The sequence below is a fragment of the Pinus tabuliformis genome, chromosome 2_1 (assembly GCF_031772625.1).
Source record: "Pinus tabuliformis cultivar Carrire ecotype Pingquan chromosome 2_1, CPIR1, whole genome shotgun sequence".
Classification (NCBI taxonomy): domain Eukaryota; kingdom Viridiplantae; phylum Streptophyta; class Pinopsida; order Pinales; family Pinaceae; genus Pinus; species Pinus tabuliformis.
In genome coordinates, this window is record NC_142299.1 from 160500158 (window position 1) to 160572246 (window position 72089).

At 38.8% G+C, this 72089-nt stretch overlaps 1 protein-coding gene across 1 annotated transcript; it reads right to left on the reverse strand.

The window, feature by feature from the left end:
• Positions 1–8705: 8705 nt before the first annotated feature.
• LOC149199221 (uncharacterized protein At4g15970-like) lies at positions 8706–44092 on the reverse strand. The gene is made up of 4 exons (XM_089400491.1): positions 44005–44092; positions 14003–14070; positions 13439–13828; positions 8706–9191 (listed from the first exon to the last, which is right to left on the reverse strand). The coding sequence occupies exons 1-4, from the start codon at positions 44090–44092 to the stop codon at positions 8706–8708; spliced, it is 1032 nt and encodes a 343-aa protein (XP_089256617.1).
• Between the last annotated feature and the right edge of the window lie 27997 nt (positions 44093–72089).

Below are 72089 nucleotides of genomic sequence, written 5' to 3' on the forward strand. Positions count from 1 at the left end.
GGATTTTGTCGGGTTTTTCACGTATTTCCTGTGTATTTGGGATTTTACCCAAAACACTTATGCAATGTGATATGTTGCCTAATGGCGGAACCGATAGGGATTTTAGGGGTGATTGAATGGGATTTCATGTCTGAAAATCACTTGTCGATATTGTATTTTGCAGACATTCTCTTTGTAATGGGATTTTCTCAATTTTTGGGTTTTTGCCTATGAGAAGGCCCTGAAACCTCTGTAACCACTCCTGATCATCATGCCACACTACAAGCAGGCGTTTTTATAGGCAATGATGCATTTTGAAGCCATGGAGCTGCAGAGCCAGATGGCCAGTCTAACTGACAGGGAGCAGAGAAGCCACAAAGCTGCAGAGGGATAATGAGTCACAGAGAAACGCCTCGGGTAGCCAAAAAGCCAGAAAAGTACCTCAAAGGAGGCAAAGAGATCAATTGAGAGCATGGAGAAATCAAAAGCAAGAGAGCAGAAAGCTAATGCGTAGAGCAGTTGAGACAGTCGCTTGGAGGTCAAGCGGACTGTTGAGAGCTCAGAGAAGCCAGAGCCAAAGAGTCAGAGCCAAAGCCAGAGCCAAAGGGCCAGAGCCAAAGCCAAGAGCCAGAGCCAAAGCGAGAGCCGACGACCAGAGAGCCGAGGACTTCATAGCGAAGGATAAGATGGTGTCTAAACCCATCGTGTTCTCTGTAAATCAATGGAGCTAAGCTACAGAGCTTGTAAAAGGACTTTGCCACAATCCCAGAGAGCCTAATCGAGTTGACTATAGCTCACGTAGACGTAGCCCAAGAGTTCTGGGTGAACTCCTAATAAAATTGTTGTTCTGTGTGTTGTTTTATTATTGCATTGTTTACTGTCATCTATATGTTGTATCAGCATAAACAACAGAATTTTAAAGCACATAAATTGTAAAAAATAAACATAAGCATACACCTATATTTTCAAGAACTTATTAATTCCACATTGGTTAATCATAAAGACTTGGGAATATTCAAGCTTTGGAAGTGGGAGAGGTTCTTGTAAGTTAGACAAGAAGCCTAAGTGCCCCATTTTCAGATCAGGTGGTATTGGAGTTTGAGATTGATTAACCCCACCTTCAAAGAAGGTTATATCAGAATGCTTAGTTGATAGAGCAAAGATTGTTGGTCTGGAAGGTGTTTGGGCAGTCAGGGATTGATTGTCTGCTTGATTGTATGCTTGTTGTGGACCGACTATTTTTTGAGTTTGCATAGGTGAAGGGAAAGCTATTGATAGCTCAGTCCAAGAAGGACAAGAAGGAAGAAGGGCTGAAGTCATTCTTCTATCCCAAAGGACCTCAAGGCAATCCTTGAAGCACAAGAGGTTTGTTGCAAAAGGTTTTTGAATAAATCTCTTTATTAATCTTGTTAGAAGTTCTTTTGTTCATTGGTATAATGACAACTTCTACAATTGAGTCCTCAAATTCTTCTCTCTTCACAAGAGTAATTGATGAGGACATGAAGGAAGATTTGGATGCCATGATGGAGATGGTGAGAGAAATGTATGAGGATGGAAGGAAGAGCAACATACTTAGAGAGCAGTTGAATTCCGTGGAGGAAGAGAAGTAGTTTGTTTTTGACAAATTGCAGGAAATGGAGAGGCAACTTCATATTGCAAATATGAACCTACAAAGGATGCATGAGTTGGAGGCATAGCTCTTTGCTGCACAAGAATCCTTGGTCAAGTATCATCTTGAAGAAGAGGTAAATAATTTCAGTTTGTCTTCAGTTTTTTCTAAGAATGCTTATATTGGTTCTTTTGAAAAACATACCAAAGGCATAGGTTCCAAGCTAATGTCCAAGATGGGCTATGAAGGAAAAGGCTTGGGTAGACATGCACAAGGTATTATTGAGCCAATAATAATTGAGGAAAGGCCTAAGTATTTGGGTCTTGGCTATGGACAAGCTTATGGAGAAAGTTCCAAAGCTGCCATGAAGACCATTGAAATAGCTCCAAGAAGGAGTTGCATTGCAGGTCTTCCACCTCAAGAGTGTGAAGGTTTTATTCAGGAGGAATGCAACAACTTGAAACATCATTTGCAGGATGTAGGTGTTCAGAAGCACACACTTGAACCAGAGAGTTGTGGAAACTTTGAAAGCCTTGAAGAGATTGATGATGTTACAAAGGGAGCCACTTCTTCATTTGATTCACCTCCTCAAGAAGGCAATAAAGGTGAAAGAGAAAGGTATAAATCTGGTCCTAATCATCTTCTTTTTGATTTTGTAAAGCATGATAAATTTCCACATAGATATGGGAAAAGAATTGCTTGTTCCTTTTGAGGTTTGGATAACCATAATGTTTCTAGATGTTGGAAGAGAATGGCCACATACAGGAAAATTTTGAAGGAAAGGAAGCAAGAAGCCAAAGGTCCATTGGACAAGGCAAATCATGCTGTCAAGAGGATGCACTTGCAGTGCACTTACTACCATAAGCAAGGGCATCTTGCTGAAAGGTGTTGGACTTTGAATCCAACAATGCTTCCACCAAAGCTGAAGAAAGTGGAAAGTGAAGATGGTAGAAATGGAAAGGAAGTTTCCATGAATAATGTGTCTCAGGATGATTCACATATTCATGCTGATGTGTAGACAAAGGTAGTACCTTTGAAAGGGATTGGTAAGAAATGGTTAGAGTTCTTATCCGATTAAGATTGCATGTTTATTGATGCATCTATTTGCATTTCTTTGTTAATGGAATGTATGTTGCAGGATTTTACCAAGAAGGTGAATGGAGAAGTAGAGTAGGAGACTCACTTTGTTGCTGCAACATTATATTTCATTTCAGCTTCGAAAGTAAAGTGTGCTAAGTAAAAGTTGAAGGATGAAATGCATGCATGAGAATGTTGTGCATGAACACAACGATGTTGATGATTTCCTTGTTTTGAACATGTATGTGTAATTAACTTGCAGGGTTGATTACTTTGACATGCATGTGATGCAATGTTGACTTGAGGAGAGTTAACTTGGTCTCCAAAATGGAGATAATGATGAAGTGTTTCATCTTTTGAAAAAGATTCCTAATGGTATTTTTCTACATGATTGACTTGAAAGCTCATTTGTTTTAAAGGCATGTTTTGTGGGCTTGTTATCTAGTCCATCATTTGTATGCAGATGTAAGACATGGAGGTGTTCACAAGATGTGAAATCTGTTTCTTTTGTTGAAGCAGGAGTTTAGGCCATCCATTTGTTGTCTATATTTATGTTGTTGTTAACAATTGTTGTTGACAACTTTTCAAACAGGTACAAATGAAAGTTTTGGGGAGCAGATGTACTTCACAATTGTTTGAGCCACCTTGGATCAATGATCAAGACAGAGAGGTTCGAACTACCTTCTATGACCATTTCAGCAAGAGTTCTGCAAGAAGGCAAGGAGGGAGACAGTTCTTCCCAGGAAAACCAACACATCTAGGAAGGAAAGTGGTCAGAGACTTTGGCTCAAAGGCACTATGCAAGGCAAGTGTGTCGAGGCTGAAAAAAGAGGGTGTTGTTACTCTCATTTACTGTTCAGATCAGTATATTAGTCTTTTGGAGACCAAAATTTCTTTTAGTGGGAAGGCGTGATCCAAAATGGATTTTGGATAGACTCCTAAGTCTAAGTGTTCCTCACAGAGGAAAATAAAAGTCCAAGGAAGTTCCTGGAAATAACACCATGGCAGAGATATTTTCATTCTAAATCTACTGCAACTTGAATGGGCAAAAATGGACTTAGGATGCAAAAGTTATCGCAGAAAGAAGATGCCCTTTGTTCTTTAGAAAAAAAGGAAAAATCCCCTAAAAATGGCAAAAAAAACCCTTATAAAGGGAAATCACATCGGAGAAGGGTCAAAGAGGAGGACTTAAGCAGAAAGGGGAGAGATCCCCGATCTCTGATCTTCAATATATCGGGTTGGAGATAGGCCTGAGTGCAATGGCGGGACTCTGGGCAAAGTGATTGCGATCACTAATATCAACAGATCAACATCAGCGATGGAATGAGACAAGGGATGGACCCCCAGACCGATGTGACTTGCGATTGAGATATATCACATCACAACATCGCATTGCAACGACGTAAAAGGGGTGATAACGCCGGACCCGATGTACTTTATAGGCACGACCTAATAAAATTTGAGTTCCGGTAAAAGGGGCTTTTCTCTCTATTAATGCTTTTTGGTGTAAAAACAAAAATACAAAGGAAAGTGGTAAAGTGGACCTGAAAGGGAATTATAAATGCAACGCCATGTTATTTGAGTTCTAATAAAGTGGGATTTCGAGCGGGCCTCGAGTGGTAAGTGGTATTGGGACGGCTCTGCCTAATCCCATACAATGAATAACATGTGGCTGGTAGAGGAGAGAGGAAAACCACCTTTTCGGGCGGGTAACCTCCATATTCTTAAGCCGCCCGAAACCACATGTTAATTGCTGGATCAGAGATCACCCAGATTGATGGTGGTGCTTGTGAAAGCAACCCAAGGCGGACCCGATATGGTTATAGGGTGGATGCGATTTTTCAAGTCTGATAAAAAGGATTTCGTCGGGTTTTTCACGTATTTCCTGTGTATTTGGGATTTTACCCAAAACACTTATGCGATGCGATATGCTGCCTAATGGCAGACCTGATAGGGTTTTCAGGGGTGATTGAATGGGATTTCAAGTCCGAAAATCACTTGTCAGTAGTGTATTTTGTAGACATTCTCTATGTAATGGGATTTTTTCATTTTTCGGGTTTTTGCCTATGAGAAGGCCCCGAAGCCTCTGTAACCACTCCTGATCATCATGCCACACTGCAAGCAGACGTTTTTATAGGCAATGATGCATTTTAAAGCCACAAAGCCGCCGAGTCAGATGGCCAGTCTAACTGACAAGGAGCAGAGAAGTCATAGAGCTGCAGAGGGATAATGCATTGCAGAGAAATAGCTCGAATATCCGAAAAGCCAGAAAAGTACCTCAAAGGAGGAAGAGAGCTCAATTGAGAGCAAGGAGAAGGCAGAAGCAAGAAAGCAGAGAGAGTAGAAAGCTAATGCACAAAGTAGCTGAGACAGTCGCTTAGAGGTCAAGCGCACTACTGAGAGCTCAGAGAAGCTAGAGCCGAAGAGCCAGAGCCAAAGAGAGAGCCGAAGAGCTAGAGCTAGAGCCAAGAGCCAGATCCAAGAGCCAGAGCTAGAGCTAGAGCCAGAGCCAAGAGCCAGAGCCATAGCCGAGGGCCAAAGATCCGAGAGCTTCAGAGCCAGGGATAAGATGGTGTCTAAACCCATTTTGTTCTCTGTAAACCAATGGAGTTGAGTCACAAAGCTTGTAAAAGGACTTTTCCATAATCCCAGAGAGCCTAGTGGAGTTGACTAGAGCTCACGGAGACGTAGCCCAAGAGTTTTGGGTGAACTCCTAATTAAATTGTTGTTTTGTGTGTTGTTTTATTGCTGCATTGTTTACTATCATATATATGTTGTATCAACATAAACAACAAAATTTTAAAGCACATAAACAGTAAAAAATAAACATAAACATACACCTATATTTTCAAGCACTTATTAATTCCACATTGGTTAATCATAAAGACTTGGGAATATTTAAGCTTTGGAAGTGGGAGAGGTTCTTGTAAGTTAGACAAGAAGCCTAAGCGCCCCATTTTCAGATCAATTTCTGTAGCTTTCTTCCTTATGCCCCAAAACGCCACAATTGTGGCATTTGAAATGGTAAAGGAATGGGGCAGAAAGATTGATATGTCTAGCAACATTCTTGCCAAAGCCACTATTGTGTCCAATATGCTTATTCCTGGGAATCTTATGCCTTCTTGAATTGTTGATGTCCAACACATTTTGTTTCCTTGCATACCATTCATAATCTATGGCTTTATGTCCAAAATTGTTGCAAGAAAATCAATATAAGCTAAGGAAGAATTTTTGATATCACATAACCAAGAAACTCTACTATAAAATTGATGAAAGAAAATCTTTCCCATCCCCTCGTTTTTTTTTAATATTTTTTTGTCTTTTTCATATTATGAAATTGTAGAAAATAATAAAAGACTACTTTTAATACATTAGAGGGAGTAAGCGTTGCAAATAAGAAAACTAGTTCTAATGCTTGAAACATTCCTATGCTCAATGTAGGGAAAAACATGTTGGATAAGGGAATTCATGGTATGTTCCCTCTAAGGATAAGGGTGTCAAATCACAAAGGAAATAAATGCAAGGCTTGTACTTTAGAGAATGCATAGGCGATTAACTTATAAGAGAGCAAGCTAGAGTTGGCATTAGGCTCAAAAGTACAAATGGTCAAATGCAATGCAATAACATGACCTAAGATTTAAGAGTCTTGGAGGTACAAGTTAGATTAATAGCAAGGAAGAAGTATGTACATTCAACGAAATTTCATGACAGGACTAAAGAGGATTCCCAAGCCTATCAAGAAAACTTTAGTATGGGTGCCAAGTGACAAGAAGGTACTAGCTAGAACACACATGATAAGGTAGGATATACCACACAAATTATGACATTTCTAAACCACGAGAAGGTTCTATGTTACAATTTGGTGGGATCGATCCTAAGGCGAAAATTGAATAGGAAACTAATAATGGACAATGCAAGGCAGTGAACCCAAAATATATGCCAGTTTTGAGATCCAATACCTGTCAGAGTGGATCAACATGAACATACCAAAGCAAGATGGATTTGATGTCATATAGACATAATTAGAAACACTATGCTAGAAGTTAGTACATCTAATATATAAACATCTCACAAAATCTTGTGTTATAGAATACAAAAATTGAAAAATCATACCTTATATGTACAATATGGTACATGGGACCACACAACCTTGTGGCTTACAATTATCTAGGATAAGCCCCTAATAAGTCTTAGGTCAAAGACTCCTTTGACAGATAAAACACATAGTCTCTAATTTTGGAAGAAAGTATGATCAATCAGCTATCGTCATCGCTTCAAGGTAATCATACAATGAAGGCAATTCAACATCCAAGCAATCATGAGAACTAGAAGGATCAACAAGGGGAAGCAAGGGCAACCATGCCCCCATTAGAGAAATCACTCTATCAACTACTCGGACCAAGTCCTGCGAAATAAAACATGAATTCAAATGACCCTTCTTAGAAGAAATTGAACATTGAGGATATGATGCCACATAATTCATTCATGGTGGAATAGAGTGTACTCGAACACTAGGAATGAAGAGGTATTTTGAGTTAAAGTTGAATTAAAATGGGGATTTTTAGATGCAAGTTGATCAATACTGAAATCATTCCTTTGTAAGGAAACTATATCACTTAAAAGAGCATAGACACCAAAACATTCATAACATAGATATAATCACACCAAAGGAGCATATAGAAAGTCCAAAAGGCCCCAACACATCAACTAAGACAATCTTCATAATTACCATGCTTGATAGATTCATCACTACCCTAAAGAAGTGGAGCCCAAGGGCAAGCATGAGTGTTTCAATAATAGTGCTTCATTCAACACCTCATATATTTAGTATGCATTGTATTTCCTAACAATTTTTTTTTAACGTTTACAATTTAATTTAATTTAGTTATTTAAAAAAATACTTACTAGAAAATGTCTTTTTTATTATTATTATTTAAATTACATGTTAGATAAAATTTTGTTTCAAAAGCTTTAGATTGAATTACATTTAAAAAAAATTATTATTAATATTATTTTTGATTTTACAATAATTACATTATATTAAATTAAAATAATAATCTTAATAAAAAAATCAAAGCCAAACCAACAAAATGGGCACATCAAGCCCACCCAATTCCAAGTCTAGCCAATACCTCACAAGCACGCCACCACCATTGGCCTATAAAACCCTACTCAATGCCCACTCCAACTCCACCCACAATAGGCAATCCCCACTCAATTCCGCTCCAAATCAAGTATACACCAAGCACGTCTTACATGAGGGATCCCATCGAGCCACCCCATCACAATTAGTCCACCCTCGTAACTTTGCTTAGGTAGCTAAACCCTGCATAAGCAGTGTAACGTTGCGTAAGTAGCTAAAATCTCACACGCATTTCTACGAGCCATGAATTCTACTTGGGGTTCTAGAGGACCATAATGTGAAGTATTCTGTGGAAGAAACAAGATGATTTGAGGCCTAATCAAGAACAATATAACACAGATATGGGCATCATCTCATATAACACAGAACGATATAACACAGAGTTGAGCATCATCTCATATTGCTTTCATTCAAAACTGTTCAAGGTTTCACTCAATTACACAAATCTTCATTTGGGCTCGTTTTCCTTTAGCCTACAGGTCTAGGCTGAATTGCACTATATATGAATGGATAAACTTGATGCCTTCATTAAAATTCTGGTAAGTTCCTAATTTTTGGTGTTTAATTTGCTTGATAAATTTCTAGCTACAATTATCTCTGGTGTGATACAAAGAAAACAAGACCCCTCATGAAACCATAAATTAAACATCAATAACAATATTTATGCATCTAAGGAAAAATTTCGAATGCTTGGTTGCATCTTCTATGAATGACACTTAGCCACAGGATTTTGATCGAGGATTTCTTTAAGTTTTTGGAAACACATGAATTTGTTTAGCAATGGAATAAGAGTGCATGACAATTGCTTTGAAATCAACTTACAAGGATCTTGGCATGAATATGAAGGAACGATGAAGAAACAAGATTTTTATATGGAGAACATAACATGATTTTCCCTTATAAGGACGCTCTGCATTCATCTCGAGACCTCCAGTGCATTTCACTTCTTCTTGCAACATCTAACCTATATAACATCCACTCTTCAAGAGTTGCTCTCAGGTCGTGAGTCTTGGCTTTTAAACCTATACAGCAATTAGCATGCATAGTGCACACGTATTCTAACGTGGCTCTTGTGTCACAGAACCCACTGAAGTACGCTGCATCAAGAAACAATAGATTGAGCCCGATCTCGTTAAACTCTTTTAAGAACTTCATCTCGTTGAACACATCTTGATCATGTTTCCCAGGGTAACGCTGGGTGGAGTTGTACCATAAATTGTACAGCTTGATTGTTCGCTGATTGGAACGAACAAATGTAAAACCTGTATTTGGTAAGTTTTTCACATCTGTAGCACCATAGTCGCATATATCACAAGAGATTTGGAAATCTGCCTCACTTGAGAACCTTCTGAATGGACTTCGGAACCATAGCACATCTGCATCCTGCACAATATTATTTAAAATTTATAAAAATGTTGATTATATGTAAATTTAAGGCAAATGAATTTAATATACTAATTACAACCAAATCTAATATGCTAACCAGATGTTACAACTTGGCATTCTTGTACTAGCTAGATGTTGCAATTTGTATTTGTAAATTGTGGAAACATTTTGGAATCTAATTAATTAAAGTTAATTATTTGATCTTCTTAATCATTAAATTCTAAAATATTCCTTAAATCTACAATTAACCATTGCGTATAAAAAGCACAAGAAAAATTATCATGCCAATTAACCATTGCTTATAAAAAGCACAAGAACATTATCATGCCCAGCAAAGTAGGGAATCCTTATATTTGATTCTTCCTTATATTGATTCTTATCTAACAATATCATGCCCCATGCCACATAATCCTTATACTGATTCTTATGTAACAATATCATACCCAGTAAAGATGGGTATTCTTATGTGCATTATAAATTCAGTGCACTGCTAGCTATACTGATTCTTATGTAACAATATCATACCCAGTAAAGATGGGTATTCTTATGTGCATTATAAATTCAGTGCACTGCTAGCTGAATCTGTAATAGACACAAGTTTAGGTTATATCCACTTTTATGTTGATTGGAGATTCAGTACACCGTTATCCCAAACTGCAATAGACATAATAGTAAAAGTGTACATATGTGCAACTTTCCTACCAGAGATTGCAAAGATAATACTCCATACCAATGGGATGCATTGAAAAGATACCTAATCTCAATTTCTAATCCCAATTTTAAAAAGGAAGTAGCCTAAAGAGCAAATAAAATGCAGCAATTTCCCTCCTTGGTTTTGGCACATCTAAACTGTAATTGGAAGATGGATCAACCCTGATCACGGTTTCCAGGCATCTATCAGTATTTTGGTGAAGTCTACTTGTTTCAAGATTTTATCTTCTTTACAATAATTAAACCATACAATGTGATCAAATATATATTATCACATCCCCTAATTCATCAAATATATATTATCACATCCCCTAATTCATGCTTCTGGTTGTTTTTAGTTTTTATCTTTTTATCATAATTAAGCTATAAGATGTAATCATAATATATACTAGCACTCTCAGTAGTCATGGTTGGTGAACGCATCCGCGGTTGTTTAAGTGTATTACAAACTGTATACTGATATAAGTCCGGCCTAAAACCCACTTCTAAAATATTTTAAAAATAAATATTAATCATTCTAAAATATTAAAAAAAAAAATCTACACTTTACTTTATCGATCAATCAATATTATACACCAACATTAAAATCCATTATAACTTAACCCAGCCCAAATAACCTAATCCAACCGAATTATTATCAGCCTCTCCTAATGATAAAATTCCACAAAGGAATCTATATCTTATATCTTTATTAATCAGATATGCAATTACAGATATACAGGTGTATTGTCTTAAGATAGAAAAACTATCTTGCATATACAATCTATTAGTTGAGGGAATATCTCAACCTCACACCAAACTAGGGAAACCACTCCTATAGAATAGAAACAGACTCTTTAAATAGAAAGTCACAACTGAGACAAGTAGGACTTAGGGAAACCACTCCTATAGAATAGAAGCAGACTCTTTATATAGAAAGTCACAACTGAGACGAGTAGGAATTAATATTTCAACACACCCCTTAATGAGTACTTGTCTCCATATCAATCTGCAAAATCTATATATGGTCTAGTTTCGTATTTACACCTTATACCTTCTTCATGCAATTGTCAATGTCCATATAAAGGAACAACCATCTACCACCAGAATGCATGGGTTCCTAACTGCTGCAACTGCTAGTCTACTAAGAAGTCCTTCACATACATGGTTCATCCAACCTTTAGATGAACTCCTCCTAGCTATAAAATTTCACCTCATGGAGTCTAAAACCAATACGACCCACCCAAGTGTATATGACAAACTCTTCCAGGGTGTTAAAACTCTCTTACAGATGGAACACATAACAAAGGATATGCATGCCTCTCTGGGTCTTATAGTGGGTACACAAAATATTTCAAGACCACAACTAACCATTACAAAAGAGCATATGACATGTAGATTTGTTCTAATTAAAATATGTGACTCATACTACACCATGAATCTGGTCCACAAACTCACACTAATTCACACAAACTCCATTGTCCATCATTTTCCAATCTTTGTGCAGCTCCTCTAATGTCGTCTTCATTGTCATGCCTTCATTATATCTAGTTGTTAAGCATTCCTGCAAATAAATTTGTCTATCGTTGAAATAGCCAATTTCAACACAGACACAAATTTGTGACAATGGTTAACCAAACTAAATGGCACTATATTCTTTTAACCAAAATTACATCGCCCACATAACACTTTCTAAAAAATAAAATTTAAACAATGGCTCTCACAATAAGACTTCCTCTGCAATGAGTCAACAAACAAACTGGTCGAGACCAGAGTGAAGCTCTTCAATTTAATTGCAGTGTCAAAAGTTCAGCATGGGTTATTCCAGGACCAAAAAAAAAACTCGTCCAGTTTCTTCTCTGGTTATAGAAGATGCTCTGCTGGAGCATACGCCTGGGATCGATTCTCACAACCTTCATCAGTTGCTAGCTAACAGAGTTGCCAACCGTGTCGGGCCGGCCAAAACTCGGATCTCAAAAGCAAAAACAAAGATGTTTAGCACTTTGAACATCAGCATATGAATCCTCTGAAAGTTTGCATAGCGCATCAAAAAATTGGTTAAATAATACAATAAATTCCCCTCTTGCAACCTTTGCAATGTTATAGAGGGCTTCACCGGCATTATAATGGACCCTACTATCTTGATCACCAAAGAAGGCTGAGAACAGGTGGAACAATTTGCTCTAGATGCTGAGCAGCTTCTGCTGCCAAACCAACAGTTGTCACCAGCAGCAGTCAATGTTCTGACAACTCCTTCAACCTCCGAGGCCGCGTTTTTTTTGCGCTTTTCATATAACTTGTCCGCCAGATTTCACAGCACGGACGCAGGAAGAAGAGGGGATATGTCTGTCATTCTTTCTTCCTTGGAATAAGATAATAATACTGATAATGATAACAATTCAGGAGCATATATGTGCAAGCTGGAAAACCGAGCACCTGCTCGCCCCAATTCTTGTCGACGGTCGCTCCCATCACTGTATGCTTCTTCCTTGTCATTCAAGCACACCGATGAAGATAACAACAACACGAAAACTCATTTTCATTTTCAAAAACGCGGTATTTATGAAGTCTACGTGGATGAATCAAACCGAATCGGGATTTCCACAGTAGCCCCCAGGCGAAGGCACCAAGCTGCGACTTGCTTGGCACCAGGCTATGACCGGTTTTTGATGGGTTATGCCACCACCGTCTCTAATCTAACCTTTCGTTGCTGCACAATAATGCATCGGCCAGCCAATCTCCTCAAACCGGTGATGGCTTCTTGAGGTCTCGGATTCCGGCACAAGTTCAAGGCATTCATACCACAACACTCATGGAATGTTCGCTGCTAGCCCTCTGCAGCCGCGCAAGCGCCTGCGTGCAGAACTCCCTGCGTGATGAACCCAAAGGTTGTCCAGTTCAACACACCAGCGATCTCCAATCCGCCGCTTGCTCGGCGCACACACAAGCGATCTTTTCCACGACGGGCCACCGCTGCAAAAACACATTCACAACAACAACGCCCTCTACTCTTCGGCTCTTGCACCAGTCGGCAGGCTCAATCCATAATTCCATAATTCAGATCTCAGAGGTGAATCGCCACAACCACCGCTGGGCTGGCCAACCGAGGGTGATGGACAAACAAACATTTACGAAAATTTTATCCTACTTATTTCTCTCAGCCCAAGACGGGCAAACCCAGGAGTGGCCAGGGGTTCAGGGGCTTGATACTATGATAAAATTTCACAAAGGAATTTATATCTTTTATTAATCAGATATGCAATTATATATAGTAGTGCTTCAGGAAAGGATAACTATTTTGGACATACAATTTATTAGTTGAGAGAATATCTCAACAACACACCAAATTAAGGAAACTAATGCTATAGAATAGAAACAACAACACCAAACGGGGAAACCAGTACTATAGAATAGAAACAAACTCTTTATATAGAAAATCACAACTAAAACAAGTAAGAATCAAGTAAGAATTAATATTCACAACTAAAACAAGTAAGAATTAATATTTCAACTAGTAAGAAATGTAAAGTTGTAAACTTGAAAAGTAAACTTACGGTGAAGACGAAACTGAATCCGTGCTCTACCACATCCTTCAAGAATTCTATTTTTCTCTGAGTGATCTTCAAGTAATCTTCAGTCATGAAAGATTTCTCGCCTGAAAAATCAACCCCTTCTGTCCTTAAATCGTAGCAATGGGGATGTATTTCCTTGCAGCGGTTGAAGGCCTTCTCATCTAACGCAACGATGAGGAGATAGTCCAGAAGGCTTTCTGTTCCCTCGCCAATGCGAAAGCTCTCCAGCAACAAGTCTATGAGGCCGTTGGGTTCCATCCATGCTTTGTTCGCTGCTGTCATGATCAGCGTTTTGTTTGGCATCGAAGCCTTCGCCAGAGCAATCTCCAGCTCGTCTGCATCACTGCTGAGCAGAGGGCGTTCCACTGGCTTCTGCACTCAACCCAGCAAAACAACCTAGTGATTTGTTACGAAAATCTGACTAATGAATCTTTAGAAAATCAAAATCTATCTTACAAATTAGTATATAGATTGAAGCTCATGCTCATTCCGACGATAAAAAAATATAAAATCATTAATAGGCATCAATTTCATATCTGAACTTACCGAAGTAGTGTTAGTGTCTGATGCAGACCAAAAGTCTGCTGTGAAAATGGGTCCTGATCTTCTTACTTCTACATAAGAAAGTAGGAAAACAAGACATAAACACAGAACAAGGGTTAGGTCTTTGATGGTTTTCAGAGATTCCATTCTCCACCTTCTGCACGCCCGACTTAGTGTGGGAAGAGCTTCTACTATCATATTTGTATATGTCTAATGCTCGTTTCCATAAACCTTACGTTACATGGATGCATTAATGAATATTTTGCAAGAGGGATCATATTAAATTTCCTGAGTTTGGTATTCGACCATGGTAAATACACATGGTAGTGTTGTGATCGGTCTAAGCAATGTCGAATCGACCTTTGCTCAATGTGAACACATTCACAATTATAGTGATTCATGTAATGGGTGGATCTGGTCATTAATTAATTGTGTTAATTAGTGGATCGATCTGGCCAAAAATTGAGTGGTTGATTTGGTCTTATGATGGTTTAATTAATCAAATTGACCATATAGTGATAGATAGGGCCAAAGCATGGTGCTACATTGAGCGATAGTTTAAATTGTGGTGTTAGAAGTCTTCTACATTTAGTAATTTACATTTAGTAATTTAGTAGGGGTAGGGGTAAATTTGTAAAAATTTAAACCGTTAACATGTAATGTTTAATATTTAATAATTATTTAATACTGGTTTTATTTAAAAATTAATTTAATTAGTATTAGATATAAATATAATATAAATTTAAAAAGAGTAAATAAATAAAAATATAATAAAATTAGAAAATATATAAATAAATAAAAAAAATTAGAAGTATAGTAAAGAAATAATTTTTTTTATTTTTTATTTAGTCTATAAATCTTTTTATATTTACAAAAATTCAATAGAGATGTTTTATTTAGGTGAAGCGTATGGGCCAAATACCATGGATCAAATTATTATTAATACAATGGGCTAAATACCATATTTATAAAAGATGCATGGTAAATAAAAAAATATTAAAAAGGTATAAAGAGGTATGGTAAATAAATAAGATATACGAAATATGGTTAGAAATCAACATCTAATTATACATGTGATCTTTAGTGCGACTTTTTCGAAGGGTCTAATTTATCTAAAATCCAGCAGGAATTGATTGAAATCACAAGTTTGATGGGTAACACGTGCACAATAGAAGTGCCCTAGGGGTTTTTCAAGGTGCTAAATCCATATATACAATAAAAAAACTAGTTTAAATAACAAAAATCAAAATTTCACCACAAATTTTTCCATCCGATTGGGACACTAGAAACTCCAAAAAGTCCCGCTAAAGACAACTCTAGCAACCTTATGGGCTAAATACCTTGGAGACAATTATTTTTAATACCAATAAAAAAACATTATTAACCCTAATATTAATATTAAAAGATTATTATTGTTATTAAATCTAATATTCCTATTAATACAATTATATATATATATATATATATATATATATATATATATATATATATGGGATGGAAGAACAAAGACATAGAGTGATAGAGGTGGAGAGATAGAGGGAGTGACAAGGGAGAGATAGAGATAAACAAAAAGAAAGGGGAGAGGACAAATGAAGAGAGGGATAGGGAGAGGAGTTGATCCGGATTTAAATAGGAACACAAGAAATTACAGATATAACCACAAATACAGAGATGCAATGGAAATAACACTTCATTTCTTTAATATCAAATACTCAAATATGATTAGAAATAGAATGGAAATAAGACTAGATTGGGTGATGGTATCTTATCTCTGAGAAGATATGTGGCGGCTACGTGCCTCCTAACTGAGTTACAATGAGGCTTAAGGACCTTTTGTTATTGACCAATAAGAGAAAACCCTAAAAAACCAAAACCCTAATTCAAGGATATGTAACACCAAGAGCTTATGGGCCCCATTGGCGTTAGCTGGACAACCAACTTCCCGGGGTCGTAACTTGGTCATATTATCTCTATTTCACATGTATGATACCTCGTTGAAAAAATCTCTCTGAGGACTACAGCTGCTAATGCAACTTTCTTTTAGTTTGTCGGATTTCGTTTTTCCAAAAAAACGTCGGTTAGAGCCTCAAAACGACTCCATAAGTCCAAGTCCCAAAAAATTGCAAAAAATAGTAAATTATGCTACAATTAAGGAAACTGAAAAAAAAAAAAAAAACTGAAAGAACAATGGTGAAGGTCCAAGTGGAATAGGTGGGTGGCCACCAATATCCACTTGGATCAGACCTCCCCCTTTAAGGAGCAATGGTCTCCATTGCGTTGAGTTCCTCCATGAGATGAGGAAACTTCTGTTGAACTTGGTCCCTAGTGAGCCATTTGTCTTGTTGCAGGAGTTGGACATCTTTGACAACTCGATACAGTGGGATATTCTTCTAGCAAGTGTTCTTTATCTACGTGTCCATGATCCGATCAGTTGCAGCTTATTCCATTCAGTCTAGATTTAACTCTGTTGGTGTGAGTTGTTGTGCAATGTCAGATGTGTCCAATAATGGTGGAAAGTATGGTTAAAGGCGATCCACATTGAACACTGGGTGCAGGCCAAGGAATGGGGGAATGCTAAGCTCAAAAGAATTATCTCCCACAACTTTGGTTATGGTGTATGACCCATATCGAAGCAAGTGAATCTTGGGGTGGGGCCCAATGAGGCACTCCTTATGCAAATGTAGCCAAACATTGTCACCCACTTCGAACTTGTGTGACACTCGATGTTGATCATTCCACTGCTTGTACATAGCATTGGCTTTGTCCAATATGTCATGGAACTCTTGGAGGATGTGTTGAATGTGCTCAATGAAGTTATTTTCCTTGTCGACTTCACACTAGAAATTAGTTGAATTTGCCTAAGTCGCTGCAAATGGTATGGCCACATCAATGGGACATAGTGGTTGGAATCCTAAGCCCACTTGAAAAGGTACGTGGCAAGTCAAGCTGTGGAGAGCCCAGTTATAACTGTGCTGGACATAGGGGAGGCTCTCATCCCATATGTGTGGATGCTTTGACTTGTACATGTGCAGAATGTGTACGATCATCCTGTTGATGACCTCTATCTGGCCATCAGTTTGGGGATGGAAAGTTGTGCACTTAGTGAGCTCGGTGTCTAGCATCAACCAAAGACTAGACCAAAATATACTGAGGAACCTGTTTTCCCGATTTGAGATGATAGACTATGGAATCCCAAAGTGTACCAACACTCGTTCATTCAAAGAAGAGTTTAATAGTGGCTTCTGTTGTGATATTCTTCTTGTAGGCTCCCATAATGGACGTCTTCGAGAATCTATTGACGACCAAAAAAACATAGTCATTTCCATGCTTAGTAGAAGGAAGGCCCAACATGTGATCCATGGAGATGGATTCAAGGTCGACTGTGGGTAGGTAGTGGAGTATAGAGACCTTTATTCTTGATGGTCAGTTTGGCAATGGTGCAGGAAGTGCAGGATTTGATGTACTTCCCAACATGTTGTTGAAGCTTCGACTAATAGAAATACTTTTGTAGTACTACCACTATTTTCTTGACCACGAAATTCCCAACAGCCTGACTATAGTGTGCTTCCCATATCATCTTGGCACGCTCTCTTTGAAGGAACACAAAGGTGTCCCAGGTGGCATAACAAAGCATCCTAGAGGTGAAAATATGAAACTTGTTGACCCTCCAAGAGCGTATGGTATGTGTGGCCAAATTTTGGGGCGCTTTTGTAGAGAAGTGGCCAATTAGAAGTCTCATGCTCACAATAGTTGAGCAAGGTGGCTAACACCATTATCGGTGGTCGACTGAGGTAGTTTGCAACATTATTGGTGATGCCCTTCTTGTACTTGATATTCAAATGGAACTATTGTAGGTATGTGGGCCACTTCTGATGGCAATCATTCTGCAACTTCCTTTGCATCTATATGAGCTATAGGGGTCAATGGTCTGAGTGGATGACCATTTCCATCCCCAAAATGTAATGCTTCCATTATTAGCAGGCATACACAATGGAATACATCTCTTTGTCATAAGTGGGATACTTCTGGACTGTGTCTGAAAGTGTCTCATTTTGATATGCCACTAGATGCCCTTGTTGAGTAAGGATTGCCCCAATAGCATAGTCAGAGGCATATGTCTCGATCTCAAATGGTTATTGCAAGTCTGGTAATGTGAGCACTAGTGCAGAGCAGAGGCGATGTTTAAAATCTGTGAATGCCTTCTATTGAGATTAAGGCCACAAGAATTTTGCTTTCGTTCCTCCCTTGGTGAGTTTATTTAAGGGCCAAGTGATATGAGAGAACCCCAACACGAACTTGCGGTAGAAATTGGCAAGACACAAAAAGTTGTGGAGCTATGTCAGAGTGGTTGGGGCTGGCCAATCCCGAATGACTTGGATCTTGGATGGATCCACATGCACCCCCATTCATCAATAATGTATCCCAGATACTATACATGGGTCATGCCAAAAGTGCAGTTCTCCAAATTGGCACACAACTTGTGTTACCACAGTGTTTGGAGAACCTGTTGGATGTGGTGGAGGTGATCTTCCCAAATCTAGTTGAAGATTAGGATTTCATTCAAGTATACCACTACAAATGAGTTGGTGAATGGTTGCAAGATGTCATCCATTAACCCCATGAAGGTTGCAGGAGCATTCGTTGACACAAAAAACATAACCAATCATTCAAAAAGGCCCTTCTTAGTGTTGAAGGTAGTATTTCACACATCAGAGGGTTTGAATGGTACTTGGTAATATCTGGACTTCAAGTCAATCTTGCTGAAATATTTTTCCCGCTTGAGTTGGTCCAGAAGGTCATCAATCCATGGTATCAAGTACCTATGATAAATAGTGATCTTGTTCAGCGCCTGATAGTCAATACATAGTCTCCAAGTCCCATCCTTCTTCTCTACCAACATGATCGAGCTCCCACAGGGTGATGAAATCGGTCGGATGTGACCTTTCTACTGCAGCTCTTGAATCTGCCTCTTCATTTCATGATTCTCTAGAATGGAGCGTCGATAGATTGGTCCTGTTGCACAAAAATTGTCACCTTGACATTCTGTAATTTGTGTGAGTCCATTATAACTCATACTTTCATCCTTTGCAAGTCTTAAGCCTCAGTTCCTTCTATCAAGCCTTGAAAATAAGAGAAAGCCCTCAAAAGTCTATAAAACTCTGGTTCAGCACTTTCTCTTAGCATTACCTACGGTCCCGCACCTAAAGGTCATGTCCACTACGCACCTGACTGCTCTGTCTCTGTGTTATGGGTGCGGACCCCTATAAAAGTAAAAAAGGTGCAAGTATATTCTTAAAAATTCACTTTGAGTCATTTCTGGAAGCTTCTGGAAGGAAACTTGAGGTGGCAAGTTCGCTCCCTTAAGGTTCATGCATCCCATACCTTAAGGAACTAACCCCTTGATGTGAGGAGCTTATCCCTTTGAAGGAGGACTCTATCCCTTCATAGGTGGACTTGTAACTTCCTTCCTCTGCACTATAAAATGAAGCATTGGGCTGGTTACTTGGGAGGTTGAAAGCTGAATATTTTTGAGGTGAAATGCTGATGGAACTTAGTCTTCCTAATTAAGATTTTGTGAGGAGAGATTACATACCTCCTTGATCTCATTTGGAAGAGTGTGAGGCTTGTCAAAGTAAAGGAGATTCCTGTTTCGGGCCCTCGAAAGAGCTTGTAAAACATCAAGGCACCAAAGGTTGTAAGGTTCTTCTATTTCAAAGTTAATACAAATAAGTTTATTTTTCTCAATAAGCTGTGTTTTGTGGTTTATTTTATGGATTCCTTAATCACCATAATGAACATGATTTATGATATTAACAATGCAGGTGTTATTTGATGTTTTCTTGTTTGTGTTTACAGGTTATCAAAAGGAAACTCTTTCGGACGGTTGAAGGATGTCTGCTACAAACTAGTGTTGGACTTAAGGTAGGGTCTAAAAACCTCTATAGTTTTTATTAATGAATCAAAATATGTTTAGAGAAAGATAGATTTTCTTGTCTGCTTGTTGCTAGATATCTTTTGATACTAGGGAGAACAGCCTTGTCCATAAGATCGATTTATCCAGCCAACAAATTGGTGACCATATTGGGGATCTGAATTTGGTTTTTGGTTTTCCTTTGTCTTTGACTTGAGAAACGTGTTCTCGTTTCTGGTTTTTGCTTGATGTGTGTGGGATTGGGTAGTTCTTAGGATCTGGATTATTTTTTGTTTTTTCGAAGTTTTCAGAGGAACGCACTTTCTTTTTACAGACAGTGCGGGCATCTCCACACTTTTCCTTTAGTACACAGAGCGGTACTGCATCTGGTTCTTCTGGAAGCCTGCAGACCTTGTGAAATTTTTTGAAAAACCTAAAAAAATTTCTTCCAGTTAAGTTTATGTTTCATTTACGACTTTTAGTGTCTACCCAAATTTGCATGTGTTTTGTCAAAAATCTCTTGTGAATAAGTTCCATTGGTATTTTTGTTTTAGATGATTTTCTAGAAGTTTTGCATGCCTGGATTGGTTTTTACTTAGTCCCTGTAGCGACTCAAAGATTAGAAGCCTACGAAACCTTAGATTACCCTGGTGTCTTTTTGTCTTCTTGATAAGTCTGACTAGTTTATGAAATTTGTCCTTTAAGAGAAATAGACTTACTTTTCTCTTTGCAAATCTTTGAACGAACTTGGTTATAAGTTTTGAATTTCATTTTTATAAAAGAAAATGTATTTGGATGTTTTTGATTGATTTGTTATTCTGAAAAAATGAATCCTTAGTTTGCCGAACAACTAAGTAAAACGTCCTCAAAAATAATTGAAGCTTTTATAGAATTAGGTCATTAGAAGTTTTTAGCTCTCAATATTAGTTTTTGTAGTTTTAAGTGTTTTCTAGAAATTGTAGAATCTCTTTTGAAAGAAATTGTTTTTTGTAGTCTTGGGTGTTGAAAAAGGAAAGGGATTTATTGTGAGCATAATTAGTAGTCTCGTTTTGAGTTCTTATTGAAAAAGACAAAAAGATTTTCTTTTCATTTACATGTTGAAAGAAAGATTTGTTTCTCAAAGAATTGCATTCTCAAACTCTTTCTTTTAGCTAGAAATTCATTGAAAGAAAATGGATTGTTTATCGTTTTAGGTGCATTTTTTAGTGTTTTTGGAGTCGAATCTTCACACCATAAAAGTTTCATTTCCATACCTATTGACTTAAGAAACAACCCATAAAAGTAACGCTTAATTAAAATTTATCTAGCAATATTTTTTATTTTTCTAGGGCTCTTATCACAAATATAGCTTAGGTTACTATCTTGGAGTAGGGAGTAATTAACTCTCCAAGATAGTTAAAACAAACAAGTAGCTATATCTTGTGGTAGGAAATAAATTCAATTGTAATTGATATAATCTGGGAAGCTTCTCTTAAAGGAGTCAATCACGAGATCATGTCCAAACCTTTGAGACAGTCAAGTCTGTCTCATTGGGAAAGATAAAAGATTTGCACGTATTATAAACGGTAAACCTCGGATTAACCATTGCCGAGGAGCCTGGGGTCACTTGTTGGTAAACCTCAAATTGATCATGTCGAGGAGCCTTCAAGGGGATTGAGCTTTGTTACTCTTCCCTTACACGTAGATCGGATTGTAGACTGTTCCCCCAGTTTTATTTGTTGTTGTTGGTAACCTTAGTGTTCATAAACTTAAGATTATTTCCTAAGGTGACGGTGAAGGACGGGTATCACTGTACCTGGAGCAGACGTCGACTAGAATCACTTGGACTTTCTGGGGGGTTCTCTTCACTCGAGACTGTTTTGTGAAGAATCTTGTGCCAGTCTGTTTCATTAAGCAGGTTATTGGGGTAACTGTTCCAACCGCCCTTTCTATATTGAATTCTACGACGTTGGATTTCATCACCAACTAGTGTTTTTGGTATGGAAAGTTACTATTTGCGTGTGGTTTGAACTCTTAGATTTTTTAGGTGTGTGATTCAATTGTTTGGTTCTTTAGAGACTCTAGGTGGTTTTATTGAGATTTTCTTTGTTTGCGTGTGAGTAATTAAATATTTAATCGTGGCTAAATTACCGAGACAATCCCGTAGACTTCGGGGGCAACCTCTCGAGTATACACCAAGCCAACTTGAAGGGCTACGAGATCTTGTATCACCTAGTGACAGTAGATTTGGGTCACCGGAAGTCGGAGAGTCATCTTTAATTATTCATCCTGATTATCAAAATTTCAAGTAACAGAGTATATTTCTGAACCAATTTCATTTTTTGAAGTTACTGGTAGTATTCTCCTACCAGTGAATTAGCTGAAGAACCTGAAATTTCTGAGCCTGAAACTAAACCTGCTGCTACTCCATCTTCAGGATTTTCTTCTCCAACTTCTAGTGGTCCTGGTTCACCCAGGGTAGGAAATATCATTACCCAAAATCTTCCTTCTGGACTCATTTCTATTGAAGAACTAGTTAGTCCAGACGAAGATATAACTCTTCCTGAAAGTAAACCAACTTTAGAACTTAGGGAGCATGAATCGATTTTCTACAGTAATTTTAGGAGTGATGCATGGTACGTATCATTGACAAAGTTTTTAGAAAACCCGGGTCTTAGTTTTTCACCACGTCGAATTCCTTTTCATCCTAAGCCCAGAGGTTATTATCCTCCTTTGAATATGTCGAAACGGTCATCTATCTTTTCCCAAACACTAGAAACATTTTTATATGGTGGTCCTTCTATTCCTTCGGGGTATCAGTCACTCACTGATACCTTTTCAAGAGCATCTCCTCAACCAATTGAACATCAGATATCAACTGGTAATAACGAAACTCAAGCATTGAGCGTAGAAGAAATTCTTATGATGTCTAGTACTATTCCAAATCCGCAACCTCAAGGTAGTCAGTTATCGCCTGGGGGGCAACCCCAAGGTACTCCGTTACTGCCTGGAGGGCAACCTCAAGGTAGTCAGTTACCGCCTGGGGAGCAACCTCAAGGTAGTCAATTATCGCCTGGGGGGCAACCTCAAGGTAGTCAGTTACCGCCTGGGGGGCAACCTCAAGGATAGTACATACCTCAAGGTCAACCCCAGACTCAGTACATACCTCAAGGTCAACCCCAGTATCAATATATACCTCAAGGTCAACCCCAGTTTCAGTATGTGCCTCAAGGTTATCAACCTCAAGGTCAGTACCCAACTCAAGGTTTCCAACCACCTTCTGGTCAACCATTTGTACAAGGAGCTGGAAATGTACTTCTCAATTATCAGCCCTACGCTCAACTCAGTTATGGTCCTCCATATGCTCAACCTTTTATGGGTCCATACTCCGGAATGAACATTGTGTGGGATCCATATCAACGGACTTTGCAACCTAATGTGCAGTTATCAAGTCAATCTGGACAACCTTTGGTTTCTGGTCCAACCCAGCAACCCATCTAGCCTACTGTTCAAACTTCTGCACCTAGTGTAGTTCATCATCCTGGGCCTAGTTCACCTCGAACTCCACCTCAAACTGCTGCTGCAACTACTGCAGCTTCTGTTCAACCTACCACGCCTATTTATGGAGTATCGGTAGCTCCAGTTTCTACTGTCCCTGTGTCAGTGCAAAATCCTCAAACATCTTTACCACAGTCAGGACCCACAATTCAAACTTCAATCCAGATGCCTATAGGACAAGTTGGTCCAAGTACAGTTGTCACAAGTCAACCGCAATTCACTTATTAACTATACCAGGGATAGTATCAATTCGGTCCTACTATAAAAACCTAGTTTATCAGTATCAACCATAGCTTGGATATACTTATCAGCAACCTCAACAACCCCAGTTTGGTCCTGTTAATCCTAGTTTTCGGGAGGTTATAATACTCCTAATGCAAATCCAATTCTAGGTTATCCTGGATATCCTCATCCTGGGGCTGGTCTTGCTACCCAAGGTTTTTGAGACGCTAACCATCAGTTACCTTTTATTGCAACTTTGGATTTCCCTGACTTGTCACGCCTTACGAACAATCCGATTTACTATCTTTCGTATTGGTTTCCAATGCCTAGTAAGTTGCCCAGTGATATCCCGAATTTTGAGGGTAAGTCAGGAGAAGATCCATCAAATCATGTGATGAATTATCACCTCTGGTGTGCATCTAATTCCATTATTGATGATTCAATTCACTTACGTCTTTTTCAACATACTCTGATTGGTCATGCTGCCAAATGGTACATTGAGTTACCACAAGGCTCTTTTTATAATTTTAGTCAGTTAACAACTTCTTTCTTAACTCATTTTCAGTTACTTGTTAGATATGACAATGGCATGAAATTATTAACTTCATTATAACAATCTACGTCAACATATATTTCTGATCATATCCATGAATGGCGACGTAGAAGGCATTTAGTGAAAATTTTTATTCTGGATCAAATTTTAGCATAATGGTTTGTAAAATCATTATTACCTAAAATTACTGAAGATGTAGCTAAGGCAGGAGTTTTTACTGAAGAGCAAGTAATTGCTCAGGCTCAGTATCTTGACCTCGTTTATATGCAGTCAGGTAATTTACATGAAAAAATCCCCGACCTTCTGAAACACAATCAAATAACTGCAGCTCCTTCAGGGTCTCATGCCACTGATGGTATGATTCGTTCAGTTAGTACCAAAAGCAAGAAAAAATCTTCAAAGAATTCTTCTCCTATTATAACTTTACCAGATTCCTCGACAGGAGACTCTTTCGCTGAAATTCCTGCCGATATCCATGTCGTAGAATCATCTACGGCCAAATCACAATCCGGTGGTAAAAAGAAAGGGAAGAAGAAAAATAAACAAAACTCAAAAGAGAAAACAGATAAAAATGGATCTACTGACGACAAACGTAAACCTCACTATCCTTGTCTCATTTGTGACGAGGAGCATTTTACAAGAGACTGCCCACGTTGAGCAGAGGTTTCGAAAATCGTCAAAGGTTCTCAAACGCCTACTGTCTTGAAGGATCCTTTTCCTAATCAAGATAGTAAGATGATCGGTTCTTCCTCAAATGCCTTAGAAGAACCCATTATGATGATGTCTCATGTCAGGATTGCAACGCGATCGCAAGATTATGGTAGTAAAAATCCTGTTGGTGGTAAAGAAGCAGAATCTTCTAATTCAAACCCATCAACTACAACTCCTCTTGGTTCTGATCTGCTATAGATCGAGAAACCTAACCCTGACTTAGTAATCAAACCGCCTGCTAAAGGTATACTTCGGAAATCAACTTTCAATCCACATGCGAGAGCTGCTCAGAATTATAACATTGTTGAAGACTTAGCTATTTCCCCTTCAGCAATGTCGGCTTTGGAGGTGCTGCAATCATGCCCAACACAGTGTAAATTACTATTGTCGGCTATAGGAGCTATTGATATTCAGGATTCGAACCTAATAATCTTCGATTTAGAGAATAGTACACCTCGCCTACCTCATCAAATGGATTTCCAGATTCCAATGTTAGTAAAAAACAGACCTTACTTTTGGACTGTGATTGATGAGGGAGCTTCTACGTGTATTATGTTGATACGGTGTTGGAGATCACTTGGTTCTCCTACACTCAATCAGTATCCGATGATTCTAGAGGCTTTTGATGGCTGAGGGTTCCACCCTTTTGGCATTCTATAGGATTTACCTATAGGGGTCGAAGGCAAAACCATAAATCTAGATGTGGAAGTGGTTGATGCCCCTGTAGATTACAACCTTCTCTTGGGTCGCAGTTGGTCTTACGCTATGACTGCGATTGTTTCATTGGTCTTTCGGCTTATCAAGTTTCCTCATAATGGAAAGATAATTACGATAGACTAGCTGACTTATTTTTCAGCTGACCCAGCCTCTTCGGATAGTATTTAGCATGTCGGTAAAGCAACTATCCCTTACAAGGATGTTGGGGTAGGTTTGATTAAATATTCTGGTTTACTAGGAACTTTTTCCTTTCCTCCTCCTAACATATTGCCTTCTATCGCAACTATTCATATGATTTCATCGAACACTGTTGCTTTTGATGATCCTTGGATTGTACCTTCCGATTCTGAGGTGGATTCATTTGGTAATGTGATGCCTTTGAGTCCCTTTGAAATTGCATATTAGGCTGTACAGTCGTTTTTTGACTCTTATTCAATCGAAATTGATCCAATGAATGTGGTCCATGGGGAATCACTTTGGATATCAACCTCAGCTTCAACAACATTTTCTGATCATGTTCATACTGATGAGCAGATTCGTGAACTTTTGTTTGTTGATGATTTACCATGGGAATATCTTCATCATCGATATTCGTTCTTACCTAAGCTTCATCATTTTGAAAATGATTTTTCATCTATTTTTACCAGTGACTATGTCAAAGAACCACAAAATCCATTGCAACATCTTGATTCTAAGTTAAATTTGTGAAATATTTCTCAAACGGTTCCTATTGACATTTCAGTTAAACCCAGCATTATTTAAAACATTCATATAGGTGCTTCCTGTATGGACGATAAAATCCAAACTTATAAAGCCCTATTTCAAGAATTCCATGACATGTTTGTCTGGTGATATGAAGAAATGCCAAGAATCGATCCATCAATTGTTGTCCATGAAATTAAAACTTACTCGGATGCTAAACCTGTCTGGCAACATTTGCGTTAGATACATCCCCGAAAAGCTGCTGCTATTAAAGCTGAAGTTGAGAAATTACTTCGAGCAGGTTCCATTTATCCAATTCCTTTAACGGATTGGGTATCGAATATTGTTCCTGTTAACAAAAAGCAAGGAACGATAAGAATATGTATCGATTATAGGGATATTAATCGAGCTTGTCCTAAAAACAATTATCCAACCCCCTATATCGATCAAATTTTGATGATTGTGCTGACAGTGAAATTTTTTCCTTTATGGATGGTTTTTCCGGTTACAATCAAATCAACATACTCCCTGCTGATCAACCTAAAACAAATTTCATTTTTCCATGGGGGACATTTGCTTATTGCAAATTACCTTTTGGATTGAAGAATGCTGGAGAAACTTTTCAAAGGGCTATGTCTTATGCATTTCATGACATCAACCACATTGTGCGACCTTATCTCGATGATTTACCTACCCATTCATTATGTAGAGACGATCATCTCACTCATTTACAAGCTATCTTTATGAGATGTAGGCATTATCGAATTAGGCTGAATCCACACAAATGTGTTTTCTGTATAGAAATGGGTCGTTTACTGGGATTTGTTGTTTCAAAAGCTGGAATTCGTGTTGATCCCTCGAAGGTTGAAGCTATCATCAAATTACCTCCTCCTTCGACTCTTTGCCAACTCCAAAGTTTGCAAGGAAAATAAATTTTTTTACGTCGTTTCATTCCTAACTACGCCGAGATAATGAAAGGTTTTACCAGGTTGTTAAAATAGAATACTCCATTCTTTTGGGATGGGATAGCTGACAAATCTTTTGATGCACTTAAACATGCGTTGACCCATGCACCGTTATTGCATCCTCCCAACTACAACCAGGATTACTTTTTATACCTCGCCGTTTCTCATTCCACCATTGGGATGGTTTTAGTTCAGGAAGATGAATTCAACAGTGAACATGTGATTTACTATCTTAGTCGAACTCTGAATCCGACTGAGCTTAAATATTCGCATGTGGAGAAATTGGCATTGGAGGCTGTTCAATCTGTCTAAAGATTTCGGCACTACATCTTATTACACAAAACCACGGTAATTTCGTACTGTAACCCTATGATGTATATCTTGACCAAACAATTGCTAGGGGGCAAGTATTCAAAATGGATAGTTATCCTGCAGGAATTTGACATGGAATTTGAAAAATCCAAGGCAAAGAAATCTTTGGTTTTTGCAGAATTGATGTGTGATTTCCTGCGTATTGTTACTGAAATTGTGGCAGAAGAACCCATTGCGAATGAATCCTTGTTTCTTATCAGTACTCTTGATCCATGGTATGGAGATATCATTGTTTATCTCCAAACCCAATCTTTTCAGCCTGAAATTCATGATCTCAGCGACGAAAAATATGTTTCCAATCCCAACAATACAATATTATTGGTGATACACTCTAGCGTTGTGGGGCGGATTCTATTTTTCGACGTTGTCTAACTCATGAAGAAGCTAAAAAGGTTCTCAATGAATATCACTCTGGAGCATGTGGCTGTCATATGTCTGGGTATGCCACAGCCCAAAATATATTTCGCGCTGGTTATTTCTGGCCATCCTTATTGAAAGATTGTATATATGCAGTCCGGAAATGCCACAATTATCAAATATTTGATCATAAGATGCGTGCTCCACCCGCTCCTCTCCACCCTATAATTGTTGTTTGTCCTTTCAAAAAGTGGGGTATCAACTTTATTACATGTAACCCTCACTCGGCTGGGGGGAATGCGTATATTATCCTAGCGGTAGATTATTTTACTAAGTGGGCCGAGGCGATGCCTACATTTTCGGCAGACAGAAAAACTGCAGCAACTTTTATTTTCAATCATATAATTGCTAGATTCGGTGTTCCTCAAGCTACTATTACTGATCATGGGAGTCATTTTCGAAACATCGTGATGACTCAACTGACAAATCAACTTGGCCTGCGTCACGATAGTTCTACTCCATATTACCCACAGGCTAATGGTTTGGTTGAAGCTATCAATAAAGTTCTAGTCACTATGATCCAACAAATCATTGGTATTCATAGGTCAAATTGGCATAACATGCTATTTTCAACACTTTAGGCATATTGAACCTCAGTAAAAACATCAACTTGTTTCACTCCTTTTCAACTGGTTTACGGTTTGGAAGCAGTGTTACCCAATGAATGCAAAATTCTGTCATTGCAAATAGCCATAGAATTACTCCCATACACTTCCGAAGAGGAGAAACGTTTGTTGTACTTAGCTTAGCTAGATGAGAATCAATGAAATGCTGCATTAGCAATCAAAACTCATGTGAAATGAATAAAAGCTCAGTACGACAGAAATGTTACACCTCGTAATTTTTCTGAAGGAGACCTAGTTTTACTATACGATCAAGCAAACGATAAGCTAGGGGCTGGAAAATTTGTACCTATGTGGCATGGTCCTTATATTGTTAAGCGAAAGCTAGCAAAATGGGCCTATGAATTGGTACAGTTTGACAGTGTCTCTTTGGGTAAACCCAGAAATGGGCTTTATCTAAAGAGATATTATGCTTAAATTTTGGGGTGGAGATTTTTTGTTAGATTAGTTTCTTTCTAGCTGGTGTGTTTTAAATTAGAAAAGTGTGCCTAGTTTAGAGAGTGCTTTTATCATTATTCCTACTTATCTTGATTTTACTCTTGATATTGCAGATGTCGACATCTCTTCAAACATACATTGGTTTTGCTGATGGTGCTTGTCGTAATACACAGAACGTTTCCTCCGCAGCTTGGGTTATCTATTCACCCTCTGATGAGTTAGTATCTATTCTTGGGTTAAGCCTTGGTCAAACAACAAATAACATTGCAGAGTATAGTGCAGTGATTGAGTTATTATCTGAATCCATCTCATTTGGGATTCGGACTTTGATTGTTAAGTTAGATTCTGAACTCGTTGTATTATAGCTTAACAGGGTGTATGCCATTAGAAATCCAGTGTTATTAAGATTATTTTTGAAAGTTTGTTTCTTGGAACATGAATTTGATTACATTGAATATTAGCATATTCCAAGATACTTAAATACATTAATAGATGCAGTTGCTCTCGTATGATAAATAGACATTTGCAATAACCAAAACAATAAATTTAAAACAAATTCCATAACATGGTACACAAGATAGCCAGTAATAGTGATATATCATAGCATAGAAGTGTGTCAAATATACATCTTCTTGGATCATAGGTTGAAAAACACCTTATGATCGGCAAAAATGATAGTACAAAAGACATAAAATGTCGTATGAGTCTACAAAAGCGATCATCCTATCCCTAGTGATGATCATAATAAGAAACCACTGCTCGGGCCACCCTACAAAGGAACCTCCTAAAAGGTCCTGGGACCCCAATCACATATCGTTGTAACCTAAGTGGAATATCGTCTATGCCAGTCTCTGGAATATCTGCTGTCCAACGCTCTAGATGATTCTCCAATTCAGTCAGGGTCTCTGTAGATTGGTCCTACGAGGCCAGTACTACTGCAGATGGGTGTCTCCTCTCATAAGGTTGGAGAGCGGTTGGTCATCATGGACCCACATCTGCATTTAAAACATTTTATTATCAGTTTTGGACAATTTAAAAAAAAAACAAAAAAATTAGTTAAAATTTAGAAAATGTTGAAAATGATTTTACCTGAATCATCCCACTGCTCTCCTGGTCGAAGAATCATGTCTGGGTCACCACGATAATCCATCCCAACATATCGAAAATCCTAAATCACAAAAAGTTGGTTCCTTAACCAACAAAAATACTCAAGCGGAAATTGAGCAACCTCTGAACCCTCCTCAAGATGACGGGCCATCACTGCAATCCAACGCATTATCCTAGGCTCTTGAGGAAGACCAACCTCAGCAGAAAGTTGTTGTGGGACCAGCATAGGGACCCTCTCTAGACCAAAGCTCACAACCAGGAAACCGTATCCAAATTTTTCTAGTTGTCCGTTCTTTGCTCTAGTTAGTTGGCCTTTTACATTCACCAACACAACCTCACACCAGTTGAAGATGGTACCTCGATAACAGTCTATTGCCATTCGCATCTGGGATCCTATAGCTACATGCAATGCTGCACTCCCGCATAGTTTGGTGACAGTCAATGCAATAACCTTAAGTTCAGGATGGGAGATAGTTTTAATATCGATCCGTTTTTCCTCTGTTTGATCATTGCAAAACTCCAATCGGAAACTAGTGACAGACTGGCCACCTGGCCTAGTCCCGAAAAGAGATAATCATTTGCCTCTCTTGGGAAAACCAGTCAAAAAATATATGTCCTCTAGCTCAATTATGAGCTGGTGGCCACCAATCATGAAACACTGGTCCTGTATGTTCCACCTGTCTATAGCCATTGCAAGAAGTCTACTTGGGCCCTCATGTCGGGTATGGCCCATAATTTAAAAAGTCTACATGCTCTCATTGCATCCAATGTGGGTTGATGATTTATTGCGGCAAGGTCCACATCCTCATGCTCGCGTTCCCACCAAATGAGAATTTTGTATGTCCTACAATGCCAAAAAGACGTATTAGAACAATTTAGTTCGAAATTTTTTGGGCGAAAATGGAGAAATTTGAATTTTTGAAATCCATTTTGCGAGGTACGCACCCACTGGTTAGAGACAGTGCATAGGCCCACACTCGCCGTAAGCAATAGGTGCGGACCCACGACTTTTTCCTTTGCAGAAAAAAGTTGGGGTCTGCAGGGGCCGCATGTGGCACATGCGGACCCCCGTGAGTGAATTTTAAACTAATTTTTTCCCTTAAAAATCAAAATGAAAGCCTTAAAATGAAATGTGAATAGTTGAAATGCAAGATAAGGATGATGTGGATTACCTAGAGATGACGGTTTTTAATTCCAACGGACGGATTTGCCGCAGTCTTCATAGGAAGTTTCTTACCCAAAATCTCTCACTTCTCACTCTGAAGTCAAATGGTAAAAATGAATTTACAAAAGCCCTTTTTATAAGCTTTTTGAATAAATGAATTTTTAATTTATTTATTTTTCTCTTTAAAAAGGTAACTTTTTGGTACATTTTTATTTATCTTAAATAGGTATGAGTAATGTTTTGAGTTTTTGTGTAGAATATTGGATTTTTCAGAGAAAATTGATCGTTTTCAACAAAGAGTACTTTTATCACTTTTTTGGACTCTTCCAAAATTTACGAAAAAGAGAAACATTGGAGTCCTCTTTAAGCTCTTTTCTGACTCATAAAATATGAAAATATTGCCGAGTTTTTTCCCTTTTAAACTCGTTAAACGGAATTAAAAAGGCGGTCCACTTACAACTCTTTTCTGACTGTATAAACATGAAAATATCGCCAGAATTTTGTTGTTTAAAGTTCGATATTGGTTATAAAATGACGTGTCTTCGATCACTTTTTTACTTTTTTAGATCGGGGCCACTAATTGTGAAAGGTACTGCTTGATCATAATGGTCAAGCGGTTCTCTCAAGTATTATTTTATACTTTTTCAGGCTCGGGGGACACAGATTTATGAAAAAGGACACACATGGAGTTTCCTTAAGTTTTTCTTCTGACTCCCTAAACTTGAAAAATACCGAGTTTTTCCTATACTGGACTCGTTAAAATTTAACAGTAAAGGACCTTTTCAATTTTAAAACAGGAACGAACCACTCCTTCTTAGGGTTCGAATTTTAAACTAAGTTGGACTCATCCTAAGGGTGAGATTATAAACAAGAAAATCTTATCCTCCTTAAGCTTGTCAAAAATAAAAAGGTACTTGCCAAAAATGGTGGGGGAAAAGAGAGAAAAACAGACTTGTTTTCTACACTTTGTGTTTTAGAAAAGTAGTTAACCACTCTTGAACACGACACTTTTGTTCACCTAGGTTGGGAAATCATTTGCCTAACTGTTAATCAAACCATATTGAAAGTCTTCAGTCGGTTTCTGGGTATTAGCTTTGGGTCAATTGACACCAAACCATCTGCAGTGTCGTTATGTGTTCAAGAGGTCAGTTCAAATAAACCATTCATCTACAAAATATCTGTCATCCATTTTGACCATCCTTAGTTAGTCCTTGTCAAACATATTTTTTCAATACTTGATCTATGATTTCATGTTGTGGGCTTGCCTACGACAGATCGCTTTCTATCGATTTCAGCTCATTATCTAGAAAGATGATCTAGAAATCGTCAGTACCTTGGAATCTGCATGCCCTAATGGCAAATTTCTCACCTTTGACAATAGGTTGCATCATTGACCTTCAACCAAAGGATTCTATGACATGTTCAACATCAGCTCATTTATTCACATTTCATGGATTGTACTGAGTACTTTGAGAGCCATTGACATTACTCGTGGTTTCTCTCACACTTTTTAACAGTTCATATCATTGACTGGTAATCAAGTGGTTTCTACCATGTTCGACTTCGACACATTAATTCAAATGGATAGAATCGTACTAGTTCGGGAAGCAGAAATCAAGAGCCTGGATCTAGTTTCCACCATCCAGGCTGCAAGAAATTTTGTTATTCATTATACAGTAGACTATCCATAAATAGATGGCTACGCCCATACTGTGTCTATATATGTCTATACTCGTGATGTATTACAAACTCATCCCTGTATCAGAGCAGTTTAGTTAGTTTTCTAGTTAATTTTGATCTGAGTATGGGAATTTCTACCTTAGTGATGATATGTTCACATATATATATTTTGCATTGAATGTTTTTACAGGTTTCGACCGGGGTGCCCACAAGATGATCCTTGAAATGATAAAGTACTTCACTCTTCATTATATACTTTGCACTTTAGGGGGGAATCTGTTGCACAAAAATTGTCACCTTGACATTCTGCAATTTGTGTGAGTCCATTATCACTCATGATTTCCTCCTTTGCAAGTCTTAAGCCTTAATTCCTTATGTCAAGTCTTGAAAATAAGCGAAAGCCCTCAAAAGTCTATAAAACTCTTGTTCTGCACTTTCTCTTAGCATTACTTGCAGTCCCGCACCTAAAGGTCATGTCCCCTAAGCACCTGACCACTCTGTCTCTGTGTTATGGGTGTGGACCCCTGTAAAGGTCAAAAAGGCACAAGTGTATTATTAAAAACTCACTTTGAGTCATTTCTAGAAGATTTTGGAAGGAATCTTGAGGTGGCAAGTTCGCTCTCTTAAGTTTCATGCATCCCATACCTTAAGGAGCTAACCCCTTGATGTGAGGAGCTTATCCCTTTGAAGGAGGACTCTATCCCTTCATAGGTGGACCTGTAACTTCCTTCCTCTACACTATAAAATGAAGCATTGGGCTAGTTACTTGGGAGGTTGAAAGCTGAATATTTTAGAGGTGAAATGTTGTTGGAACTTAGTCTTCCTAATTGAGCTTTTGTGAGGAGAGATTACATACCTCCTCGATATAATTTGGAAGAGTGTGAGGCTTGTCAAAGTAAAGGAGATTCCTGTTTTGGACCCTGGGAAGAGCTTGTAAAACATCAAGGCACCAAAGGTTGTAAGTTTTTTCTATTTCAAAGTTAATACAAATAAGTTTATTTTTCTCAATAAGCTATGTTTTATGGTTTATTTTATGGATTCCTTGATCACCATAATGAACATGATTTACGATATTAGCTATGCAGGTGTTATTTGATGTTTTCTTGTTTGTGTTTGCGGGTTCTTAAAAGGAAACTCGTTTGGACGGTTGAAGGATGGATTCTAAAAACTAGTGTTGGACTTAACGTAGGGTCTAAACACCTCTATAGCTTTTATTAATGAATCACAATATGTTTAGAGAAAGATAGATTTGCTTGTCTGCTTGTTGCTAGATATATTTTGATACTAAGTAGATCGGCCTTGTCCGCAGGATCGATTTATCTGGCCAACAGGTCCATTGGGAAACGATGCACCTTGGTTCAGATTGATGGAGTGCTTGACCTGACAGTGCAAAGGCACCCCTGGGGGGAGGTGAGGATGCCCTCATACTCCTCTACGAATTTGTCCATCTGTTGTTGTTATAGACATTTTTGGGCACTGCAACCCCAATCAAACATGTCCATAAACCAAGGGCTCCTAAGTCCCTAAAAGTGTTGTTCCATACCCTAAAAGAACAAGGTCAGCTGATTACATCATCTCCCAAAATTTCTCCATGAAAAACTACTCAGAACTGGTCAAAACTGGACCATCTCACCTGCTCCATGGTCAAAGTGCAATGCATCCCACCTAATGCACACGAGAGGTGCGATGCATACTAAAAATCCCTTCTATGGGGTGCGATGGGCGAGAGTGGACAAATGGCAGAGACAGTTTGTGATGTGGATGATCATGGAATCTTCCAGAAACTTCTCCTGTGACACTTGCCTCTCTGAATTCGCCCAGGGATGAGTAAGAGATCATAAATCTCCAAGTGGAATCAATAACTATCAGAGAGAGGACACTAATCAAATCCTAGAAGATGACTCACCCCCCTGCAATCATCTATATATGGATCCCTCATCCTAGAGATCTAGTGGCTGGAATTTTGTATCTTGTAAGGAAGTGCTGTTGGTTTCTTGTTGGAATATCATAGTGTTGGGTGATCTAAGCTTTTCATGAGGTGAAATAAGGGATTTCATGCTGGAGGGTGACGTTGGGTTAGAACTATTGGTTGTAATCCTCTTTGCTTATTCTTGATATTAATAAAGCTATTCAAGTTTTCCTCCACATTCTTGTATGTTTGATGGTATATGCATTTGTGTGGTCAATATACATCTGGTCCTATATTGTTTGTGATTGTAGATCTCTGTTCTTCGATAGTATTATGCTGCTTTGATTCCACAGGTGCTCTTCGAAGCTGGGTAGACAAAGGAGAAGCATCAAAGATTTGTCAAAAGGGAGAGGAACCGAGTAAGGAACCAAGCGCAAGACTGAGGTTGGTGTCCTTCATTCCACTCTTATCTACTTCTCATAAAGGGAAACGAAAGTAGTTTTAGTTTGTTTGTTTCTAAGATAGCTACCAATCTTAGTGGGACTAGCAGATCCGAGTGGACACTAGATTTCCCGATAACAGTTGTTGTCATGCAGAGGGGCCTTGTCTGGAGGTCGTGGCCACCATTTTCTTCTTTCCTTGATGATATATCATTAGGAAAACAAAAATCTTGGTTTTGGAAATGAGCTTACAACATTGTTTTGCAGTAACGAGAGAGATGGTGGTAGGTGGTACTACCTTCAGTGTCCTATACAACTTCTTTCCCAAGGTAACAATAATAGTGTGATTCCTTGACTCATACATAGCATGTCACTTCCACAAGTATGGTTGGCCTAAAAATACATCACAAACATCAAGGGGAGCAATGTCACATAATACCTCATCTGTGAAGTGCTTGATTTTGTATGGAAGGTGACACTATTGGATCACGTGAAGATCTTATACTTGGTGAAGCCACCCAATGGTGTATGGTTGTGGGTGTGTTGTGGTCAGTAAGCCCAGCTGCTTCACAACCTCTGCTACAATGAGGTTCTTCTAGCTCCTATTGTTGACAGTGAACTATAGCGGGGAACCCTTTACCCACATCTAGGAGTGGAAGAGATGCTCCTCCTCCTTCGGATCTTTGGGTTCCTCCTTCTAGATCTTTGTGGTGGCATTAGTGGCATTGGGCTCTGCATTAATGATCTGCTTCCCTTTGGCATTACCCTCATCAGGTTCTGACTTAGAGTTCGAACATGCATTTGATTCTAAAGCCTTCATCTCGGCCACCAATGATTTCTTGGCTCGACACTCACCTGTGTTGTCAGTGGAGCTCTTATGGAACTTACACCACTTTCCTGTGTCCTTCTTCTACTTTGAAGTTTTCCTTTTCTTGTGGCTTTGGTGGGTTGTCTTGGGCCATCCTACCTTGGATTTTTCCTTTGTTCTGCAGTTTGGGGGCACCTTTCCCTTGCTTCATATTCCCAGATTCAAAGTCTCGCTTCTTTTGTTTAAACTTATGCTCGATCTTGATGGCGTATCAGTACATTGTCCCGAGCGAGAAGATGTACAAGAACTCCATCTCATTTGCGATGTATCTGTGTAGGTAGTTGCGATACTTGAGTAACAAATGTTTCTTAGAATCCTTGATACCCAACTTTGTGCGAAGGGTATGAAAATTATTGGTAAACTCTGGCACATCATGGTCCCTTCCCTGCCGCAGCATGATCCACTTTATGTATTTGTCCTCATAGCTCTTGACAGGGTAGTAATTCTCCTTGATGGCATTCTAGAATGAATTCCAAGTGGGAGCGGCTGAAAACAGTGAGGTCATAATTTCTTCCTTATGCTCACAATAGGTTTCCCACCACTCCTTGTCGTGATGGGCAGCTTTCAGAAGAGAAAAAGTAATCTTTTCCTGGTTGGAAAAATCATGAACAAAACTATCCTTGTCGCAGTTTTAACCATTTATCTATGGCGTTTCAATCTATTTGGCCCTCAAATATGGGAATGTCAAAGTTTAGTTGTACCTGTTGTATCTCTGAGATGATAATGGTCATCTATCATGCTAGGGAATGTAAGATATTTGTTTTGGGGGGGGCGGGTTTGTTTTAATTTTTGAGGACCAATGTATGAAACATATTTAAAACAACCATGCCTAACCTTTTGAATAGTATTAATATTTAAACAGAGGGTTGCTATTAAAATCCACATAGTGATATAGCTTGTTTAGTGAAGAGCAGAAACTGAAAGATGATATGACTATTACAATTTTCAAATAGAAAATTAAATAATCATAAGTAAGAAAACCTTCAAAAATTGTTCAAAAAGTTTAACGGAATATGCCTAAGATTACAGAAGATGTTGATTATTTTATGATTTAGAGGGAATTAGTTAAACAAACAATTTATATAATTCATTCTCTTTAAAGGTGATCACTTTAGAAGCTTATAGAAGTAAATTGAAGCCCAACTATCCTACCTGTTTATCTTTGTAAAACTTAAGAATATGAAGAAAGAACATAATAAATGAAAATTGGAAAACTTACAGCGAACACAAAACTGTATGAATCAAAACTCAAAATTATTAGCTTTTGTATTAATGATTTAGAAAAATCCAAGTACATTTAATGCTTACAAATGTTTCTTCCAAGGGTGAAAACCTTAATAACTCATGGAAGGGAGTTATTTATACAATCTTAGAGCTAAGAAAATATCTCTAAAAAAATCTACAAAAATAGATCAATACAAAATTAGGATTATAAACTGATAGTCGATCTGTCACTATTTTTGTGTTGAGTTGTTGATGAATATTCTTGGAAAATCTGAAAAGTGTTGAATTGTTGATGACTATTCCTGGAAAAGCTAAAAACTATTGAATTATTGATGACTTTTCCTGGAAACACTGAATGTTGTTTGATCCTCTTTTTAGTCAAGTAAATCAGTTAACTATTCCCAATGTTTCTTATCTGGGATAAATAACTTAGTTACCATTCGGTAAACTTCATCCATTTCTATATATTTAGTAAAAGTGGGTTTTATTGGAAATATATGTCTGATTTCATTTAGAATGAAAAAGGCATCTCTAAGTGCATTCAACACAAGCCTTGGTGTTGTTGTGCTTCTTATGTTTGAAACTGACGTTGTATTGGTACCTACCTCTGTAAGCTTTTGAATATAATCTTCAATGGGCATTAATTTATCGTTTATCACAAGCATAGAGGGAAAACCTTTGCAGTTCAAGGGTTCTATCCTACTGAAAAATCATTGAACTATGATAGTAACATTGTTGCATTTTCCTTCCAACTCAGGAATGAAGTTTTTCTTTGTAATGCTTTTCTTCACTTCAAGTATGGTTGATGTCCTGTCATTTATACCTAATTCTTCAAGCTCATAGCTATATTTACAATTCAGAAACTTGATTACCTCAGTGGCAACTTTTGGCATGTCCTCAATTTCCTTGGAGATAGTTTCAATAGCTTCTTGTGCTTTATCCAACAAGTCTTTTTGATTAAAGATTATCTTGAGATCAAGCTAGATATCCTTGACTGATTCAGTAATCTCTTCCCATAAAATATACTTTGCCAAACCTAGTTTGTTTCAAAGGTAAGATTCTTTGATTTCTTTCTGCAAATCTTCGATTTGAATTTTTTCCCTCTGCAACTCAGCTGCATGTGAATTGTCTACAACTACTTTCATATGTTGTAATTACTTTAGTTCATCCTGCAACTTCTTGATTTCGATTGTCTGAATGGACAAGTTCCATTAGGAAACCAACTCACAAAAAGATAAAAAGATAGATCGATGCCTTAGAATTCAACCTCTTCGAGGGGACAACTTCCTTTACATTACACAAATGAAAAATTCTTGGATGATTCAAATGACAAAACCTCCTTTCTATATATAGGAGTCTAAGGGGACACAATATAACCAAGCCGACCTAACAATAATAATATAAAGGCACAAAAATAACAATAGTGGGATTCTATGGGGCACAATAATAATAATACGGGGACAATAGGGGCACACCAATAATAATAAGGGATACAATGACAACAGTATTGGGGGAATCACTAGTATTATAGGGACCTAACATGTCCCTTTCCTTCATAAAAGTGTTGTCCTCAATGCTTGAGTAGTTTTGGGTGCTTCTGTATAAAATTCTCATCCTCCCATGTGGAATCTCAACGGGTAAGTTCTTCCACTTAATGAGATACTATGAAATTGATTGATTTCATAGCTGTTGAGTTCTTATTTCTTTGATTGCTTCAGGTTCCAATATAATCTTTCCTTCCTCATCAAGCTCTGTAAATATTGCTTGAACTGGAACCTTGTCACCTATAACCTTCTTTAAGCATGAAACATGGAAAACTAGGTGCACTCAGGAAGCTACAGGAAGTTCCATTTTGTATGCCATAGTACCTATCTTTTGCAACACCTTGTAAAAACCATAATACTTTGGTGATAATTTATTATCCTTCTTAGCTTGCTTGAGGGACATCTGTGTATATGGTTGTAGTCGTAGGAATACCCAATCACCTACATCAAAACTTCTTTCACTGCGATGTTGATCTGCCTGTTGTTTCATTCTATTCTATGCTAAGGTAAGGTTATCCTTTAAGAGTTGGAGAACTTGTTGTTGATGCTCGATGTGATCTTCCACTACTTGAACCTTAGAATTTTCCCTTAAATATGATGTAATGGATGGTGGATGATATCCATAAAGTGCCATAAATGGGGTCGTTTTTGTTGCAGTATGGAAGGAAGTGTTATACCACCATTTAGCCAAAGGCAACCATTTGACCCATTGTGTCTGTTTATCAGATACAAAGCAACGAAGATATCCTTCCAAACATTTGTTTACTATCTTAGTTTTCCCATCAGATCGAGGATGATAAGATGAGCTATGAGCTAACTGAGTCCCAAGACAAGAAATAATTATGTCCAAAAATTTCCAGTGAAAATGGGATCTCTGTCGCTTACAATAATCTTTGGGTTTCCATGTAGCTTTTGAATTGTTTCCATAAATTCAGTAGAAACTGTACTCAATTTAAGTGGATGATATAATGCACAAAGTGTGCATACTTGGTAAGTCTATCAACTACCACCATGATAACACTCTTTCCTTCGGACTTGGGTTAACCTGTGATAAAATCTATTGAAACCTCCTCCCAACGTTGGCTTGAAATCAATAAGGATTGTAATAGTCCTGGGGTCTTAATTGTTTCAACTTTGTTTTGTTGGGAAACCAAACATTCTGTCACAATCTTTTGAATATCTAATTTAAGGCCATCCTAAAAAAAAATCCTTCTTAACCTTGCGGTAGTTTTTTAGAAATCCTGAGTGCCCTCCTAAGGGAGAGGTGTGCAATTCCTTTGTACCATAACGAATCATTTTTCCAAGTAAATGTATCAGATGTACTGGGATCTTGTTGTATCTTTTGAATGAGTGCCCACACTTCCTCGTCATTCTTCCATTCATCCCTTGCTTCATTTATCCAATTTGTTTGGATAATAGAAATGGCACAAATAAATGCTTCCACATCATCATCCTTTCTTGAGAGTGCATCTACCACAACATTTTGCTTCCTCTTTTTGTAGATGATTTCAGAGTCATAGTCCAACATCGTTGTGACCCATTTTTGTTGCTTTTCTGAAGATAATCTTCGTTCCAAAAAGTATTTAAGACTATCATGATCTGTTTTTACCTTGAAGTGTCTTCCCATTAGGTAAGGTCACCATTTCTTAAGTGCATGTAGTATTTCCAACATTTCTTTCTCATAAATAGCTTAGTGTAAATACTTTCCTTTGATTGGACAACTTTCTAAAGCAATGGGTCTTTGTTCTTGCATTAAAATAATGGCAGAAGTGTCCTCAGACACATAATTTTATTAATACGAAAAAAAATAATTACATAATTTGATTTGCAAGAGTTTACACCCGAACATCCAAACACTCTTGCAATGAGCTATTTATAACCTCCATGTTCTAACTACCTCTAATTATGGATCACTTATTAAATAACAAGTGTCCATTCACAATAAATGCTATTCAAACCAACTAGCTAACAAATCTCCTAAAATAGAACCTAAGATACGACACATTTGGAGAGTCATATCTAGTTACAACAATATACTAATTCTAAATAATTAAACATTCTAGAATAATAATTATTAATTTAATATCTTAAATTAATAATTATTTTATTTTAATTTTATAACCTATGATAAAATTGTTTTTTTGAATCATCTAACATTCCCCCCTATGATCCAAAGACACATTACAACAGATACCAAGTTCATCCCTCAACTTAGTAAATTTTATTCTGCCAAGTGGTTTTGTGAAAATGTCGGAGATCTGATCTTCAGAAGGACAATAAACTAGCTTTAGGACATCTTTGGCAATGAGAGATCTGATATGATGATACTTGGTGTCCACATGCTTTGTCTTTGAATGAAAAATTGGGTTCTTGGCAAGTTTGATGGCTGACTGGCTATCAATGAATAATGATGTAGCTTCTGCCTGAGAAATGCCCAAGTCCTACAAAATTCGGCGCAACCAAACAATTTCACATGTTGCTTCCCATGCTGAAATGTACTTTGCTTCTACGGAAAAAGTGGCCATTGTAGCTTGTTTCTTAAAACGCCAAGATACTACTGCTGACCCCATGTTCATTAAATAACCTGATGTTGATGCTCGATCATCAATACTCCCAACAAACTCGGCATCAGAATATCCACCAAGTACAAAAATTTTAGTCTTTGTAAAAAGAAGACCAAAATATTTGTTCCTTGGATATATCAAAGAACTCTTTTGGCTGCATTCCAGTGGCTGTCTCATGGTTCTTGCATAAAACATGAAAGAATACTGACTACATAAGATAGATCAGGACAAGTATTTGTCAAATAAATCAGGCTGCCAATCAACTGTCTGTAAGTGGTACTGTCCACCTTTCCTCCCTTCAAATTTTGAAAGTTTCAAGTTTTGCTCCATGGGGGTGAGAACAGGCTTGCAATCCTGCATGCCAAATCACTGAAGAACCTCTGTTGCATACTTAGTCTGAGAAACGAAAATATGATGTAGACGTTGGAAGACTTCAACTCCAAGATAGTAGTGAAGTAATCCCAAATCTGTCATCTTAAAATCTGCACGTAACTCCTTTTTCACCTGTGTAATATGATCATCATGGTTGCCTGTAATGATCAAATAATCTACATACATAACAATAATTACCATATATTTCCTCTGTTGTCGCACATACAAAGTATCATCAGATTCACTTCATTGAAAACCAACTTTCTTAAGGTATTCATCCATCTTTGCATACCAAGCTCGAGGAGTTTGTTTTAATCCATATAAAGCCTTGATCAATTTGCAGACTTTATGTTCTTACCCTTCAATTTCAAAACCTAGTGGTTGTATCATATACACTTCTTCCTGTAAATCCCTGTTGAGAAAAGCACTTTTCACATCCATTTGATGAACTTTCCATCCTTTCTGAGTAGCTAATGCAAGTGTGAATCGGATGGTGTTCCATTTAGCTGTAGGAGAAAATTTTTCCTCATAATCAATGCCTTCCTACTGCACAAAACCTTTTGCGACAAGTCGTGCTTTATACTTTTCGAGTTCTCCTTTTTTATTATACTTAATTCTGTAAACCCATTTGCATTCGAGGGGTTTAACATTTGATGGACAATCAACAAGTTTCCAAGTGTTGTTATCAATTACTGCTTGATATTCTTCAACCATAGCCTGTTGCCATTCTTTATGTTTTACTGCTTCTTTGTATGTGGAAGGTTCAGTAAAATCAGTTGCTAACAAGGCAAAATTGCCTTCACTTCTATGTGCCCTTCTGGTGCCTATTTTATTATGCTCATCAGGCTTTACATCTTTCAAAAGTTGAACTGCCCATTTCAGTAGTTGGTGCTCACTTGTTTGTGCTTCTGTAAAATCTCCATCATTGTAAAGAGGATTAATATAAACTGATGTTCTTCGTTCAGGTGAAGAGTCTGGAAAATCAAGTTCATACCAATTTGGTGAAGTTGGTTGACTTTGCATTTTCCCATTTCTTTTACTTCCCTTAGTTTCTAACTTGTGAAGAAGATTTTCAATTTCTTTAGCACTCTTACTCTCAGTTTCATAAAAAATGACATCCTTGCTCACAATGAATTTTCCATTGGTCAAAAGATGATACCCTTTCTTCCCATCGGAATAGACAATAATTGTGCATTTTAAACTTCTTGAGTCAAGCTTAGTTCATTTTTCTTTCGGAACTAAGGCATAACATACTGATCCAAAAACTTTAAGACGTTTAACTCGAGGTTTGAAACCAAACCAAGCTTCATAAGGTGTGATTCCGTCTAAAGAAGCAGTTGGAGATCTGTTTCTTAAGTAGACAGCTGTATGTATTGCTTCTTCCTGATATGATGGACTTAACCTCTTGAAGGTTAACATGGGTCTCGCCATTCCTAACAAGGTGCGATTCATTCTTTAAACTACTCCATTTTTCCGTGGAGTGTAAACATTAGTAAGATGTCGTCTTATACCATTTTCTCTGCAATAAGTTTTGAATTCATTTGAAGTGAACTCTCCCCCATTATCTGTTCTAAGAGTACCTATATTTTCTTTGACTTCATTTTCAACAAGTTGGCAAAAAATTTTAAGCTTCTAAAATGCCTCTGACTTGTTCTTCCAGAAGTAAACCCAAGTCATTCTACTGAAACCATCAATGAATAGTAAGAAATATTTGCAACCACCAAAGGAAGTTTGTAGTGGTCCACAAACATCATTGTGAATTAGTTGTAGCTACCTGTTTGCACGCCATGAACTTGTTGGAGAACTTTATCGTCTTTGTTTGCCAGAAATGCAAGCTTCACATTTTTCATTTTCCCTTTTGAAAGTGGGAAGTCCTTTAACCATTCCTTGTTTCTACAATTGAGAAAGACTCTCAAAATTTAAATGTCCATATCTTACATGCCATAGTCTTACAAGTGAAATACCTGTATTAACTGCCCCTGCAAAATCATAATGCCTTGGAATAGTTGTCCCTTTCATCCGTAACAGTTTCCCATCTTCATAACCTTTCATGACAGTTTTCAAGTTATGTTTGACTGAATTAATCTTGACTAGACCATCTTCCATAATCACCTGATGTCCTGCTTGTCGAATCGTGACTAAAGAAAGAAACTTTTTCTTAAAAGTTGGTACATACCATACATTGGAAATCATTTTTTCTCGAATGCCAGGGAGAAAAACTTTAACTCCTCCTTTTCCATAAGGAGTATGTTTTGTATCATTAGCAAGAAAAATGGAATCAAGTTGGCAATCTTGAAAATTCCAAAAAAAATCACGTCGACAAGTCATGTGCTGAGTTACCCCAGAATCCAAGATCCAGGCATCTTCATAATCACTTCTAAGATGGGATGAAAGTTGTGATACCAGTGAGGAAGTAAAAACATATTCTGAGTTATCATCATCTTGATCATTTGCAAATTGCACTGAATGTTGCTAAAACTTGGGAATTTTATTAAGAGATGCTCGACAATATTCAACATAATGGCCAACTTTGTTACATCTTTGACACACAATTTGACTTAAGTCTCTTCTTCTTCCTGAAGATTGTCCTCTACCTCTGCTTTGATGTCTATTTTGAGATTGTCCTCTGCCTTGATTATTATTTCCTTGAAAATTTCTCTTCCTTGGTTGTTTCCTCTACCTTGAAAGTTACTCCTTCCTGAACTGTTGCCTCTGTTAAAGTTGTTTCCTTTGCTTTGGCTTTGACCTCGACTTTGTGCTTCTTGATTCTGATAGCCTCTGCCTTGAGAACTGTCTGCTTATGATTTACTAGTGCTCGCCTCTGTGAGAAAAACACGTTCACCAACTTTCTTCTTCTTCCCAAAGGTTTTATCATGTTGAGTCAACATTTCACAGAGCTCATCAAACTTTAGTTTCTCTAATTTCCCAATTAATTGTAGAGTCTCCAAAAAATGCGTGTCAGAAGAAGGAAGTCCAACAATTACAATTGTTACCATAAAACTATCATCTAGTGTTGGAAAACCAACATTAATGATTTAATGCCTAATATTCTTAAGTCTTGAGATATATTCAAGTACATCACCTCCTTTAGTCAATTTTTGTTGTAACAATTTTAATTGTAAATCAAATTTCTTTGATTTAGGCTGAGTATCAAAGAGGTCTTTAAAAGTTTTCAAAGTAGACCATGCATCTGTAGCATTTTCTATATGGACATACATTTCATCATTCACAGAAGATTTAATAAGAGCTAAGGCTTTGACATTCTTAACTTCCCATTTTTCTAGTGCAGCTTCATCTGTGGCTTTATTCAGCTTAATATATCCATCACATATACCCTACCATAATTCATTGTAAATGAGAGTGATTTCGATGAGACAGTGCCATGTTTTATAAGATTTTGTGCCTTCAAGTTTGTCGGAATCAGAAAACAAATTAATCAACTTAGACATTGTAGCGTTGAAGCTTCGCACCAAGAATCAGAACAAAAATGAGAAGATGGACAACACAACACACCATGCAAAAAAACACGATCTATCGGGGCTTGGCCTTGACCCTCGTATAGTCGTTGAAGCAGGAGAAAAATGATTGATCTTTGCACTTGGCTCTAGTAAATTTCTCAAATATTTACAAGGTAACTTTCAAAATTTTACTTTTACAATGATGCTCTTGCAAAAACTAGTAAAAAAATATGTTACCCCCCCTCAAAGTAAAATTACTTTGAGTTACAATTCCATGCTTATCTCTCCAAAAACAAATTACAAATAAAATCTCCTTATTACTCCAAATTTTTTTTACTACCCTAAACATTTACAAATAACCCCTCACACCTTATTTCTCCAAAAATATTAGTTTACAAATAATAGAAAAATCCTTATCTCTCCAAATTACAAATTACAAACTATATATAACAAAAACCTTATCTCTCCAAATTACAACCTATAAAAACCTTATTTCTCCAAATTACAAACTATAAAAAAATTTATGATTCACCTTATTTCCCCATTACAAAAAAACTTTATTATCCACCTTATCCCTTCATTAAAATTACTCTCTTTCCTTTTTAAAACTCCCATTAAAAAAATCAAATTTTACGTGAACTTTAAAAATGTGAATAAATCTACTTTTAAAGCATACATCATACTTTAAAAAAAAAACACATCCTTTGACCATTTAAACTAACTCATGGTGCAAGCTTTTAGAAATCCACGCTAGTTTGCTCACACTGGTTCTTTGCAGTAAATTATGAATGCTCACATTTTTGTCAAAAACCCTTGGGACGCTTGGGGTTTCGAAAGGCCTTAAAGTTGCTGCTATTGCTAAGGGAAATTGAAGGGTCACTCCTCAAATTCAATGAATGAATTGGACTTTCTATAGGCTTCCCAAAGGTAAGAGAAAGCCCGCTGAGAAGAAGCTGGTTGCAGAGAAATCTTTTGCGGCCGAGAAGAAACCTATGCCAAAGGCTGAGAAGAAGCTCCCGAATTTCTTCACGCTGATCGGGTGACAAAGTTCTTTCTCTCCTGTTGATCTGCCCCAATTCGCAGCACACTATCTTGTCCTAATTAAAAACTCTTCTGCCAACTCCACCAAAAAGCAAAGAATGGTTTTGAAAATCAGAAGTGATCAGTATATATTTGCATAAAAACGATTTTCCCACTTTTGGGAATAATCTAATCAGCCAATTTCAGCGACAATTTTTACATTACGTGGGGTAATGAAAACATCATATTTTCAAACGGTGTATCTCATCTTGACCAACAACTCAAGTGCTAGATTTGGGTCGAAACACAATTTTTTGTTTGGCAGCATCAACATGAACATATCGCTGGTGCCCGGATACTCTGTAGGAATAGTCGCAACATAGATCAATTCATAAACAATTTTCCGTACTACGTGAAACTTTTTCTTCCATTTCTGGTCCAAAACGCTTCAGACTCAAGTTCTTTGGCGCTGAATGGGTCCTTACTGATCCTGCCGGGGGTACGATTACTGGTGCAGAGCGTTATCTGAAGAAGAACAAGTAGCAAAGGGAGGGATGGCAGTTTCTTGGATGCAGCAACACTTCATTATTTTTACTAATTCTCTTTTTTTATTCTTTTATAATAATACAGAAATTGGTTTTCATATTTAACAATCTAAAAACAATAATAAAATTTATTTTCTTTTAAACAAAAAAGGGACAAATTCCATACCAATCATATGCTGAGCAATTCAATGGAGTTTTCAAAAACTTGTATAGCTGGAATCTCCTCTTCACATCCACTGCAGCATTACTGGAGCTCTAATACCACAATAATGGCAGAAGTGTTCTTAGACACGTAATTTTATTAATCTAGAAAAAAATAATTACATAATTTGATTTTGCAAGAGTTTACACCTGAACATCCAAACACTCTTGCAATGAGCTATTTATAAGCTCCATGTCATAACTACCTCTAATTATGGATCACTTATTAAATAACAAATGTCCATTTACAATAAATGCTATTCAAACCAACTAGCTAACAAATCTCCTAAAATAGAGCCTAAGATACAACACATTTGGAGAGTCATATCTAGTTACAACAATATACTAATTCTAAATAATTAAACATTCTAGAATAATAATTATTAATTTAATATCTTAAATGAATAATTATTTTATTTTAATTTTATAACCTATGATAAAATTGTATTTTTGGATCAGCTAACATAAAACAACACCAATTCCATTTCCTGAGGCATCACATTCCACAATAAAGGTTTTTGTGAAGTCCGGTTTAGCTAATACTGGTGCTTGGAACATTGCCTCTTTAATATGTTCAAAGGCCTTCATTGCTTCTAGAGTCCATGAGAATGCATATTTCTTCAATAATGTTATTAGAGGTGCTGCTATTCTCCCATAATTCTTAACAAACTATCTGTCAACCCGAGAAATCCTCATAGATGCTTTATGGATGTGGGGATTTTCCATTCCTTAATGGTTTTAATTTTGCTAGGGTCTACCTTAACACCTTCATGAGATACAATATGACCCAGATATTCCACCTCTTGTACTCCAAAGAAACATTTGGACATTTTTGCATATAATTGTTTCTCCTCTAATAGTTTGATCACCATGTCAAAATGTTGGACATGATCCTTCCAAGACTTGTTGTAGATTAGTATATCATCAGAAATACTAACACAAATTTTCCAAGGAATGGTTTGAAAATGGAATTCATCAAACCTTGAAATGTAGAAGGTGCATTAGTAAGGCCAAAAGGCATGACCAAAAATTCATAATGAACCTCATGAGTTCTAAATGTTGTTTTTGGAATGTCTTCAGTCTTCATTCTGATTTGATGATATCTTGAATGAAGATCCAACTTGGTGAAGTAAATTGATCCATGCAATTCATCGAATAATTCATCAATGATAGGAATGGGAAATTTATCTTTAATAGTGAGCTTGTTGATCTCCCAATAATTTGGACACATGCACCATGATCCATCCTTCTTGTGAACCAATACTACTAGAGCAGAGAAAGAACTTTGGCTAGGTTGAATTATACCAGCCTATAGCATTTCTGCAACCATACGTTCAATTTCACTCTTTTGGGCATAGGGATATCTGTAAGGCTTGATGTTTGAAGGAACACTTCCTGGAATCAAATTGATAGCATGATCATGATCACAAACAGGTGGGAAACCTTTGGGAGTCTCAAATACCTTGGAATGATTGTCCAAGACTTTTTGGAGATCTAGAGAAATGGATGATTTCGATGTGGGAAACTCTAGTTAACACAATTGTGCAATTATGCCTCATTGTTCTTTCTTTAGAAGCTTTGTCATTCCATTAGAGCTGATTATCTTTCCCGGTTTCCTTTCCTTTTGAAGAGAATTTCATGAAAAGTTCTTGAAAATTAAAAGATATTGTACCCAAGGATTGTAGCCATTGGACTCCTAGTACAACATCAACACCACCCATTGGAATGGAAAGAATTGGGCTATTCAATACATATTCTCCCATGGATAGCTTGATATTATGACACTTTCCTAAGAAATTTATGGTTCCTCCACTTGCAACCATCACTTGATACTCTAGTGCTCGATATAGGAAGCAATTCAATTCTTTGGCTATCTTATAATGAATAAAATTATGGGTACTTCCCGAATCAATCAACACTATTACCTTTTTCTTCTTGATATTCCCTTGTATCTTGATAGCTTGAGGAGTGGTAATTCTAGCCAATGCATTACAAGATATGATCAGATTCATTTCTTATTTTTTCTAGGGTTTTTTCCTGGTGTATATCCTCTTCTTTTTATGTTTCTTGTTCCTTTTCTTCCTCCTCTTCATAATCTATGTAAAATAATTTCTTCTTGGCACACTTATGACCTTTAGTGTATTTGCTATCACAACTGTAAAAAAGCCTTATTGCTCTTTTTTCTTCCAATCGTTGTGGTTTCAACCTTGTAGGTTGTGGATGGCTAGGGGCAACAACACTTCCATCTTTATGATTGTGAGTAGTAGACTTCCTTATTTCCATAATTTTTCTTTCCATTTTTCTTGCCAATATGAATGCCTTCTCTAATGAATCTGGTTCCCAAAGGTGAACCTCATGTTGGATGTTATCTTTTAAAGTCCCTATGAACATATCAATCCTATGCTCCTCCAAAATATCTTTTACCCTTATATTCAATTGTTGGAAGTCCTCAATGTGCTCCATCATTGAACCCTTTTGTTTGAGATTCATCAATTCGCTAAAAGAAGTGTTGCTTTTTGGATCCTCATAATGTTCTATCATTTCATCTGTAAAAATAGCCCAAGTGAAATTTTGTTTACGAGAGCAAAGCCATCGATACCATACAAACTGATTTGGTTCCAAATATAAAGTTACAATGCATACCTTTTGTGTGTTTTGCACATCATGAAGATCAAAAAATTGCTCCATCTGTAGTATCCATGTTCTAGGTTCCTTGCCATCAAACTTCCTCATATCAATCTTTGGAACATGGTGGTTCTTCGATCCAATGTTAGAGTCTATGAAATCATGATTAACATTTATTTTGTTCTCATCATGAGTTTCCTTTACTATTCCTTCGCCATTAGTAAGCATTTGTTGTAGAAACTTTGTCAAATCTATATTCAAATCTCCCATGTCTGTCTTGAAATCTGTCTTCAAACTGTCCATCTTAGTTTTCGTGCCATCCATCTTAGCTTCCATGCTGTCGATATTAGCTTCCATGCCGTTCATATTAGCTTCTACGCCTTTCTTTAAACCATCCATCTTAGCTTCCATGCCTTTCTTTAAACCATCCATCTTAGCTTCTATGTCTTTCTTTAAATCATCCATCTTATCTTCTGTTACTTTTTGTGCAAGTGACATTTGTTGTACTTGGTCTTGTAATTTTGATATATCATGTTGCATTTCTTCCTCTTCTCATGAGTCATGCTAGAGCTTTCAGGTTACTTACTAGATGTTTCCATTTTCTTTCATCGGGGCATCAATTTCCAATAATAATGCTTCACTATGCCCTTTGAATTCCTTCAAACTAATTTTTCAAACCAAGCTTATGCAAAAATTGAAAAAAAAAAATACATTTTTTTTTTTTTCACTTTGTAGGAGCATGATATTGAATCTGATGTATTTCCTTGATTTCAGCTCTTCCAGTTCTACTGTGTCACTATTTTTACCTTTGGATCTAAACAATATATACAAGAAACTAAATTTTTTCCTCTTTCTGTAACGTCTTAAGAAATTTTAATTTGATGCACAAAGAGACCGTTATGATGATTTTCCCATGGTGACCTATTTGGAATGTAATTGGGGGGTCTACAAAAACCATAACTTCCTCATACTATATATCCAAAAATATAGTAAGATATGATCTGAAATTTGGAGTTGAGGTTCAAATCAATCTATTCTCAAACGGGTTTTTGTTTTAGCTTCTGAAACTTTGTAGCGAAAGAGATAGAGAAAATCCCATGATGACCTATTTTAGCTTAAATTCCGGAGCTTGCAAAACACTAACTTCCTCAGATCATATATCCTAACAGATAGTGATACAAGCTCTGAAATTCAGACCCGAGGTTCAATACGATTTTGTTGCAAATGAGTTTTTTTGTTGCTTCTCAAATGTCGTAGCAAAAATTTTATAGCAAAAATTCCTCTATGACCTATTTGGAGCAACGAAACCCTAGAATCCAAAGCTCTGATACAAAATGTTAGTGTTGGGGGGAAAAGTATCTAATGCAGAATGCCTCTATCCCACTCTGAAGGTGATAGTACTTCAGCAACAACTGAATGCAAAGTTATTCAAAGTTTCTTCTTTATGAGATGAGAGAGGGAAGAAAAGGATGATCTACTAACCGTTATCTTGCGCTAATAGTCGATCCAGTCTTCACTCCTTGCTTCTTGCTCCTAGCTCCTTGCCCTTTCACCGGCCCAGCTACACACAGATCCTGTAAAAGCACAAGAAAAGGAAACTACAAGAAGCATGCATCCATAATCGATCTAAGGATTAGCATAAACCAAATATACAAGCATCAATTCATCATCAAGATACATGCATATAGAAGAACCTCAAATACTTTATTGATAATAGAAGTAAAGTTCTGAGAGAGTTACAACCACAGTAGGCCCAATCCAGCAACACCTCCCAGCTGAAAGAAATCTCCTCTTCACCTCCTTCAAGCAAAACACCCAATAGCTCTATACTCAAACCAACAGCACTTCCTTACTTGCACAAAATTCCAGCCTCCCTAGACCTCATGAGAGAGATCTATATATAGGGTTTTGGAGAAAGGATGAGTCATCTTGAGACTGGCATAAAGCTGACTAGTGTCCTCTCCCACTTTAGTTAATCTTCAGTTCTTGAGTCCACTTGGAGAATCTTGCTTCCACTTGGAGATCAAGACCCTCTTACTCATCACTAGGCGAATTCCTTGACCCAAGTGTCAGTTTGGAAGCTTCCTGGGCAGTTGACACCTTGCAGAATGACTGTGCCACTTGGCCAATCTCGCCCAGCGCAGGTAGCCTTCATTAGTTTTGACCTTCAGTGCAGGTACAAGGAGGAGCAGTTGACATTCAGCGCAGATGCTCAGTGGAGCAGCTGACATGATCCAGAAATAGCCTGTTTTTGAGTGTTTTTAGGTGGAGAACTGATTCTCAGTGCTGTGGTTTGCAGACCTTGTTCCTTTAAGGGTAAGAACAACATGTTTAGGGACTTTGGATCCCTCATATTATTGACATTTCATGCTCCATGCTGTTAGGCACAAAAATGTCTATAACAGTTGCCCCCTAAAGCATGAGGTCGTTTATCGGGTGAAATGCTTTATTAGGAGGATCCGAAGTTCATTCAATCGCTGAGAGGTGCCCTGCAATAAAATACAATACAATACATTATTTTTCATTATGCTTTCATGACCTAGCTGAGGCGGGAATTCCCATGCTCAGCTTTATAAATTCATTTTAGTACACATAACAAACGACCGTCTGATGATAGACTGATAATTCTCTGCTGAAATTATCATCCTTTGAGTAGGATGATCATCTGCTGCAATAATGTACATATCAAATATCTTTATATTTCCTGAATATATATCGCAGCCCGGATGGATGAAACTAGATCCGGGGTCTTCAATCTCGTTCGATCTTCACTCTAAGTACAAGTCGATCCATGTGAGAATTGCGCTGAAGTCGAACATGGAAAGACATCGCTTGATTACCGGTAAATAATGTAAACCGTTAACAAGCGCGAGAGGAATCACCAATAATGACAATGACCCTCAAGGTACTACAGTACAATTCACGTGGTGTGAATAGAGGACTTGGCGTCGAACACCACGCAAAATCTTCTGGTCGAAGGTCATTGATGTATACCTGTCGCCGGAAGTGAGAAACTTGCCATTGAGGCATGCAAGCTTCAAAGTACTGGGGGGGTGTTCCTAGATCAACTTCTTGGATAATGAGCTGAAGTCGACAAGAATAGATCCGTCAAAGGAGGGCCTTAATGAATCCCACATCAGTGACACGGAACGGAGCTAATGACTTTAGTGGAGGTGAAAACAATCTGTGAGATATGATTCAGGGTGGCGGTCATGGGTGGATGAAGGATAATGTATGGCAATGGATGGGACACGGTTGACTCTTTCTGAACACATCTCTTGAACATATAACGACACTAATGTGATGGATTGGTAGCATTACCCCAAATACGGATGGTTTGTCGAGGACCATGGTGATGAGACCGGTGAATGAAACAACCCAACCCGATGTGGTACGGAGGACAAAGTGTCATGTTCAAGAGCGACTTGCTACCATCAAAGCTTTGAGGTTCTCCCAATTTTTCCCCAGTCATTTCTGACCAGTACCTCTTTATTTTTGTCAAGCTTGAGGAGGATAACATATGCTTGTTCTATAACCTGCCCTTCGAGCAAGCCCATCGCTATGTTTTAACGAGCCTAGCGATAGGGAAACTCGTTCTCGTCTAAAGACAAGTTTGTCGCTATTTAATCATTTTAACGAGTCTAGCGACAAAGACAACTCGGTCCTTTTCATTTTTAGAGAGTCTGAAAAGGTACAGAAAGTTAACTCCAAAATTCCTTTTTCGTCATCTAATCCCTTAAGTCCGAAAAAGTATAAAACAATACAGAAGGGATGAGTTTTTTATTACTTTAACGAGCCGAATAAAACAAGCACTCGACCTTTTTGTGCAATAATCCCTCAAGTCCAAAAAGATTAAAATCTAGAGGAGGGATAGCTCTTCTGGTCACTTTAACGAGCTGGAAGGCCAAAACTCGGCAAACTTTTCATATTTTACGAGTCGGGAGAAGCTCAAAGAAGACTCGTCTTTTGAGGAATGAGTGATAAACAGGGATAGCAGCAGATTCCAGGTACAGGTTGGAATTTTCCAATCACGGCAGTGTCACAAGGATGGCTAAGTGAAATCACTCTTCGCAGCTGTTCCTCAAAATGGGTAAACAATCATATGGGGGTGAATGATCGGCCAAATGGAATGGAGGTGGCAGGTGTAAACACGACCAAGGCTTTTATGGCCAATAAATTTGCGATCACAATGGTTATTTACCGGGATAGGTTCATTTTTTAATGAGCTTGAACTCTGGTGGAACCCTTGCTCACGCTTTTCTATTTTTTAATGAGCATAAATTCCACGGTAAAACTGCTCGAACTTGCGTTTATTTTTTAACAAGCATGAACTTTATGCTAAAACTGCTCGATTTGTGGTCAAATTTTTTATTTTTTACCATTACTAGCTCTTCTCTTTTCAAATGTAGTACTGTATTTTTCAATTGCTGCAACAAACTATGTTAGAAATGTTTAATATTTGCATGAAAATGAGATTATAACCCTAATATTTCACTTTGTACTATGTAAAAAGCCATTAAAAGGTGTTTTTACCTCTCATTTACCATTTCATTTGCATTTGGTTTGTTGGAGCTCTGGAGGTGCCTCTTCCCCCTTGATTTCCACCAGCTGATTCCGGGAGATTCTGCGGACGATTTTCGGCGCCGTCTGGACCAGGTAGGAGCTGAACCCTAGCTCTTTCTTTTCATGGTTTCCTTTTCCTGTTTTTTGCATGTTTTCCAGTCTTTCTGAGCCCCTGGGGTTTTGCCAGGGCGCCCTAGGATCAGCGCAGGTTTCCCTTTCGAAACCTGCGCTGAAGGTCAAGCTGCCTTAAGGCAGCCTGACCCTCAGCGCAAGTGGGAGACTTCCTGCCTGCGCTGTGCTCAAAAAGACTGAGTTTTGAGGTTATTTTTGATGATTTTTTCGCCAGTTTTTCATCAAAACAAGAACTCATTCTCTCTCTTGTTTGCTTCGCAGGGTGACTTGAGAAAAATGTCCCTTACATGGCTAGAACGAGAACATGAATAGGAGGACATGATTGCCCTCCATGACCCGGTCACGGTGAACGCGCTGCGGAACTGTGGCCTGCTGAAGTTCTTCCGGATCTCTAGTATGAGAGCACAGATTTATTTACTGCAGTATATGCTTGATGCTTGGGATCCTGTTAACCAAGTATTCCAGATTAGGGGGAAGACCATCCCCTTGACCATAGAGGACATGTACTTCTTGACTGGGTTGTCAAGACGTGGTGCCTTCGTTTCCTTATCAGGTACGGCCCGGGGGACTGATTCCACCAGAGATTATGTCTGCCAGTATTGCAGGGAAGTTTCTCAGTCGAGCAGAGATGGCAAGATTGTTATCTGTGAGATTACTGATCGGGCTCTCAGGTCCATTCTATTTACTATTGGTAGGATGGCCGGTAGCACAGCTTTACATGTTGCCAACAGGTCCTATATGCAGCACGCCTTGGAGTGTCTCCAACCGAAAGTATTCAACTGGTGTGATGCAGTACTTGTTCAGATGAAAAGTCAATTGACCAAGATAAAGGACGGGAAGCTGAAGAACTTTGGATTTGGTTCTATTCTGACTGCCTTTGCCTTGGAGAAAATCCCACTGATGCAGCCTTAGTACATCATACTTGACTTGCCTTCTCCGACCGAGCCACGCATGCAGAGGTGGGTTGACCACATGTCTAGGCATGCAGGTCAACCTCAGATTACTTTCACTGAGGCCTTCTTTAGGTGGTTCAAGCACCAGGAGATGGCGTTTTCCGAGTATCCATATGTGGGTATGGATTTCCGAGGTGATCCAGATTTGGTTCTACCGGATGGCGAGCAGTGGGGTGCCATTGGTAAACTCTTTGACCACATTACTGTTTATTGTTCTTGTTCATAACGTTGTTGTGCTTTATTCTATCAAGACGTTTAATTGTACTCTTGGGTGCATGCAGATATTGGTCCTGTTCGTCCAGCAGTTCGTCCGAGATCGCCAGCTGCGGCCCCAGCAGGGGAGCCTGCTAGGAGAGTTGTTATCCGCGATCTTGACGACACCGAGACCCTTACAGCTGTGCAGGAGCAGGTTGAGAGCCTTACTCATGGCCTTCCTGATGTACAGATCGACGAGTTACCTTTATAGATGCAGTGTCATACCATTGGCGTGCCTAGACGATGGACTCGTCTCTTGCGCATGATTGCATAGGCCGTGACATACTATCATGAGCACCATTAGGCTAGGGTGCCCCCTAGCATCTTTTTGAGTTTTCAGGTCACATGACCAATTTTGTCTTGGTTACAGAACATTATGTATGAACTTATATAAATAGCTTATATATTTTGATTTTCGGATTTTATTCTGGTTTATTTACGTGATCCATATGTACAATCTTTGATGATGTGTCCTTTTTATAAATGTTGCAAATGTCTATCTAACACATAGTTTGCTAATGAGTCGGTTAATGTGTTTAAATTTCTTGAAATATGTTGATATTGAATCGAATCAAATCGCCTTTCCAAGATCTTAACCCTTAGGAACATGCGATAAATAGCTGGATTGCGAACATAATATATACCATTGAGTTGTAGTATGACGAGCTGTGAGTCTAGCCTAACAATTAGTCGGCGTATGCCACGTGTGATGGCATCAGAGAGTAGTTCTACCAATGCGCTATACTCAGCAATGTTGTTCATTGATTTCCCAATACATACACCTCTGAAACTTACTAACTCGCCGCTTGGATCAAAAATGGCCCAGGCTGCGGAGGAGAGGTTCCGCGAACTACGACTTGCTCCGTCGGCATATCCAACACATGTCTTCATAAGGTTTGACATCTGCCATCAATGAAAAAGGTGGATCACTCGACCAGAACAAATACTTTAGCGAAAACAAAATACAACAAAAGCATGCAGGTTACTATTTAAGCATAGTAACGCTTGAGGTACAACCCGTTGCGGGGCTGTGCCAGTGGAATTCCATCGTAATCCATTAACTCGTAGGCTCCTTTTGCTAACACCCTTTTGACAATATAGGGCTCCATCCATAAGGACTTGAATTTACCTGCTCCCAATTTATCAGATTCTTGGTCATAAACCAAGACCAAATCACCTTCTGAGAAGACACGGGGTTTGACATTTTTGTCGAACTGAGCCTTGACTCGTTTCTTATGGGCCTCGTTAGCTAAAGCGGCATCACAACGGGTTTCATCCAACTGGATTAATTCCAAGAAACGAGCCTCTTCCTCTGAAGTTCCGGGGAGGAGGTCGATCGCAAGTTTAAGTGACGAAATTTCGCACTGGATCGGCAAGACTGCTTCCAGGCCATACACCAATTGAAAAGGCGTGAACCCGGTTGTGTTCTTTACCGAGGTTCGGTAAGCCCACAAAGCTGAGTACAGGATTAGGTGCCATCTTCTTTTATGAACCCCGATCATCCTTTGCAACATACGCTTCAGGACCTTGTTGATTGCTTCAACTTGTCCGTTGGCTTGCGGATAATATGGGGTAGAGCTGTCGTGAGATAGCCCTAGCTTGGCAGCTAATTCGACCATCATGTGATTGCGAAAATGTGATCCATGATATGTAACTATAGCTTGTGGTACACCGAACCTGGCGACGACATGATTAAAAAAGAAAAGGGCAGCTGTTTCACCAGTGTTATCCAATGTAGGCATCGCCTCGGCCCATTTGGTGAAATAGACGACAACGACTATTATATACCCATGCCCCCCGGTCGAGGTGGGGTTACATTGCATGAAATCGATGCCCCACTTGGCGAAGGGCCCAACAGCAACTATAGGCTGCAAGGGTGCGGGTGGTCGTCTGGTTTTGCTATCAAAGATTTGACAAGCATGGCAACTTCTGACTGTTGTTATGCAATCTTTGAACATGGTTGGCCAGAAGTATCCTGCTCGTAGGATTCTTTGTGCTGTTGCATATCCAGACTGATGCCCCCCACACGCGCCTGAATGACAATCATTCAGGGCTTTTTCGGCCTCCTCATGGGTAAGGCACCTCCTCAGAACTGTATCGACACCACGACAGTAAAGTGTATCACCGACGATCATGTAGTCTTTTGCTTGGTATCGTATACGTTTTTGTTCTGAGTGAGAGGTATTAGACCTAAATTTTTGGGTTTGGAGATAAACTATGATATCTCCATACCACTCATCGCTTACAGATATCAGAAACAAGCTTTCGTCCACGATTGACTCTTCCGATGTTTCATCGTTGGACGACGATGGGAGATCACATAATAATTCTGCGAAAACTAGAGCTTTCTTTGATTTGGATTTTACAAATTCCAGATCAAACTCTTGAAGGATCGCTATCCATTTTGAATATTTTCCCCCAAGCAACTGTCGCGACAGTATATAAGTCATGGGGTTGCAATCTGACAAGACGGTAGTTTTCCGAAAGAGGACATAATGTCGAAACCTTTGAATCGCTTGAACAGCTGCAAGCGCTAGTTTTTCCACATAAGAATATTTACTTTCTGTATCGTTTAAGTTTTTACTTAAATAATAGATAGGATGTTCAATTCCATCGACTTCTTGAACTAAAACCATCGCAATGGTCGTATCTGCTGCAGCCAGATACAGGTTAAAATCTCTTTGATAGTCCGGGGCATACATTAATGATGCTTTTACTAGACAATCTTTCAGAGCATCAAAGGAAGCTTGCGCCACCTGGTCCCAGACAAAAGGTACATCCTTTTTCAAAAGACGAGTATAACCTTTAGCAAGTTCTGCGTAATTTGGAATGAACCTCCTCAGAAATTTTGCTTTCCCTTGGAGTTTCTGAATCTGAAGCAAATTTGAAGGTGGAGGCAAATTAATGATTGCCTGAACCTTACAGGGGTCGAGACGAATCCCATCCTTAGAGACTACAAAGCCAAGTAAATGACCAGAACCGACGCAAAACACACATTTGTGTGGGTTGAGTCTTATCTTGTAGTGTCAGCAACGTAGAAATATCGCTCTTAAATGCTGCGGATGATCGGTCCGCTTTCGTGAATGAGCCGAAAGATCGTCGAGATAAGGTTGAACAATGTTCTTGATGTCATGGAAGGCATAATTCATCGCCCTCTGAAACGTCGCCCCTGCGTTCTTTAAACCAAAGGGTAATTTTCGATAAGCAAATGTGCCCCACGGACAAATAAATGCAGTCTTTGACTGGTCCTGTGGGCGGATATTTATTTGATTATACCCGGAAAATCCATCCATAAATGAAAAGATTTCACATCCGGCGCATTCATCAATTATCTGGTCGATGAAGGGTGTAGGGTAGTTGTCCTTCGGACAAGCTTGGTTTACATCCCTATAATCGACACACACTCTAATCGTCCCTTGTTTTTTCATAACAGGGACAATATTCGATACCCAATCGGTTAGAGGAACCGGGTAGATGAATCCAGCATGGAGGAGTTTTTCAACTTCCGCCTTAATGGCAGCAGCTTTCTTCGGGTGCACTTGCCGAAGCCGTTGTCTTACTGGTTTGACATCAGGATACATTTTAATTTCATGTTCAACTATACTCGAGTCGATGCCTGGCATTTCATCATATGACCAAGCAAAGACATCTCTAAATTCGCGAAAAAGAGCGTTATATATTTCCAGTTCTGAAGGGGAACAACCTTTGCCGACATAAATATTCTCTACAACATTTGTGTTGGTCGAGATATTTATGGCTATAGTCTCTTCGATATTGGATAGGTTTCGCTCAGAATCCACCGTATTTACAGTATTCGTTAGGAATTCAAATACTGAAGGGTGATAAAGGTCACTTTGAGTATCTTCTTCATATTCCGGAAGAAGGGAACGATGGTGGTGATCATTCCATGGTGTCCCCTCAATCATCATTGATTGTAAGATTCCTTCGTCGGTCCCATGTACTTTCGACCAAGGATCTAGTGGGGTTCCATACTCTCTAGACCTATCTACCCAAACGCTTGACGAGCGTTGATTTGGGCTCGCCTCCCATGCCTGAAACATTGATTGCTACAATATTTCCAAAGGGCTTGGGGACAATACCATTGCATGATCCATGTTGACCTTCGTGGAAGATATCATGTTGCAGGTTGCTACAAATGGTACATTTCCCGAATAAACAGGAGGTGGTAGCGCGAAATTTCCCATCAAAATGGGGTCTTTCAATAATCCTACTCCGATATCTTGAATTGAATGGTTACTTTCATGGATCATGGGAATGCTTCCTGTAACTTGTGAACCATTTGGGAGGAAATTTTGTTGGTCGACGATCGTAATCCCTCCTTCAAACGGGAATGCGATCTTCCTAAAATAAGTCGACACGACAGCTGCCATGGCATAAATCCATGGTCTTCCCAGTAGGATGTTATAATCAAGATTTCCATCAATGACTTCAACATCAATTTCTACTGTTTTTCCTCCAAGTTCAACTTTCAAGTTATTAAGGATACCGTAAGGGGTATAAGTCCTTCCGTCGAAAGCTTTTAATGTCGTCGATGATCGAGACAAGGTTGGAGATCCTAAAGTTTTCCAGCAGCTCATCGACATAATACATGTCGATGCCCCCTCATCAATTATCGTTCTGTGAACAGTTTTGTTGAGGGATTTCACTTGAATAAGGAAAGCTAATTGAGCCGGTAACTGAGGATCATATCCCTTGTGATCAAAGGATACCAGATTTGAATCCTTAGGATCTAATCCACCAATTTCTGATAAAAATGCTTGCCTTTGGGTTGGACAATTTTGTAGCACTTCAAGGGTCGACATAGCGGATGGCGATTGGGCCAAATCTTCCACTATATTATAATGCTGCGCCTCTCTGGCGCGAGGATTAAATTTCGACTTATGTACTACACCCTTTGGCGGTTTTATTGTTAATTCAGGGATGGTGGGCATTATAACTTCTGTTGAAGTTGTTGTCGAACTACTTGGTTGATCTTTACCTTTTTCGTTCGACACCTGAGGATTCCCATAATCTTTGTTCCTTGTCGAAATCAAAGCATCATTCTGCTGTTTTGAAACCGACAACATAAGTACTTGCGACGGGGAAGCATTTCCACTATCAACCATATTTTGACCTGGGTTGGGAAACGGATCAGTCAACACAGCTGAGGTTTGGGAACTTTTAAAGAACCTTTTAAGCTCAGCTTTGTAAGGACAATCTCTTGTCCAGTGATCTTCGTCACATATCATACATGGACTGTTTGGTTTCCCTTTTCCAGGAGGGTTTGAAGAATTTTTTCCAGGGGATGACTCACCTTGTTTCTTCTTCTTCCCTTTGTTTTGCTTTTTCTTCTTGCTTCCTGGTTGATTGGTTTCTTTGCCTTTATCTTCCGATACGGCATTTACTTCCGAAGCAAGAATTTCTGCTTTTGCATTTTGATCCAAATTCTTACGGGCTTTCTTTGCGGAAGCCTTTATCGATTTCGTGTTTGCGGTGCCAATCACGCCATCACCGGCATGAGAGTCACTATTTGATTTAGGAGGGGGAGGAATTGAAAATTCCGGTCTAGGGGCATCAGGTATTTTGTCATAGAGTGTGCCGGACTGGGTATACACCAAGTCCAAATACTGTGCACGAGCAATAACTTGCTCCTCTATTACGACTCCCCCCTTGGCCACATCTTCCGTAATAACTGGAAGTAACGACTTTATAAACCATTCAGCTAATAGCTGATCGGGAACATATGTTTTCACAATCCTACGACGAGGACGCCACTCATGTATATGATCAGATATATGGGTAGCAGTTGTCTGTTTGAAGTTGGTTAATATTTCTGTTCCCGTTTCATACCTTATCGGTAACTGAAAGTGGGTTAAGAAGGTCGTGGCTAGGGAACTAAAGTTGTCGAAAGAGGCTCTTGGCAATTCAATATACCATTTAGCCACTGGACCTGTCAATGTCCTCTGAAAAAGGCGAAGTCTTATCGAATCATCGTTAAGGGTGTTCGACGAACACCACAGATGAAAGGTCATCACGTGATTCGACGGGTCTTCACCTGGATTTCCATTGAATTTAGGAATGTCAGATGGAAGTTTATGGGGAATCGTTGGCCACCAAGGGGCATAAGCAATCGGATTGTTTGTTAACCGATGTAAATCAGGTAACTCTAAAGTTGCCACGAATGGTAACTGTTGATTCAAGTTAGGCGAAGCGTAACCAGGGTACGATGGAATCGCTTGAGCAGTGGGTCTTTGCATACCAGCATAATGTAATTTATGTTGGTATGATTGATACGGTTGGTGGACTTGACCACTGTAAAGTGGTTGGTTTTGACCGTTTTGGATATACGATTGTCCACTATTCGCAAAGATCTGCTGCTCAGAACCTTGGTATACTTGTTGGAACTGCGGTTGTTGGTATTGTACAAGCCATGGTTGTGACGCCATGTTCTGTTGCGCCATGCTAACCATTGGACCAAGGTGTGGGGTAATTGTACCCGTTTGTACTTGTGTCGACCCACCAGTTGGCGATTGTGGTTGTGACCCATGGTCAAGCGACTGTTGCATTACAATCTGAGGTTGACATGTAACAGGTATCGCTTGAACTTGCGACACGGTTACAATAGCCGGTGTGGTTGGGATGTTCGTCACAGGTACACACTGTTGCATAGAATATACAATCCTTGGTTGTTGAGGTAGCATAGGTACCCAACTACTTGATGCAATTCCAGTATAACCTGAACATTGTTGTGAACTCACGTATGGATACCCTCCCGGAGGGGGTAATGAAAGGGCATATTGCCCCCCATACGGTAGCAATCCGGATTTAAAAGGGATTGATGGCCCAGATTGTCCTCCATGAGGATCAATCTATTGAGTCTCAACATAAGAGTTGCCGGGTATTATTCCGGATGAACAAACTGGAACAGACCACACTGTCGAAATAGTCCCTTGGTGGACTCCTTCTAGCTATTGAGAACTAGTTGGGACAGTTGGTATGCCGGCAAACATCGTCGAAGTGACGGCAGGAGCTTCTGCTGTCGCTGTGTCATTTCACACAGTCCTAGATGATGACGGTTGTTCAGACATTTTAAGTCTATCCAATAGATTGCCTAGCGATTCTACATGAACTCCCACTTGTGGTGGATTAACTTATGATGAAGGAAATAGAGTGACCCCGACTCCAAAATGAGTTGGAGTACTTGCTTGCGGATCCTCTGCAATTTCCTCTATCGCAATCAAACCCGGTGGAAGAGGAAGACCGTCAGGTCCGTAAAATATTTCTGGTGCCGAAGAAGTGGTTGCTTCGACAGCGACAGTTGTTTGAGGAGCAAAACTCTCTCGACCGGTTACAGATGGAACTAGTTCAGCTACACAAGTATTTGCCCCCAGACTAGGATCAGTATTACTGTCCTTCTGTGGCTGTTGAACTTCTTCTATAGAGGCAGGGTTTCCAGAAATGTTAGGAGTAACCGGAACCTCGGATGTAGTAGGAACACTTGTTCTAACTTTCAAAGGAAATTTTGAACCGGTTAAACGAGTTCGCTTTGCCCGTACTGTTTTCGATTCTGGGGACAAAGACGGTTGACTCGCAAGCCTCTGCGAACGACGGGTTTTCAATTAACTTTCTTCCACGATTGTGGATTACTCGATCAACTAAAATATTAAAAGGGGAAATTTGTGTTTCCGAATTGAATGAATTTTATTAGACGCTTTTAGACACAACTTGCTTTTTCACTTTTTAAGAGTCGAGAAAAAGCTAAAGATGACTCTAGACTCCTTCGATGTATTAACGAGCCCGAAGTGACAAATGCTCGGTTGGACTTTTTCAGTTATAGAGTTTGAAAAAGGCCAAAAGAAACTACTCTGGAGATCTAGGCAGAGGGTGTGCCAAACCTTTCGCAAAACCACAGAATACGTTTTACGGTACGAGTGGTCGATCTTCGTGAATGCTGTGTTCACTGCATTGCGATCAGTAGGGCGGCCGACACGGTTTCCTATGGATAAAGGCTTTGATCCTATAGGGGTCTCCCAATATATACGCGACGGTACGTGGGAGCACAAGTCCGTATTAGTGCCATCGACTCTCAGGAGGAATCACCCACCTTCGTCGAGATCGACAGTCACTATGTTTAACGACGCCGGAACACGTCTCTAGCTTAGACCTCTAGATGTTTGCGTTATGTTTCAAAGCGTTGTTAGGTTCATTCAATATATTTTAAGTTGATCTTTTTAAAGTTTGCCATTCAAGGTTCACCACGAGATGTATTGATACAAATTCCTAAATGCAATCTAAGATGAGAAGCAAGCTTTTAAAATCTTTTCGACTTATGAAAATCTTAACTACTGAGGGAAAAGAGAGATAAAATCCTTTTCACATAGATCAAAGAGCACTCGCTAATGCACTTTTTCCCTAAATCAACATACAAACTTAATGCAAAATGCAAAAATGCAAGTATTTCTTTTCTCTTCCTTAATGTTTGATGAAATACAAAAAGAAAGCTGTTGTATAATTTCGAATTCAATTTCAAGCGAAAGCAAACAAGTTTGTCCAAAATCAAAAGACACCTTACGATTCACTTGTTTCGACACTTAGAAATATAAAAATTCAAACCATGTAACGAAAGCGACAAACTCAATCAGCTATGAACAACAAATAAACTAACTCTTAATATCAAAACGACACTTAATCACAGGTCTAGATCTAAGAGGTCAATGCACGACTGGTTCACTTTCGTTATGGAAACTGTAAATGACACAAGAAATACAAAAGAACAAATACAGTTTCTTTATACAACTGAGGTGGAGTAATGACAAAGGAAGATGGTTTCAGATAGGCCCACTGACTGGCAAAAAACAACAAAAACAAGAGTGAAAACAAGGCAAGACACAGCAAGAAACTCCAGTAGCTCAAGCCAATACTGGTCCAGCGCAGGTGTAACACTGCCTGTTTGACCTTCAGCGCAGGTAGCCCCTTCGGAAACTGCGCTGAAATGCAGACAGCCTTTGTACAGCCTGCAATGAAGAATGAGACTTTCGTCCGTCTTGGTTTCCGGGTCACAGATTGCTCAAAAATTCACAGTTTTTGCTCAAATCAGAAGCTATCAGTTAAGGACACACTAAGGGATGTAAAGGAGGATGAAAAGCTATCACTAAGAGCTTATTAGAGTCCTTCTGGATCAGCTCTTCAAATCATAAACTTGCCCAGAAACTGAGCTAGAGTAGCTGCCCTCTACTTTGTGTTTGATAAATTCAAACACAGTTCGATTCGGTACTCCCTTTGTTTGTGAAATGAATAGCAAAAAACCACAAACAACCAACAAGATACGCTCCCCAGTGGAGTCGCCAATTTGTTGGGGGGGAAAGTATCTAATGCAGAATGCCTCTATCCCACTCTGAAGGTGATAGTACTTCAGCAACAACTGAATGCAAAGTTATTCAAAGTTTCTTCTTTATGAGATGAGAGAGGGAAGAAAAGGATGATCTACTAACCGTTATCTTGTGCTAATAGTCGATCCAGTCTTCACTCCTTGCTGCTTGCTCCTAGCTCCTTGCCCTTTCACCGGCCCAGCTACACACAGATCCTGTAAAAGCACAAGAAAAGGAAACTACAAGAAGCATGCATCCATAATCGATCTAAGGATTAGCATAAACCAAATATACAAGCATCAATTCATCATCAAGATACATGCATATAGAAGAACCTCAAATACTTTATTGATAATAGAAGTAAAGTTCTGAGAGAGTTACAACCACAGTAGGCCCAATCCAGCAACACCTCCCAGCTGAAACAAATCTCCTCTTCACCTCCTTCAAGCAAAACACCCAATAGCTCTATACTCAAACCAACAGCACTTCCTTACTTGCACAAAATTCCAGCCTCCCTAGACCTCATGAGAGAGATCTATATATAGGGTTTTGGAGAAAGGATGAGTCATCTTGAGACTGGCATAAAGCTGACTAGTGTCCTTTCCCACTTTAGTTAATCTTCAGTTCTTGAGTCCACTTGGAGAATCTTGCTTCCACTTGGAGATCAAGACCCTCTTACTCATCACTAGGCGAATTCCTTGACCCAAGTGTCAGTTTGGAAGCTTCCTGGGCAGTTGACACCTTGCAGAATGACTGTGCCACTTGGCCAATCTCGCCCAGCGCAGGTAGCCTTCATTAGTTTTGACCTTCAGCGCAGGTACAAGGAGGAGCAGTTGACATTCAGCGCAGATGCTCAGTGGAACAGCTGACATGATCCAGAAATAGCCTGTTTTTGAGTGTTTTTTTAGGTGGAGAACTGATTCTCAGTGCTGTGGTTTGCAGACCTTGTTCCTCTAAGGGTAAGAACAACATGTTTAGGGACTTTGGATCCCTCAGATTACTGACATTTCATGCTCCATGCTGTTAGGCACAAAAATGTCTATAACAGTTAGGAAGATAACCCACAAAAAGATAAAAAGATAGATCAACGCCATAGAATTTAGCCTCTTCGAGGGGGAAACCTCCTTTACATTACACAAAAGAACAATTCTTGGATGATTCAAATGACAAAACCTCCTTTTTATATATAGGAGTCTAAGGGAACACAATATAACCAAGCTGTCCTAAAAATAATAATATAAAGGCACAAAAATAATAGTAGTGGGATTCTATGGGGCATAATAATAACAATATGGGGACAATAGGGGCACACCAATAACAATAAGGGATACAATGACAAAAGTAATGGGGGAATCACTAGTATTATAGGGACCTAACAGGTTCTGAACAATGTCTGCAAGCTGTTCAACTCCTTCTGTGGTACCTGTAGTTCCTATTGTGCATGAAGTAGAAAATCTGGTTATAGAGACTGCTGAAAGAGGAACTACATCCATTAGAATTGGAGCCCTTTTCACAACTTCCTCTTTCACTTTGACCAATTTCTCCGTTTGCTACTCCATCTATTTATTTGCAGTTTTGTTCCATGATGAGCTTCATCATGTCAGATTTTTGAGTCTTGATTTCTTCAATCTTCTTGGTCATTGGTTCTTTAGAAGCTGGCAGTTTGAGCTGCTTCCTTAATGCTGAGAGCTCGGGATTTTTATTCCTAATAAGTTCTTCTGCAGTATTTATATTTGAGGGATCATATCCCATCTTCAGCACCAAATCTCCAAAGATTTTATCTTGGTGTCCTTTGCTAGTGAGGAAACGTTTTCCAACTTGAGCTGTGACTGTGTATTGGCCAAGGTGACCTGTAATTTTGACAAACTCATGGAAGTGTGAGTTAAAGTGGAAGAAATCATTTGGTTAGTTTGTATGTGCATCTCAATTTTGTCAAATGGATGTATGTATTTTAAATTAAACTCAAAGGAAGTTTGCTTATGATAATGTGCATGAGTCTTGCACTGTGGAAGTTGAGCTTGTAAGAAATCCAGTTGCATCTTACCCTTTTCAGAGTCAAAGACTGAAAGAAGTCTAGCTTGAGAGCTAGAAGAGTGTTTCCAGAATTGTGTATAAGTGTTCAACTTCAATTCCTCAATCTTCTTAATTTCACTGAAGACCTGAAAGATATCATCTTCTTTGTCCTTTTGACTGGTTCCAGTTGTCTGAATCATTTGTTTTTCCTGAGAAGTAGTGGAATGAGTGGGGGACTGAGTAAATTGTCCAACACACTATGTAAAAAGAAAAGTCTCTCCAAGTCCATCAAATGTTGTTTTCTGTGGCTCATTTGTTGTGTTAACACCCAGGTTGTTCCCTTTGACTCCCAAGGGAATACGGCCGGGGTAACCACTAAACAATCTTTGGATCACAGTTCCTAGCCAAACTGTAATCAGAGAGGGCTCTCTCTTTATGATTTGTCTCTGTTTTGATGGTGTTTTTAGGCTAGCTATTATGCTCAGGTTTTGTTTTTTGTTTTGGTTGAAGGACTTCTTTCAGGGCTTAAGATGTAGTGTTCAGAGAATAGTATATCATTGGGCAATGGAGTCTAGAGCTGTGAAATGCTTTGAAATGCAGGAGTGATGATGTTCAGACTGCAGGGCCTATTGTGTATCTCAAACAAACAAATTTAAACTTAAGTGGTGATGCATGGTCAGCCAACAGAAAGCAGTTAAGAATTCTCTATTGAGCTGGTGATGTGAAAGTGAAACATGTTGCACAGGAGCAAACTTGAATTCCTGAAACAAAGGTCACTGTGAAAGATATATTCTAAAAGTGCAGCATTTAAGAATTACACTTATCAAGATTATAGCTGAAGAAAAACATTCATTAACAACACAGATTGAACTCAGGGTATTGCATGAATAAGCCCTGAAGGTTATTCTTTTTCTTTGTTGTCAAATACTTAGAAATTAGAAACATATATGGATTTTAATAGATCGAAAATACATAACAAAGAGAGTTACAGAAACTTATTGTATTGTGAAATACACAGGAATCCAGCAGTTTTCAACAGACACCAGAACGCATTCAACACTTCAGAAATCCGAGAAATTCCATCACTTTCTTTATTAAACTCTGAAAGGATTACAGCATAAGAACTTCTTCAGGAGAAATCAACAACAACCCTTGCAAACTTGTGCGAGGGGCAAGTATATACCATCAGTGATTACAAAATATCTGAGTGCTAAGTTATCTCAGAATTGAATATCCTCACCAACTTTTCAAGATATTTAGATCAGAAAGTTATTACATCATTGAATACAAAGTAAATGCATATTTATGCTTGTCAGAAGATATTTTGGCCTTTGGGGGCCACTGAGTCGGTTGGAGTGATCTGCATAAATGCTGAGAAATGCGCTTTTGGAGCTGCTCTGTTGTAGCTTCTCGGCCTGGACACCTGTAGCTTCCTACTTTGCTTCGTTGGCCGAAATTTCTGCTGAGTTGGCTCAACTTTAATCTTTAATGCATGCTGATTCTTTTCAAACTGTCCTGTGTATGACAATTTTGCATTTTCGATGATCAAAATTTGTTGAATGGCTTCCTGTTCATAAAATTGTCTGTATGGCCTTAGTCCACCATTCTAGTGTAGGTATTTGGTGCCTGAGAATTGCATCCATAGTCTCCTCTGCCTCTGTATACTTATAAAAATTAGGAGGTGCCTCAAACAGGTGTTTGATTTCATTCATTATAAAAAATAAATTTTCTACTCTGTTGTAGAGAGTCTGTCCTGTGGCTGGCCCTGTTTCCTCTAAGGTGCTGGGCTTCTCATTGATCTGACTTGTGGCAAATGTGTTAACCCTTTTGGCATACTGGTCATGTGTGAACAATCTCCCTGCGCTGTTCAGTAAGCTAGGGAGCCCTCTGTTTTCTAACACCTGAAACTTCTCCAAAAACTTGTTTACCTCAGTCTGCATATCCTGGGTTCTTCTCTCTAATGTCTGTAATAAGTTTCTCAGTGTAAGAACCCTTTTGATTAACTTAATGTGCTCAGTTTTGTTTGAGATCCCCATGGCAGCCAAGTGAGTACTTGTCCTATTGTTAAGCACATTAATCATCCTGGTGGCTATTTCAGGCATGTTGCTTAGAGCAGCTCTTGATCTTTGAATCTCAGTCTGTGCTTTTGGAATGAGCTCTAACTGCTCATGGTTGTTTCAATATATTGCCATTGCTCATTAATAGATTGGCCAATGTTAGCCACCACCTTATCTAATTTGAGCTCATTCTCTAGCTCTTTGATTTTATCTTTGAGGGCTTTTATCTCCCTGCCCTTTTCTGCCACAGACTGCTTGGATTTGTCATATCTATTATTCACTTTGGCCAATTTATCCCTGGTGTCATTCAGCTCTGTCATTTGAGCTTCCAGGGCCTGGATCTCATTCCTCAGCTTTTGCATGTCTAGGCTTGGGGCCTGCTCTGTTGCTGGTGGTGCTGCTGAGGTGGATGTTGCTGCCTGTTCTGCTTGTTGAGGAGGAGGAACAGTGATTGGAGCAGTTTCCTCAAGGTTTATTACTTCAAGAGGAGGCTGGGAGGTCTGACCTTCTTCTCTTTGCTTCAAAGCTGCCTGTAGTGCTGCCTGTGCAGCCTCTGATTCTCCCATCTTTTCTTGTGTCTGGATTAACTGCTTATATAGAGACACCAGCAAGGTTGAGGCCTCTTGATCATGCCTCTGCTGGGCAACCTCATATGTTTGAGGGTGAATTGTGGCAGGCATTTTGATCTTTTTCTTCAAAGCAGCTATGTCTGCATCCCTTAACTTTAATATCTCCTGTATGCCATTGATATCTTTGGGATCATGCCCAAACTCAATGATTATATCTTCTAAGGACCTAATTCTATTGTCCTTAGCCTGTGATGATGCCCTTTCCAACTCAAGTTGGGCAGTTGTATTATTAAGGCTATTTTCCAGCCTATAATTGTCCAATGTTTTGTCAGCCAAGGAGGCATAGACCATCTCACCTGTTTGTTTATGCAACTCAATTTTATCCATTGGGTGGATGTCTTTGTCAAGGACCTCAAGATTGGTCCTTATATAATCTGCATGAGACTGGGGCTGTGCTACAGATGGCAAGAAATGACTCATGATCATTTTGCCTTCACTAACATCAAAAGCAGACATCAGTCTTTGCTGGTTAGTGGGAGCCATCTTCAGCAAATGATTATAGAGCTATATTTTTTTGGGCTCATTTCTTTTCTTTATGTCTATGAACTACTGTTTGATGCTCAGTTCACCCTCCCTCTGCTGGCTAGAGGAGCTGACTTCTCCTCCCACAGTTCTGTTCTGTTCCTCTTGGAAGGAACTTGCAGATGCTTCCCTGCTAGGTGGGCCCATGCCCAGAGACTGCCCTGTTGGCATTTCCTCATCAGAGAAAGGGTTCAATCTCTGTCTTTTCTCACCATGACTTTCTGATGTGGTCAAGGGAGTCTCTCTGTCCCTTTTTGTGCTAGTATCCTTCGTTTGTGGAGTTTGGAGGATTGATGCATCAACTGATGTTTCTTGCCTAGGAGGCACCGTATTTTGTGCCTGCTGTTCTGTGGAAATTGGGGCCTCAACTGCCCCTTCTTGCTATGGGGGCTGCTCTTTATTATGTGTTATAGACAATTTTGTGCCTTACAGCAACAAGCATGAATTGTCAATAATCCAAGGGATCCAAAGTTCCCTAAACATGATGTTCCTACCCCTAGAGGAACAAGGTCAGCAAACCAACAGCTCTTAGATCAGTTCTCCACCTGAAAACACTCAAAAACAAACAATCCTGAAATCAAAGCAGGTGCTCCACTAGGGTTCTGTGCTGAAACTCAGTTGCTCCATGGTGTACCTGCGTTGCAAAGCAAGTGGGACAAAGGCCACCTGCGCTGAGCGAGAAAGGACAAGTGGCACAGTGAGTCATTGCTTTGGAATCTTCCAAAAATGACACTTGGATCAGGTATTTCGCCTTGTGATGAGTCAGAGGCTTTGTTTCTCCAAGTGGAAGCAAGGTTCACCAAGTGGACTCAAGAACTGAAGATCAACTAAAGATTAACTGAAGAGAGAGAGGACACAAGGCAGCTACACATCAGTTGCAAGCTGACTCATCCTTTCTCAATTCATCTATATATTGAGCTCTCTCCTATGAGCTAAGGAGGCTGGAATTTTGTGCAAAGTAATGATATGCTGTTGGTTTCATTATCGAGTTATTGGGTGATTGTTTGAGAGAGGTGAAGAAGAGCAATTCTTTCTGCTGGGAGGTGTTGCTGGGTTGGAGCCTGCAATGGTTGTAATACTCTCAGAACCTTTACTTCTTCATTAATAAAAGCTATTCAGGTTCTTCTATGTGCTCTTGTTTCAATTATATATTGTGATGATTGCATGTTTGGTTTACACTAATCCATGAACCAGTTATGATTGCATGCCTCTTGTAGTTTCCTTCTTTGTTATTGTGCAGGATCTCATTGTAGCTGGGTGAGCAAAAGAACAAAGAGCTAGGAGCAAGCGAACAAAGAGAAGAGTTTGGATTCGACATTAAGTGCAAGGCAACGGTTAATGCTTTCTCCATTCTCTTCTGCTTTCATAAAGAAGTAAACCTTAAGTAGTTTGTTTTACAGTTGTTGCTAAGGAACTGTCACCCTTAGAGTGGGATAGGGTCATCCGAGTCGGATACTTTTCCCTACAACAAACTGGCGACTCCACTGGGGATCGTATCCGTTTGATTGTGTTTGTAGTATTTTTCTATTCATTTCCTGAACAAAAGAGTACCAAATCGAAAAGCTTTTGACTATATCAAAAGCGAAGTAGAGGGCAGCTACTCTTGGTCATTTTCTGAGCAAATTCATGATTTGAAGAGGTGATCTACAAGGATCCTTGTAAGCTCTTAGTGATAGCTTTGCACCTTCCTAATCATCCCTTTGAGTGT

Coding starts and splice junctions, on each gene's coding strand:
- LOC149199221 (XM_089400491.1), bottom strand. CDS start 44,092: ATGAAAGGTTATGAAGATGGGAAACTGTTACGGATGAAAGGGACAACT. Junction 14,071..44,004: donor TGCAGGGGCAGTTAATACAG/GTATTTCACTTG, acceptor TTTCTTATGTAG/AAGTAAGAAGATCAGGACCC. Junction 13,829..14,002: donor CAGACACTAACACTACTTCG/GTAAGTTCAGAT, acceptor GGTTGAGTGCAG/AAGCCAGTGGAACGCCCTCT.